The sequence below is a fragment of the Rhinolophus ferrumequinum genome, chromosome 25 (genome assembly GCF_004115265.2).
Source record: "Rhinolophus ferrumequinum isolate MPI-CBG mRhiFer1 chromosome 25, mRhiFer1_v1.p, whole genome shotgun sequence".
Taxonomy (NCBI): Eukaryota; Metazoa; Chordata; class Mammalia; order Chiroptera; family Rhinolophidae; genus Rhinolophus; species Rhinolophus ferrumequinum.
Window position 1 is genome coordinate 24,702,449 of NC_046308.1, and position 69,678 is coordinate 24,772,126.

A 69,678-nucleotide genomic window follows, 5' to 3' on the forward strand; every position below is an offset into this window, starting at 1 on the left:
TTTGATCCCCCTGACCATCATCTCCCACCCCCCTCCCCCCTTACCCTCTGGTAACCACTCAGCTATTGTCTGTGTCTATGAGTTCTTGTTTCTCATTTGTTTGTCTTGTTCTTTCGTTGTTTTTGGTTTATTTGAACGTCTCTGTTGACGAATACTTTGGTTTACAAACGCCGTAAACCCGCAAGTAAATGCTTCAGTTTTCGAACACGCCTCAGAAATCGAACATGTCACACGGCTTCCGCTGAGTGCAAGATCCTGAGGCCTAGCTGTCGGCTGTTTTCGAACGTTTCAGAACTCGAATGGTCTTCTGGAACGGATTACGTTCGAAAACCGAGGTACCACTGTATATGAATTCTTACGAATTAGTAAGAAAACGAACAACAACCCAGGAGAAGAATGGGCCAAGCCATGAAATGAACCTATCAAAACAGGCTCAACTTCACTCATGTGAGAAAGATGCAAATTTAAATGACAGTGAGATGCAACATCCCACCCAAGAGGATGACAGTTCATCAAAGTGGTGGATTCACTCTGGTGTGGGTGCACCCGCAGGAACTGCTGGGGGTGAGGGAGGGGACACCTATATGTACGTTTGGGGAGGTAAGGAAGGGCGCACCTGTAGGTACGTACAGCTGGGAGTGTCAGGTGGCTGGAGATGGGGCGGGAGGCAGACACTTCCTTGTGCCCCTTTACTCCACATCACAGACTGGGAGATCCACTCTGAATAGAAAATAAAGCATTGTTTTAAAATAAAACAAATAATACCTCCCCTCCTGGCTGCCACCACCTACCAGGCAGCGGGCAGAGACTCTCCTGGACTTCCCACCAACAAGGGTTCGTAAATACCTGCTCTCCTTCTTCACTGGCCCTGTGCTGGCAGAGGCCTGCTTTCCTTACTCTCTTGTGTGTTTCTTGGGAGCAGAGTCAAATTTAACAGGGGTGCACGGAGGTGCTGCTCGGTCCCCAGACCTCGCGGAAGGCCCTGAACATGAGCTCCACTGCCCCGCCTCATCAGGTCCAGTCTGCCTCACCTACATTGCTGTCCCACACCCCAGCTGTCCCAATGTGTCACAGGTGGCCAGTAAATCTCGGGCCGCATGTCCCTGGGCAATACCCTCCCCTCCCAAACTCAGTTTCCCTGATGGTGAAACAGGGTGAGACCTGCTTCATAGGAGGGAGAATGAACAGAAATGAGGAGAGCAGGAGGGGCGGGACATGAGGGAAACAGAGTCCAAGGGGGTCCCAGAGCAGTTCAGGGGCCCTTGAGTTTGCAGGGCCTGCCGGGGGACATCCATCTAGGAGGGGCAGAGATGTAAATTGGTAGGAGGAGAGGAGGGTGATGCAGGAGGGCTGCCGGGAGGAGCCTAACTGCTAGTCCTGTCCACTCTGCAGGCACCCGCCTGCTTACCTCTGCCTGCCTGCCCCTCGTCTACCCATGTCTAAAGAGGGGTGCCTCACAGGCTTGAGCTCAGAGGAGCCCCGGGTGTTGAGCCTCAAGGAACAGAGTGAGGCAGGACCGGTTCTCACTGAAGCAGAGCATTTGGGTCTCCCCTGTCCCATAACTTATCAGCTTGTCTTATCCTGGCAGAGCTTCCTGGGGAAAAGGTTACCTTTTCAGCTGAGGCTGAGCTGGAGGTGGGAGGATGGCAGGCCAGGGGCAGGGGGTAACAGAGGTGAATACTGAGGGTTGAGAGCTGAGTGGTATGAGGACTGGCAGAGGCACCTCCAAAAAGCACTCCACATGCCAGGTCAGGAAACGCTTCCTGTGTGCCCCTCAGGGAGTAGGCTGTGCCCACTGGCCCTGCCCCACCCAGGCTCTGGGATACAGATTCTGTCCAGTAGACACAGGCTTCTTGCGGGGGGGGGGGGGGACGGGGGGAGCCCAGCTCCAAGAGCATCACGCCACAGCCCAAAGTGGGAGAAATGCTCTGCCACGTGACTGTTGGGTGGCAAGCACAGTGTGGATATGGATGACAGCAGTCTGCGCCCCTGTCTCTGAGGCCAGGAGGCTCTCCATGGTACACAGGGAGTAAGGAATAGGGAAGGGTGACAACCAGATGTGTGGTGGGTCACTGTCTTCACCTTGTCCAGTCCTGACCCTGGGAAGCCCCCTGAATGCCTCGGGGGGAGGGGGCTGAAAGTGGAAATGGGAGGTCACAGTTGTAGGCCCAGCTGTCCAACCACACACTGTGTCCCCTTGTTCATTGAAGTTTCAATGACTAAAAGTCAGGCAGATCCTCAAACAGAAAAAGACCATCAGGTAAAAACTAGGAAAATAGGAATAAAATAGGCTTCAATTGGTAATAATGTATCAATATTGGTTCATCAATTATACATACCAATATAAGACGCTAGCAATGGGTGGGACGGGGTGTGTGGTACATGGGAACTCCCTGTACTAGCTTCTCAATTTTTCTATAAATATGAAACTGTTCTAAAATTAAAAGTTTATTTTTAAAAAAGATGGATTTGTTAGCAAAAAGCTGGGACATACAGAACCAAGCAGTAGGACCACGCTCCCTCCAGTGGTGACCTGGGCCATGGCTCAGGCAGTTTGTACTTGCCTGGTTTTTACCTGGTCTGGGCCAGTTCTGAACCACCTTCCTCTGCCCTCCTCTCACCAACACCTGCCTCTGCCTGGAGCATCCTCTCAACTGCTCTTCTGGCAGCAGGAGGCCCAAGGGGTATAATCCATTTATCCAGCACTGTAGGATGTGGTGGCAGTGAGTTAGGCTGGCTCCTGCTCTGCAGAGGGCACCTCTGCACCGACCTGGCCTGGCCCTCTTTCCCACGGGCTACCCATGTGCAGCCAGCAGATGGAGGGGGTAGCTCCATCTGAGCTCCCAGCGGGTGGGAGCACTGGGCTCAGACACAGCTGGCCCTTTCCTTCAAGGTTGTGGTTGAGTCTCCCTTCCATTTCTTCTGTAGAAAGCAGAGTGTGGTGGGGGACACCCAGGCCTGGGGGACAGACAGGCTGGGTTCAAATGTTCACACTAACTTTTCCCCCTAACGAAAATGTTCGCCCTAACTTTTCCTGTTTGAACGACATTGCTCTGGGCCAGGGGCTCCCTGGATAGAACAGGCACCATATAGCTCTCTTAAAGCACAGGGGAGGTACTCCCAGGGAAGTGCTTGATTGTCCCATCCTGCCTGGGACAGGGACAACTGCCCATGGACAGCTCAAATATGCCCAAAGTGCCCACCCAAGGAGGGGCCAAGTGGGGCTCTGCCCATTGCAGGGCTTTCCTATACTGGGCCTGGGAGCCCGGAGGACATCTGCAGCGAATCGGGAGCCATAGGAGGCCAGGGGTGAGCTTAGGTCTGTTAACGAGCTGCTGTGTGCCAGGCCCGAGGTCTAACCATTCCGGACACTCCTACAGTCCGTCCCAGCCTCTTCCCTTCCAGACACATCCTGCCTCTCAGTCCGTTTGGGCTGCTGCAACACAGGCTGGGTGGCTTATAAACAGCATAAATGTATTGCTCAGGCTGGACGTCTGGTATCAAGTGCCAGCACGGGCCTCCTCACAGACTTCTTGTATCCTTCCGTGGCAGAAGGGGCAAGGGAGCTGACTGGAGCCTCGTTCATAGGAACTCTATTCTTGTTCATGAAGGCTCCACCTTCTTGGCTTAAGTACCTTCCACAAACCCTACCTCTTAATACCACCGTCTTTGGAGGTCAGGATTTCAACATATAAATTTGGGGGGGGGGGTACATTCAAACCATAGTGGAGACTGATGGGCAGGGATTCTGAGCAGAGGAGGTCCAGGACTTGGCCTCAGGCTGGGAGCCCGCAGCGGACACACACTCTTTCTGCCTACACAGCCTGGAGGACGTGCCCAGGGCCCACCTGGGAGGCTGCAGCCCTGACCCAGGCTCGAGGTACACGTGTCAACTAAAACTGCCTGTTTTTGGACCCAAGACACTAGGAGGCATGGCCTAGAGGGGGCTCTGGTCCCCTCTCTGCTAGGATTGGGCCTACCTGTGTCATCGGGCACCTTGAACTTGAGTTTCAGAGCTTTTCGTGGGGTGTGACAACACTGCTTGGTCACGGGGGACTTCTCTGTTGAAAAGGGATGTCAGGATATACCCAGCATCCTTCCAGAAGGGGGAACATGCTCCTGGGAGGTAACGGAAAACATCAAGGGTCACCTCGATACTGTGCTAGACAACACCTAGAGAATCTGCCTGGCTCCTGCTGTGCCCTACCACGTGGCCCTGGCCTGCACAGTCTTTCTTCGTGTCCACACCCCTTGCTTACTCCTGGGACCAGTACCATGGTGCCCTCTGTACCACCTGTGAGGGTGAGGGCTGCTCTGGGCCAAGCTGCTCAGTGGGATGGCGTCAGGGAAGGTGGGTACAAACCCTGGGTCCCTTTGAGCCAGCCCGTGGTGTAGCCAGCTCTGCTGCCTCTCACTGCCTCCTTTCCACCATCTGTAAACTCCCAGGGAAGTCCCTGATTGTCCCATCCTGCCTGGGACAGGGTAACTGGAAGGGTCTGTGATTGGTCACCTTCACCAGAGTTCCTGGCTTGGAGCAAGAAGGTCAGGGTCTTCCCCCAAAGAAATGAGGTGTCCTGTTCCTGGGCCCAGCATGGAGCCCAACCTCCCAGGTGTTTGTGGACATTTGTTAAAGGTTGGACGGCTGCTTCCGTTATGCAGGAGAGGAAACAGAGGATTGAAGTGGTCCCATACCGGCCCCAGTGCCACAATTAGTGAGTGACGAATCCCAAATGGCCACCTCTCCCTCTGCTACACCAGGGTGGGTGGGAGGGAGGTGGCTGCAACCAGAAAATTCTGCTGTAGATTTTTCTAGTTGCATGAGTCAGAGGAGATGATTAAAGGGTGGATTATGGAGAGATAAAAAGTGTGAGTGGTTCATAGGACACAGAGAAAGCGCAAGAGCCTAAAAGACCCTGCTACGCTCTTGATGGGGTGACTCAGAGACAGACTCCCTGCAGGGAACATGGAGGTACAGGGGGACGGGCTGGGTCCTGGATCAGGAGCCCTATGCAGCCCACCCTGCTGGCCAGCCCTGGGCCGTCAGTGCTGGGGGAATGGAGGAGGAGACAGTATCTCCCCAGGCCTGTGGTCCTGGAACCTCAGGGACCCTGTGGATACCCAGGCAAGAACAGCTTACTGTATAGATGGTGAATTTGGCTGGGGGCTGAGGGTGTACGTACAGAGTCACACTGCTGCCTTGTGGCACGCTGCACCTTCCCATTGCCAAGCACCAGGCTGGGCTACAGAGAGACCAAGGGAAACAAGGTCTCCCCAGGGAGCAGTGTGCCTCAATGTCCCTCATTATACTCAACTTTGATTAAGATTCCTGTAAAAGTGGACCTCCCCAGGTGGGCCCAGTGTCAGCCCATATCAAAGTAAGAGGTAGTGGGTGTGCTGGCCTGGCACGGTCAGGCGGCTAGCTAGACAGAGAGGAAGTGGCACGGGCCGGGCTCGAGCAACCATCCCAGCTATCCCCACCCCGGCCCGCCAGGAGAGGAGGGAAGCCTTGAAGTGCCAGGCCTTTGAATCGCCATCTCCATGGCAACGCGTGGGCACAAAGGGCCGGGTGGTGAGCAGGCTGCGGCTGTGCAAAGCTGAAAGGAGGAAGGAAATCTTTTATTTATGGGGAGGGAGCATCAGGGAGCCGGGCTGCACCCACGCCCATAACCAAATCGAGGTCTTGAGGCTGTGTCCTCCGCTCTACAGCCAAGGCCCCTGAACCAGCACCCACAGGCACAACACTGAACCATGCTGCCTGGTGGGGAGGAGGGAGCATGGGCGAGTGGAGGGCAGGGCAGGGGCCAGGATCCAGCATGTATGCAGCCTGAGCAGTGACCCCAGATGCTCCCCAGGGGCAAGAGAGCCTCCTCTCTCCACTGGACCCCAGTCTCTATAAGGTATACTCACTAGGACAGGTACAAGCCAGGTGCTAGGGTAGGTGCAGGCAGTGAGGACACGCAACCAAACCAGATGCTGCAGAAACAGAACTCAGGTGGGGGCTGCTTTAGTAGGTACTAAATAAGGGCCTCTCAGAAGAGGACACCAGAAGGCGCCAGACATGGACTGAGAGAACCACCAGTGCAAAGGCCCTGAGGCAGGACAGAGCTGGGAGTATCTGAGGACAGGCTGGAAAGCCAGGAGTGAGAGAGGAGGCAAACCTGCCCGCTGCAGCCTCTCCTTTTCCCCCCACGGCCTCCCTACCTCCAATGTTAGGGGCCGTGGGCACCAGGTGTTGTGTGTTGTGCCTGCTTCAGGTGCGACCACCCAATCCTGGCTTCCAGTTGCCAGCCCCACCTTCCCCCATACTCCTTCCCTCTGTGCTCCCCTCTTCCTTGGGCCCCCAAATGCAGGAAACTGCACTCAGGGAGAATTCTGACCCCAGAGAGCCAGGGAGCAGTGTAGAAACCACCACGGTGAAGCAGAGATTGTATTTCATTTTTAAAAGGATTTGAACCAGTTTGAAGAGAGAGATGGAGGCCGGAGTCACAGCCCAGTGGTGGCTTTTCCCAGGCCCACCCACAAGAGCGCCTCGCTCCTCCTGGCAGTGTGCCCCGTCTCCTTTCCTTGAAAATGTCCAGATTGGGGCAATATTCTGTGAAATTGGGGGAATTGCACTAGAAATTCAAAACCAACACACTCGCATACAGTGAGCCACATACACGTTCTCTGCTTTGAGCCCCGGGAGGGCAGGTGGAGGGCACCCACCCCCACAGTCCTCAGACTCGCCAGGGTTGAGAGGGGCTCGTAGGAAACCCCATATTCCCTCAACCTGAGCTCTAGCCTCAGCAGGCCTGGGGAGCTGCCATTCCTCGGGGGAGCCTAGAGACCCACATGAGCCGTCTGAAGTTTCGTCCCCTCCACGACAGTGCCCCCGCTCTTGGCCCTCTGAGTGCCGGCCTCAGGGCAAATTAGGGCCATTGGGGCTGTTTCCTCCCCTCACATTGGGAGACAACACCCCCATCACTCCCACCTCTGCCCCTCTCGTGGCATCAGTGTCAGATGGGTCTCCCACATACTCTACTTTGGGGTCTGAGCTTGAGGCCTGGGAGGGAGAGCTCCAGGGGACCAGGCAGGACTGAGTAGAAAAGGAGGGTGAGAATCTGGTGGACAGGAGAGGAGACAAGGGCCAGCAGAGCTGCATACAGCAGGAGGAAGGTGGCCAGAGTGGGGTGGACAGCCAGCTTCTCCCCATGGGCGCTGTGTCTGGAATGGCCCCTGCCCCCTCCAGTCCAAAGATGGGGCCCTCCAGCCCAGGGAGCCTGGATGATGTTCCCCAAACCACCACCCTCTCCCAGATCATGTCAGTGGCAACAAATGGGGGCATTCTACCTATAGCCCCTGCCCAGCACTGACAAGTCCCAATTCCTCCTGATGCTCAGGAAGAAAGGAAAGGCGTGTGGCTGGCCACAGGCTTCCCCTGGTTTCCGTTGGCCCTTCTCCGACCCCCACTAAGGTCTTTCTCTTCCCAGACGTATCTCATCCTTTCATTTCATTTCACATCAGCTCCATTGTAGAGATGAGAAAATCGAGGGAGTGGCAGGAAAATGAAGTTTGAGATCAAACAGCTGGGATGGGGGAAGACAGTGTTCAGGCCAGGCAGGCCTGACTGGAGTCTTTACAGGACCACTGATGAGGCGAGACCCTGCCTATCCAGATTTGGCCCCCGCGTGGGGAGCACCTTCAATGCCACTCACGGCCTGCCATACCCCGCTGGTCTCTGTGGGGCCAGACTCTCCTCTGGCACAGCTACAGGCCCCCACATGCATCCTGCCCCCAGCTGCTGCTGACAGGTGTAGGGTGGGCTCTGCACCTCCTCTTTACCCTCCCTGAAGCTGCTCTGCCTCAGGACACTCCCCTGGGAGCAGAGGCCACTACCTTGCACTTTGGTGGGAAGGACACGAGGCTGCACCATTGGAGGCCTCAAAGCTCCCTCGGCAGCCTGGATCAGTGGGGGCCACTCCCAGAGACCCAATGACAGGATGGGAGGCCCAAGGCCAGCACTGCAGGTGGAGGGGGACACAGGCCAGATGGGGGGACGGCCTGAGAGCAGGGCCAGGTAGGATGCCTCTGTTCTACATGTTGTGGCTTGTGGCAGAGGCTCCACTCAGTTTTTCGTAAGTGGGAAGTTGCTTCCATTAACTAGCACACCCTTTCATTACAAAGTGCCCCATCCTTGAAAACACTGCTTCCGGAGGAGCAAGGAGTGGGGGTGGAGGGTGACTGGTGTGCCTCCTCTGCTAGCCCTCGCCCATGAAGCGGCTCTTTGGAATGGCTCCTGCAATCAGGCAACCCCACTGTCTTTTGGGTGCACACTGTATGGGGGAGGGGACTGCAGATGGTTGGTGTGGGCTTGCGGAGGCTGGACAAAGGGTGCAGAAGGGCTGCAGGCCCCTACAAAGGAGGGCGTGGAACCGGTGGGGCAGTAGGCAGGGCTGGGCCTGCTGGAGCCCCTGTGCGTGGACTTGGCATTTGGCTGCCTGGCCTGCAGGGGAGGGAGCGGGGTGGGAGGACAGTGGCAGTCCCTCCAGAGTCCAGACCTAAGGGTCTGGCTTGAAAGCATTCTCCTGCTGGGTGAGACGACCTCCAGGGTGCACGTCCTAGGAGGTGTTCTCTCCATCAGTCTGCCCCTCCAGATGGTGCTGGGCCCTTGGGGGCCACCGAACATCTCAGGCTGGTTGTAGGCTAACATGACTGTTCCGGGGGTGGCACTGCCCAGCCCACTCCTCGCCTGCTTTCTTCAGAGACAGAGGGCCTGGCAAGGAGCTGCAGGGAGCCAATTATCTCCAAGGTGAGCCGGCTGCAGGTAATTGGGAAGACAGGCTTTTAATGAAGCAGGCTAATGGAGCCCAGCACCAGGGTGCATTCACCTGCACTGAGACTTGGGGACTCAGTGGCTCGCCATGCCCCGTTGCTAATTGGGAGCCCCTGTGCACCATTTTTGGCCCAGAAGGTAGTGTTTTCTTGGCAACTGAGGTGTGGCTGAGTGAATGCCTTGGGACACTGGAAGTGAAATCGGTGCCCCCCAACTCTCCTGCTTACCTTCCAGAGCCTCCTCTCTTTTCTTTGTCAGAAAACCAGAGTTCACTGGACCTGGAACAGCTCCACCTCAGTGGAGGGGATACAGGCATATCTCAGAGACACTGTGGGTTTTGTACTAGACCACCGTAATAAAGCGAGGATCAAAAGAAAATGCGTTGTAATCTTTTTGCTGGTGGAGGGTATGTCCCTTCAATTTGTAGAAAACGCAACACCTACGAATGAGGTGCAATAATGCTAAGGGCAACAAAGCGAGGTCGGCCCGTGCTTGCATTCCATCTTGCGGCCACGGGATGGCAGTCACACGCACTCAGGCCTCCTCACTCCGAACGGGGCAGTGGAAAATGAAAAGCCAAACGCTGAGTTTCCTATTAGAACAGGTGGAACCCACCTATCCTAGTCCCTGACACGGTCCCCCTGAATTGTCACACCCCAGACGAGAGAGAGGACCAGCAGAGGTGAACCCCGTGTTGCAGTGCCGGCCGGGCTGGTGCTGACAAATGGGTGTGGGTGGGAAAACAGGAAACATGGCAACCTCTGACTGTGAACCCTCGGGCTACAGGTAGGGGGTGTGGTACCCCAACCCAACTTTCCCTCTTGGGGGGCATAGCCTTTCAGGGGCAGCTAGGGCCTCCTTCTCAGAGTCCTATTGGGATAAGACCGTGGGTCAGATAGACCCAGCTTAGCCCCCTCCCCCCAGCTTGCTGCATTGAACACTAACAGGTGACTTGGCCACCCACTAACTTGCGGCGGGTATGAGGGATAAATAATGACCACCAGCACTCAGCACTCGCCTGACCAAGGTGGTCGGGGAGGCACAGAGCCAGCCATGGTGGGGTCACCATGTGCACTCCAGTCAGGGGCGAGAAGGCCAAAGGTGGCACAATGGGAGCTCACTAGGCAGGGGAGGGGTAAGGTGGGGCAGATGGAGCCGATACACCGACAGTGAGCTTTTGGCTCTAAGGAGCAGAACACCCACTGCAACCTGGGTGGGGTGATGAAGAAAACTTGTAAGCTCATGTCCGTAACGGAAGATGCACAGTATTGGGTGCTGATTGACCAGGGCTCAGCTGCTCCTTGGGGTTCCCTTGCCAAGCTGCCATGTGGGTCTGCCTCATCTGGGTAGCCCCCAGTCTGTGCCTCTCACCTCAGCCATCCAGCAGCCACCCTGGGCTCCATCCCCATTCCACAAATCTGGGCCATCACCGTGCCCAGGTCAAGCCAGAGCAACCTGGCTGGCTGGGTTCCGCCCACTGCAGACCAGCCACTGTGGCAGCAGCAAGTCTGTGCTGATGAGTTGAGCCAGCCTGCCCTCGTCCTCACAGTGGGAGAGTACCAGGCCCTGCCAGGTCACAACTACTGCAGGTGGGGTGGGATTCTCGCTAGTGTGGTGGTGGCGGTGGGGGCAGTGAGTGGAGAACTGGAGCTGATTTTAAGTGCAACAGGTGGCCCTGGGATGTTTCTCAGGTGTGGGTGGAGGCAGGACAGTTAGGAGCTTCTGTCTAGGATGGACGTTGGGACCAGCCAAGTAGGATGGGGAAGGAGGGTGAGTGGGATGGAGGTGGGACAGGTGAAAGAGATGGGGGGTTGGCAATGTCCCTAGGGCCAGTAGTGCCCTTTGATGGATGGTGAAGACAGCGCCAGGGATAGTTTTAGATGGGTCAGGTGTGTGGGGCCAACAGTGGGACTTGGGCACAGGGGTGGTCCCTGGAGTGACTGGGCTGGAGAAAGGACCGTGGGCCTCACTAGTTACAGCAGTGAACCCTAGTTACAGCCAACACACTAGATACATTCACCAGAGAAAGAAGGTGGATGGTGAAGGGAGGGGCCAAGGACCGAGAGTGGGGCCAGCAGCGGGAGGGGAAGGAGGAGGGCTCAAAGGTCTTGATGACAAATTCGGAATACACTCGGGAACTGACAGAGCTGAGCCTGGGCTGATGGGAAAGAGCCATGGAAAGTGCTGGAACCAGCAGCCTGGAAGGGGTGAGCTCCCATCACTGGAGGACAGACACTGACCATTAATTGAGGTGACGAGACTCTAACCCTCATGATGCTGGACATGAGGGAGCCTCACATGGGCCCAGCGTGTGGCGACTTCTGTCGGGGGTCACTGGGAGAAGCTACACCTTGAGGATGCTTGGCCAGGCCCTGGAGGCTGAGTCTTGCTCTGTGAAGTTGCCCCCTTGCCTATGGAGAAGCAACTTGCCCAGAAGGGCCAGCTGTGCTTCATGTGTCTACAAATGCTACCGATGGCCACACCGGCCTGCCTGCCAGACGGAGGTCTCGTGCCGTTGGGAGTTACATTCTAGGGGACCTGTGGTCCAGCAGTGACGTAAATGTGCTTTATGGCCCCTTGGGATGCGTTCATCATGAGTGCCACCCAGAACATTCTAGAGCCTCACCCCATCCTCTGAGGCCCAGGAGTGAGGGAGACAGACCCTGAGCTGGGCTCTGGGATGGATCAGGACAGTGTCCAGTAGGGTGACTCATGTGGGGGTGGGGGTGGGGACAGTGGAGGGAGGGTACTGAGAGCTCTGGGCTGGGGGCAGGCAGTAGGAAACAGGCCTGAAAGGAAGGTGGCACCCAGGTCGGTCAGCAGCTGGCCTGCAGTAGGGAGTGGGAAGGGTGAGGCCTGACCTCCCCCTGCAGCTGTGGGTCAGGATCTGTGTGTCCCAGGAGACAGGGGACTCAGCCAGGTCAGTTCCATGGCTCTCTGCTGCCCTCTGCTGACCAACTCTGTCACTGTAGGCCCGGCCCCTCTACTACGCCTCACCCCTACTTCCTGGACCCTCCAAGCTCAGGCCAAGTGGTGCCAGGAGCAAGCATCTTGTTGAACTGCTGATGTTTAAGGGGGCTGGGCATAGCCAACCACTATGCCCAGTTTCATCCCAGCCAGGTACTCTGGGTGGGCTCTCTCTGATGGAGAGCTTGAGGGCTGCCACCGCTGACCCCAGCGGCTAAAGAGGAAAGAGTTCAAAGAGACTAGGCTGCCACCCAAGGTGTCAGGACAGCAGGGACTGACCTGACATGTGCCCCCTGAGGAGGGAGCCAGGAAACCCCACCCTAAGCACCCTGCTCTGTGGCTCCTCATTCTCGGCCCACGGGTGGGGTCTAAGGAGAGTCTAAGGGCAAAGACTCCACAGCCTTCTGCCACCAACTGCACCCTGAATGAGGGCCAGGCTCCCCTAGCTCCCTCCCAGCATGGGGCTCACTCCCAAGCTCCCTCTGTGAACAGCAGTCTGTCAAGGTGGGGAAGTACCTTTATGACGGACGTTTCTCTGTGCGCCCCAGAGCTCTGTACATAAAGAAGTGAATTCCATCAACCTAATGGCATTTGATACATAGTTAAAACAGACCTGTGAGCTGTTCTGGATGTCCAGTGACTTTGATGCTGATCCTGGTGCCACGCCTGGCGAGCACTCACTGATGGCGGCCACTGTCACAAGGTAATGACAGTTGTTCTCCATCCGTGTTTGTGGGGCTTGGCAGCTCTCTGAGAGAGGGCCTCCCCCGTAGTTGGGGAGCTCCCCTGACTATGCACTGCCAGGAAGAGGCTATCTGCCTGCCTCTGGGCTCCCTGGTGCCCCACTCACCAATGAAAAGATGGACAGATGAACAGGTGGGCCTACTGTGTGCAGGGAGCAGCAGCTGGAGGCTAAGCTGAGGCCCGGTCTTCACCTCTGGTCACAGGGATGTGGGCTATGAAGAGCTCAAGGCGACAGCACTGTGACTCGCACAGATCCCGTTTGCTGAGGAGCCCTTGGTGCCCAGGGTCTCCCTTTTGGGGTTCCTCAGCACCCTGAGGCTCCTGCCTGTCCAGGGCATCAGCCAGCACCTGCCCTGCACTTTGAGTAGAGGAGTGGAGTGTGTCCCCCATTGCTGATGTTCCCGATCCCACCCACCCTTGTTGGGTGCAGGAGGCGGGCGGCTAGTGGGACGGTGCTGAAAGACCTCTGGACTTCCCTGAAGCCTCCACACCCCCTGAGCAGTGTGAGCATGGGGCTGTCTGGCTGAGAACTCATCCTGACATAGCCCTGCCACGGTGCTCGTTCCAACCGGCCATTAAGGCCCTTGTGAGGACACGATTGATGCGCCAGGAGCCCAGGAGCCCAGAGCCAGGAGGCGTGGAAAGTCCCAGAAAGGAGGGAGCGCACGGTTGGTGATGGGGGGTGAGGCCTGGTGCAGATACATCACGGAGAATTGTTAATGACATGGGAACATGCCTCGCAGATAATGCACAAGGGTCTGCTGTGCAGTAGAGTGGCCTTGAATAGGGGGTGGAGGTGCGCGGATCTGAGCACATACACGCACGATGTGTACACACACATGTGTCACACCCGCAAAGAAAAGAAAGAGAGACACACACAAAATTCAGTTCTGACTTCCCTGGATGCGGGGATCTCAGACGATGCTGTTCTGTCCGTTGCCCTTCCTGGTATTTATCAGGCTGTCTACAAAAGGCATGCACTGGCTTCAGAATCAGAAAGGAAAGGAGCTTTTTCAAAACGTCAGGTGGTATTCAAACCATGCAAAGGCCTCTGAGAAGACCAGGGTGAGGTCTAGTTGTTCCAGAGCAAGGTTCCTGGAACCTGGGAGGGGGCTAAGGAGGAAAAGCGATTATACTGGGCCTGGGGGGATTCCATGGCTCTGCTTTAGAACCGGTGCTTGTGTGTTACATTTCTCACCATCCTCCCCATAGCCTCTGGGTGGCTTGTCCCCCCAGGACCCCTCCTGCTGACACCCTCATGGCCTGGAGGTGGGACTGTCCCAAGGTGCCCTGTGCATGCCCTACTCTGCTCTCTGGCACCCACCCGTCTCTCCAGACTCTCCCCTGACCCTTGGGGAACTCGCTGGGGCTCTTCTGGGGTGGGCACCTTCACTCCCTAGGCTCAGCCCCCAGAGAGGACACGGGACCCCCAATGTCCAAGGTCCCCTTTATCCCCACCAGCTGGCAGCATCTGCGCAGGAAGGGAACACAGCTCTCCTCCCCAAAACATGTGTTTAAACATGAATCAGAAGAGGACGAGCCCTCTTTGTGCCGTTGTCTGTGATAACAGGGTCTGCCACCGCCCAAAGCCCTTCCTTAGCCCACTCTGCATGGCAGGCCCCTTGAGGGCCCACAGGGCTTGAGGAGCTGTGCAGGGCCGGCCACGGGGCTGGGTCATTCATGCATGGTGGACTCTCCAGGAGGGCGGCAAGATGCAAAGGAGGACGGCAGCCATGTGCTCTGCAGGGGTGTGGACAGGCCAAGGTCAGCATCGCTCAGCACCTGGAGGTACAGCCAGTACGAACATCAAAGCCTGCCCATTGCAGTGAGGAAGGAAAATCAATGTCGTGCTGAGAGACTAACCGCAGACGCATGGGGGTGGGGACAGGGACAGTGTGGGGGACTGCCAGGTCAACCTGCTCGCCACATACCCTGAGCAACTTTCTACCTGCGTCAGAATGTGCTGAGGGGCAGCCAGGCGAGCAGCTCCATTCATCTGGGCTCTGGACGTCCTCAGTGGGGTGGCTGGGCTCCTCGCCCAATTGTAGCAGAACTGCTGACTGTACATTGGGTGATTCCCAGAAAGGAGCCAAAGGTCTTGAATAACAATCTAGAGACACTCTCCACTAGTGCCTGCCAGGGCCCCCAGGCTCCATCGCCAATAAGCCCCGAGAGCCCGGGCTGAAGGGGCTTCCCGAGACGCGGGGCTGCTTGAGGGCCCAGATTATTGCACATTATAAAGTAAGCTGTAGAGTCATTTTATTATTTTTATAAAACGTGATGGAGACTCTATAAAAAAGCAGTAGATGCAAAAGCATCCCCGTAAAACACAAGAGTTATCCAAGTGCTGCTTTCCTCGGTTCACGTGTTTCTGCCCGACTTTCCACCGCTCCCATTGCCTTTGGGGGCACACAGCTTCCCCTGTGCAGCGCTCCCCTCCCTGCATGTCAGGGACTCGTGTCCATGTGGCTAACACCCCAGTATATGCTCATCTTCCCGTTATGCAGGTGCCCCATGGTGCTCCCAGCCTATCAACCCCTGTGGTGACATGAGAATGTCCCGAACCTTCCTTATCAGGGAGAGACCCCAGCCCAAGATTCCACCCTGGAGGGATCCAGCGTGCCAGGCCTGTCCTGCCCCAGGCACCAAGCAACCTCCAGGGAGTCCTGGGCCTGACATGCCTCCCATGAAGCCCAAGGAGATGGCCCTGCAGGAAGCCTGAGATGGCCCTGCGAGGTGCTGTGGCAGCAGGAGGGACCAGAGCCCTCAGTCATGATGCATGCAGCCCCTTCGGTCTCCAATTCCCACCCGAAGGGACCCATCTTGGTGACTCCAGTGGAAGTTCTGATGCACATGCTGGGGGTAGGGCAGGCAGAGGAGGGAGCCCCGATCTCCGCCCACGTCCAGACCCCCAGGAGAAGCTGTAGTTTGGCACCCCCAATTTGGGAGCTAAGACTGATGGGAGTTCACAGAGTGCAGGGGGCAGGCTTGTCCTAGTACTGCTGGAGGCAGACAAGGGGCAAGGTGCCTGTGGTAAAGTGTCGGAAGTCAGAAGCGGAGACTGTGAGCCACCTCAGACACTGCTGGCTGGAGGGGTCGGCTTGGGGTGCATCCAGCTGGTAGAACAGGGGTGCCAGCTTCTCCACATCAGGCCAAGTTTCACGTGAAAGCTGAGGCCCTGGCTCTCCCTCACCAAGCCAGGGTTCTCCTTGTCCCAGCTCAGCTGTCACCTCCTCCAGGAAGCCCCCCTGTCCCTGAGTGGATGCCTAGGAAGCACAGGTAGGCCGGGCCCTGAGGACATTGGAGAAGTTCATCGTCGCAACAGAGGCTTTTCACCTCGGGGGAGAGACTGCCATGGACAGGGAGCGGGGCAGGTCTCACCTATAGGAGGCATCTGGCAGGGTCGGGCCATGTCCTCCTGGGTCCAAGCCACAAAACGCCTGTCATGAGTGTTCTGGACTTTAGCCAGAAGCCACTGCCTTTTCTTTCTATGGCTATTATATAAGCGCTTAAAAAAATATATATATATTTTTTTATCACAGAAGTCACACATGCTTGTTGGGATAAAAAGCTCAAAGTAGACAAAAGTATATAAGATAACAAGTGACTGTATCTTCCCACTACACTCTTCCTGGGAGATGTTACTGGGCCTGGGGCAGGTGCAGAGAACACCAGAGCAGCCTGTCGCAGGCATCATTCTTTGTCCTGCCGCGTGGCCTTGGGGAAAGATCAGATAGGTTCCCTGGAGGAACTGTGTGGGGTGGCCAGGCCCCGCTCCCTGGTGAAGTCTCCATCCAAGCTGGGGTGTTACCATCATGACAGTTTAGCAGAGAGGGTGTAGCTGGCCCGTGTCACCAAGTATCTTGGCTCCTGGTCAACCCCACGGGATCCAGGTGACACAGCTCTGACATCATGCCCAGATTTGAGGGTGTCAGCTCCCAAACTCATAGGGGGTGTGTGGGAGACCCTCGGGGGGTGGTGGTGGTGGTGGTGGTGGTACAGGGAGACCAGAGCCACAGCTTCCCAGGATGGCCTCACCTCTGAGACTCGGCCCAAGATCTGTCCACCCTCAGAAGGTCCATGTCCCCAGGACTGATGCCAGTAGACTATACTCCCTTCCATGCAGGGGCCTCCTTGCCTGCAACCTGCTCATCTGCAAGCTGGTCTCTTGAGGCTTCCCTGAACCTCTCAGTTGTCCTGCGCAGGTGGTGAGAGCACGGCTCTGGTTTGTCAGGTGCTTAGTGGGTGCAGGGCTTGTGCTAAACACTTTTGGGTTGAATCTTGGCAACAACCTCTAGGGCCCTTAGTATTATTATTCTCACTTCCCTGTGAAAGAAGTCCCAAACTCTCTCCGGTCCAAAGCTGCCATCTGCGGCCTTGCTCTGCAGTCCATGTGCTCTGGGCAGGGGCTGTGCCCAGGACATAATGGGAACTAGGGTCGCCACTGCTGTTATCACGTTGCTCTGATCGTCATGCGGCATGTGCTTGTTCGGTCCTGCTGAAGGCCTCTGCAGCCCTGAGCTGATCGCCTTCTTCACAAGAGGATTCCACTCCATTGAACACAAAGATGCATGTTTATCCCACTTCAACTCCATCATCACTCCTTCTCTTCTGTCACCGGGGGCCTCAGCTCCTCTGGTGTGGCCCCCTTTCAAGGCCTGTGCCCTCGCTGGGCTCCCTGGCCTGGAGGCCCCCGGGATGCCTCCGGCCAGGGCTCACCTGGTGCCGGCACATACCTCACAATTGGAAAAGATGGAAGAAGCCACCTGGATACAGCAACCCTGCTTTATATCCTGCTGTGAGCTCTTGGGCAGGTCGTTCTTCTCCTCAGAGCCTGTTTCCCTGCATAAAATGGGGCACGATCATCGCTCCTGTATGGGAAAGGTTGTGATTGCCACGCTTGTCAGCATATAGAGCACACTGATTTTACAAGGAAAGAATCGGGGGATCTAAATGCCTTTCCTCACACGTGCATTGAATGTGACCATCCAAAGTGTCTGGTGTGGTGAAGTGAGACTGCATTCAAGTAAACATAATGGTCTGTTCCGACATCTAGCAGACAATCTTAACGTCAGAAAATACAATCATATTTTACCAGAGCTCTGAAAAAAATTACATAGCTAAATAGAGCTCGAGCAGCATCTGTGAACGTGGAGTGGGTAACAGGATAAGCCGATGAGGGAATTTACGTGCCAGGAGAGCAAATACTGGCCCATGTTTGGTGCCGGCCGATAACAGGAAGACAAGCCCCAAATTAAACAAATGTGAATGAATTCCTCTGCGTGCTGACAGAGCAAATATATCAGTTAAAACCGGGTAGAGCAAGCGGCAAAATGTAATACATCAGGATGAATTCTGACGCTGGGAGCCAAAATTATGGCAGACAAATATTTCAGGAAATAAGGAAAAGAGGCACACAGCGAAATACTAACTCTGAGAGAGTCCCAATGTCATGCTCACAGCTGAAGTGAAAACAAGTATTTCAGTGAGTCCCCATACAAGACTGGCACAAGGGAGGAGTCCAGAGGGAGGGTGATCTGGGAAGAGCTACACACGATGCAGTCACATGACTGAGGCAAAAAGGGGTCCACAGGGGTCGGTAAGTGCCCCAAGGTGGCTGGGATGGCTTTCCACCAAGGTCTGTCCCCTTCCTGCTTCCTCTCAGGACCCCTGGGCCCTGCTGACTGGCCCAATCTTGGGGGGTGACATCGGGTGACAGACACAGGACCAAGTCTTCCTTGGGCCTCTCAGATCCACCTCAGACTCCTGAGCTGGAGGACAGGAGCCCAGCCCTCTGTGCCCCCCACCCCAGCTCACCCCACCCAGCTGACCTCCTGGAGGTTCCCCACACAAACTTCCAGCAGGATCTCTAGCCCTGGGGACTGTCCCTTCTTCAAAATGTGCCAGCAGCTGTTCCCAGCAGAATTGGCTTCTCGGCGTTTACAGAGTATCTGTGAAATCCAATTGTTTTATTTATTTTCTTATTTGCTGGCATCTTTCAGGCCAGTCTTGTCTTCACAGGCACATTCACAGGTAGTCATCCTCCCTTGGGACCTGGGGCACTTTGACGTTCATCCCTGTCTAGTCTCAGTCTGGAGGAGAGTGGATCATCTCAGCGAACACTACGTGCCCAGCTTATGTGTCCCCTCTTTGCAGCCCCAAACCTGGCAGCCCCTGCTTGCTTTCACCTCTGAGTCCAGGCCATGGGCTTCCTTGAAGCAAATGCTACAACTGTGAGCCCTTTGCTTTTTGTATCACAACAGCTTTCTTGAGATACAATTCATATATTTCAAGGATACAACTGTATGGTTTCTAATATATTCACAAGGTTGAGGAAACATCACCACTGTGTAGTTCTAGAATATTTTAATACTGAAACTCCATACCCAACAGCAGTCACTCTCCATTCCTCCAGGAAACTTAATTTATTTTCTGTCTCTATAAAGATTTGTCTATTCTGGACACTTCATATAAATAAGATCATATAACACGTGGCCTTTTGCGTCTGGTTTCTTTTAGCTAGCATAATATTAATATTTTCTAGATTCATCCACATTGTAGCATGTGGATTCATTCCTTTTTTATGGCCAAATTATAGTCCACTGTAGGAGTGTACTACAATTTCTTTCTCCATTCATCCATTGATGGACACACTTTTTGGCCATTGTGAACAGAGCTGCTATGAGAAAGGCCCACTTGCCACTGTTCACATAGCTGCTTGCCCCTGGGCTGAGGAATGGGGGACTTACCTGCTACAGGTGGACATTGACTGAAATGAACTGAAATTGACCAGCCTCTTCATCAAGCTGTCCTCTGGAGACTACAAGTGGTCTATCAGGCTCCAGAGTTTGAAATAGTTGCTTAAGATAGTTCCTTTCAGTTGATTGTTCAGTGGAAGGGAGGGATTCCTGGAGCGTCCCACCCCTACCACCTTCGCTGCTGTCCTCCCTGAACCCTTTGCTTTTGAGCCACAGGCTACAGAGTGAACATTTTACTGTAAGACGTGAGGTGAGGAACCCAGTGTGACCCTCCCACTCACATCCTGCAGGACTAAGCACACTCCTGGGCACTGTCCTGGGTGGCTGGGGTGCTGGTGCCACGCTCAGCCTCACCATTGACCACTGTATGATAATGGCCATTTTGTCTTGTCTTGTCTTGACCTTGGCAGGTGTGTTTTGGCTTAGACTCTTCCTCGGTATTTCCTGCCTGAGAGGAGGGATGGAGATGTCTGACATCTGTTGTGAATGTTGGGGGTGAGGTGGGTGAGTTGACCTGGTATTTCATGTGCTCAATCATTTTGCCAAAGTGTGTGTGACGCTGATGGTTACCAGCCTTCTCCATTATCAACGCAGTGAGAGGTGGCACAGCGGCGGTGCTGAGATACTCCCCCTCTCCCTGCCCCTAATCCGAGTGCATTAGGGGGAGGTCACTGAGCAGGGGCGCATAAGATTATGATGATTACCTGAAAATGGTCTAAGCTCAGTACCAGCTCCTGGTGGGGAGGGTTAATGTTAGGGTCAGCTCTTCCCAGCTTTTCCAATCCCGTGTTTCGGCCGGGAATGCATCACTAACATCAACAGGTATATGTTGTGCCTGCCTCAGTTGCACTGTTTCTTCTGCCACTTGGTGCCTGGGCAGAGGCTGAGGGCTGGGTTCAATCCTAGTAACTGGGTGCAGACACTGTTGGAGAATGCAGCCCAGGCTGGCTTGGTGTACCTGCCAGAGGAGAGACTGTGGTATCAAAGAGGCGCCTACATGGAAAGCAGGAGCCAGGCTGCTGAGTGAGGGCTGAGTGAAAGTTGTGTGATTAAGGGGTCAGGGCAGGCAGGGCTTGGAGGATGAGTCTCCAACCCACAGCCATTAGCCTAGAGCATGGGGTCAGACTTCCCATATCATACATTCTGATTCCTTCCCTCATTCAAGGAGGCAGTGAAGGTCATCAGCAACAAGTGCAAGAAGAGGGACGTGTGGCCAAGATGGTGCCCAGCTGGGGATGTACCCACCAAGCTGAACCTGAGGAGGAGGAGGAAAAAGGCTGGGGGTGCAGGGTGCAGGAGGAAAAAGAGGTGCCCACGAGCAGCATGCAAAAGGCCTGTAGCTCAGAGGAGGGCCAGCAGAAGGACCAGCATAAATGAGAGAGGTTTGATGAGTGTGGCCGGGGGCTGGGCGACCAAGGGCCGATGTGCCAGGCTGAGCCATGCAGCCTTGTCCAGATGGCAGCAGGAGCCCCGAAGAGTTTTCAGGGAGAGGGAAGATCATCTGTAAAAGGAAAAAGGGGTGTCTGGTGGCTATGGCCAGCTGCTAAGGTCAACCTATTTTTGGTGAACTAAGTTTCTGAGTTGCTGGAGGGACCCGAGTTCCTGATTCTGGGTTCAGCTCACCTGCTCCTTTCGTCTCTCCCCTTTTCCTTTCAAATCCAGTAGGAGGAAGAGGAGGCAGAAAAACTGTGACTGTGTCAGGAAGGCTCCTTCCACATAGTGGGATGGTGATGGTGTCCACCAGGGAACATTAGCAAGGTCTAGAAGAGGGGTGCTACTGGCATCTGGTGGGTAGAGGCCAGGGATGCTGGTAAACATCTGCCATGCACAGAAGTGCCCCCCATAAAAAATTATTTGGCCCTAAATGTCAACAGTGCCTTAGAGGCCAGAGCATCCAATGCACCAAGATGCATGGATCCCATAGCAAACCAGGTGGGCAAGGTGGGTGAGGCGGGGAGGAAGGCTGCCACCCACAGTCAGACCTAGCCCTGTGGGGGTGCAGGGATGTCTTCAGGATATGCAGCAGGGGCCCATGGGGAGGAGGGTGCTATAGTGGGCAGCCAGGGCCGGTCCCTCCCAGAAGGAGATATCTCCTGTAACACCGCTTGCAATGTTGTAAGGAAGGGCATCCAAGGCTGAGGGGCAGAAGATAGGAGTGAAGGGAGGCCTGAGGGAGGTGGCAAACAGGTGGCTTTGCGGTCAGCCCCAAGGGTGGCACTAAGGGCCTGCACGGGAGGATGGGGAGGGGGCTGAACCCAGGGGGGCTGCAGGGGTTCCCAGGTGAGCTCGTTGGGTGGAGGTGGGAATGGGAAGACAGCAGAGGAATGAAGCTGGGCAAACTCCTAATGGGCCTCCTTCCCACGATCGGGCCTTAGGCCTGGGGGAGAGGATGGATGGCTTCCCAAACGCCCCTTTACACCACAGGAGAAGCGGGACCACCTTCCGACCTTCCCGGATTCTCCGCAGGCCCGGCCTCAGCTGTGAATCCATGTGGCTCAAAGACCAGGAGGAGTCCAGGTGTGCAAGTGTGAAATGGAGCTGACGGGCGGCTCCGGACCTACCTGGCCAGCTGGGCAACCTGAAAAACCCGGGAAAAAAAAATCAAACATTTAGTTGCGGGCCCAGGCCGGGGAGGCTCTGGGTGTCAAGCGGGCAAGGCTGAGGTGGGTGTCGGCAGCCAAGGAGGCTGGGTCTCGTTTGGGGGTGAGGCCACGGGCTAGGAGGGGGGTTTCGGGCATAAGTGGGGCCGCTCGGTGGGCGGGGCCTTCCTCAGGGCTCACAGTTCAGGAACGCGCTGGAGGCGGGGCCTCCACGGAACTGGCGCGGCTGCTGGCCGGGTGGAGCGGAGCCAAGCTTCCCGACGGGGGGCGTGGTTCAGGGCGCGGGGCGGGGCCGCCCTATCAGAGGGAGCGGGTCCTGGGGCGGGGCGGGGCCTCCAGAGAAGCGGGCGCGGCTGGGCACGGGGCGGGACCTGAGGGGCGGGACCTGAGGGGCGGGGCGGTGGCTGGTACTTAAGCGGCCGCGGCGCGCGGGACATCCCGCCATGGCTCTGAGTCGCATCTTGTCGGTGGTTCGCTCCTGTACTCCCCGCCTCGCCCCGCTGTCAACGGCGCCGGCGACCTGTAAGCAGTCCGCCGCGGGCCCGGGGGCCGTGCTGGGATGCCGGGCGGCCGAGTCCGCGCGGCCGCCCGTGCCTGCCGTGGACTTCGGCAACGCGCAGGAGGCGTACCGCAGCCGGCGCAACTGGGAACTGGCGCGCAGCTTGCTGGTGCTGCGCCTCTGCGCCTCGCCTGCGCTGCTAGCGCGCCACGAGCAGGTGCGAGGGTGGACTGGTGGGTGAACGGGTGCGCAGGGCCCCTCGGGGTCCTCTGCCTGTCCCGGGATCCGTTATGAAGTTTCAGAGTGTAAAGATGGGGCTTCTTGAGCATGGCCTGTACTGGGGAAGTCCGGAAGGGAGTGTTTCCTGCATACCTTTTGCGGCCTTTGAATTTTGCAACATCTCAGCACTACAAACTGAAAACAAAAAACAATTTAACTTTTAAGCTATATACCGCTTACAGTGACACAAAATTTTCACCTGAAATTTAAAATTGAATGACTACTATGCTGCCCCAAACAAAGTCTGGTGATTTTAAGGGTCCATAGCCTAGGACCCCAGAGTTCTTAATGACCCAGGGGCTCCCCAGACACGGCCACTATGAACAGTGTTGGGACAAGAATGGGAAGCTGCTCAAACATTCAACTTTTAAAACTTTAACATGATAACTTTGAAAAGTGTGAGGGCTTTGGGGACGGAAGAAGCAGAACACTGTCTTTGCCACTGTCACTCTGGGGTATCACGAAAGATGCAGTTGTTTCAAGGTGACCCTGGGAACAGTTTGCAAGGCTGTAGTTGTTGGTGCCGAGGGTCTGGAGGTTCTCCATCAATGCAGGTGGCATTGATTTCTCAGATGAGACTGGACTGAGCGCATTGTGCTGCCTCCCTCAACTCCTGGGGGAGGCTGGCCCAGGAGGAGCATTGAGCCCCACCTCAGGCTTGGGTGAATGTCAAGCCACAGCAGGTGGGAGATGAGTGACTCTGAAGGGACTGGGAGGCCAGCAGAGGTGTTGGCCTGGATCCCTCTGGAAGCTAACGGGAGGAGGAGTGATTTGGAGGAAGTAGGGGCCAAACTGGAGAAGTAAAGGCCTATGGGAAGCCATCCCATGTTTGTTGCAGCTGAGGATGTCCTGAGGTAAAGCTGCGACTGTAAAGAGCCCAGGCCAGAACTGGGGAGGAGGACAAGAAGGGACACGTGAGGTCAAAAAGGAATCTGGTGGGGGGTAGGAGGTGATGAGGACGCTTTGGGGAACACCAACATCTGAGGAGCAGCCAAAAAGGAGTGGCAAGCACTGGTGGTGCAGTGGTCAGGAGGGAGGAGGCAGCTGGGGGGCAGGAATGGCTTAGGGAGTCCGGAAGTGGCTGTCCATGGGGTCTGTGTGTGGAGGGCTAGGACTGGGACCTGGCTCCCACCGCCTGGGCATCACGGGAACTGCCAGGTTGAACCAGGATGAGCGGTGCAGAAGCCATGCCCCCTGTGTGGATGATAGGGAGCAAGAGGGAGGGCTTGGAGCCAGGTAGGCCAGTTTTTTCTGGCATAATACTGAGCTTTCTTCACTGGGTTCAAAACCAGTGGAGAAGCCAGCAGAGCTTCTCTCAAGGGCTCTGGGATACCTTGGGAGGGATGTGTCAGCTCTCCTGCCCCTGGGATGCGTGCTGGGGGCAAGTGCCTGAGTACAGGGACCGAGCTGTGTGTGCCTAGAGGAGGCAGGAGATTCTTCCCAGATTCCCTTGCATCCCACCTGTGCCCTGGAGACGCATTCAAGGAGCCCACTAGCAGTGAGTGGTACTCTGCATGCTTCTCATGGAACCTGTTCTACCTTTGTCAGTACTGGTGGTGTCACTGGTGATGGTGGCCTCAGTGCCTGGTGCTGGAGGAAATGGGGCAGAGGCCAGACAGACTGCAGAGTGGTGGGCCTGTCCTTCCCTGTCCTCTGGCATGCGGTCAAAATGTCTCCTGCTGAGCACTGTCGGTCTATGCAGTTTCTGCTGGGGCGTTAGGGGTCATCAAACTGGCTTCGAGGGAGAGTGTCAGCCTGCAGCAGCCAGGTTTGAGCTACTGCCTTGGCTTGGGACCTAGTGGGGGCCGAACTGAGAAGAGTTTAAAAAATCCAGGTGTTGCATGACAAAGGCTTCTGTGCTTGGGTGTGAGCCAGTGCAGAAGAGGATGATGGAAGGGGACACTACAGATGGTGACAGTGGCCCTGTAGGAGGCAGGGAGGAAAGAGAACTGGCTTTACCTGTCCTTGCTCTGCACACATCTATGTTTTATAGTGAAAACGAGTGTATGTGTTCCTAGTGCAAGTATCTAAATCCACGAAGGATGCCCCCACCTGGGAAGAGGTGGGGCTGCCCTCATCTCAGGTAGTGTTGTCCAGATGGTTTCAAAGTGGCCACTTTGTTCTGGAGTTGGCTTTAAAACTGCCAGCCCTGCCCCATGTGCTTCCACAGCCCTTCACCATGGTGAGAGGGCATGTGACTAGCTCAGGAGACCTGGGTGGCAGTGCCCTCTGAGCCCCTCCTGCCCTCTGAGCCCCTCCTGCAGAGCTCAAAGTGCAGTGCAGGCAGTGTGGGAGGTCACCAGTCCAGGGCTCCCAATCCCGGCCTTCCTGTCTGACACTAAAACACCAGTCTTGCTCCTGCTCTTTCCATTAGTGATAGCTGTGGCTGCCTTTGCACTACACCAGCAGAGCTGAATAGTTACGACAGGCTGTGTGCGCCACACAGCCCAACTTATGTCCCCTGTGGCCCTGGACTGGAAAGTTGCCAACCTGAGAGGAGACTCGTCCTCCCAATCCTCAGAGCTGATGGGTACTTGGTCAAGGGTTCTTTTCCAGAGCCAAATGGTTATTCTGCCCCACCAGCCACGGGGGTGATGTTTGATATGTTCAGGACCTGGCTTTCCCTCCTGCGAGGCTGCTTTGGCCCTGGCTCTGTGTGAGGCTGACCAGGAAGGGTGCAGGGGAGGTCAGCCCTGTCCTCCCATATTGGCTCTTTCATTTTCCATTTCTAATCCTCTTTATAAAAACAATGAGATGCAATAAAATCAGACACAGAGGCTTCAGTGAGATAGAGGTGATGGCTTCAAACCTTTGTCCTAGGGCCACCTGATGGTACCCACAGGTGTGGCCTCGCGTCTCCACTGACTGCCATCCTGCAATTCAGGCGCGTCTGCCTTTGGGCCAATGTGGGCTGCTCGAGACTGGTTTGGGGATGAAGGCGTTTGACTTGCTCATGCTTTTGCTCAGACTAGAGATTGTTTCTTAAAACCCTGATCCCAAGAGATGTCCTCCACAAAAAAGGAGGTTCTATTTTCCATTGGGCTTCCATTGGGTTTGAGAAATCTCAGGCTTTCTCTGTCTTGGAGCTGGGGGCGGGGGAGTGGCCACCGGAATTCCCAGATGAGTGGGCCATCCCTCCTAGCCCAGAGGCCTCCAGTTGTCCTCATCCCTTCTGTCCGGGCTGCCCCCATTGTGGCAGCTCCGTGTCACCCCCTCACCTTGGCAAGTCCCCTGCTCTGGCTCTAAGTTAGCAAACATCTCCCATCCCTTTCTGAACCACCTCCTTGCTCCTCCCTCCTTCGGGGTCTCTCCCCCAGTAGGATGTGAACTCCTCTGTTTTGTTCAGCCTAATTCTAATGCTGGGAATGAAGCAGCTGCTCAGGACATTTGAATGAACAATGGCAGAAATCTGGGATGTGATTGGAGGAGAAAGCTGAGTGGTTTATGGGTAGCTGTCTTCCTCAGGGGCATGTCCATCTGAGCTACTGGTCTGCTGTGACCCTGGATGACTGTGCTGAGTCCCCACTGGTCCCAGGGTGGGCTCTCATCTCACAGAATTTTGTAGACGGTCACCTGGCTTATTGCCAACCTACACTTCACTCCAGCTGAACTCAGACTCATTCTGAATTTTGTACATGTTCATTTGTTCAGCAACCATTGGAGGGCCGGCCCCTTGCCAAGCAAGCACTGTATTAGGAACTTGGAATAAACAGTGAACAAAACTTTGAAAAATCTGGGCGCTTGTCTTCTAGCAAGTTGCACCAAATCCTCCTCTTTCCCAGTGTAACCTTCTGAGATGTGGACACAGAGAATATTATGCACATGCCCACTGCCCTTCCAAGAGAGACCTGCCATTCACTTCTTTATCCACCAAGTGGTGGTCAGACAGCCAGCTGAGGGCTGCTGGGGTCAACTGTCAGCATGAGGGCAGGGAGGAAGGGTGACCACAGGGGCAGCACTCGGGACCTGCCCTGCATGAGGACTGAGTGATTGACAGTTGCTGCAAGCAGCCTAGCAAGCTGCTTCAGGTGGTCTCCACTGTGACATCGAGGGTGTGAGCTGGGTGTGGCCCTGGGGAAAGCTGTCAAGGCTTTGTGGTTGGAATGCTGGGGACTTGGGAGGCTGGTGGTCCAGGACAGCTCCTTCCCTTTGCCTTTCAGCTGCTCCATCTCTCCAGGAGACTTCTGGGACAAAGGCTGTTCGACAAACTAATGAAGATGACCTTCTATGGGCAGTTTGTGGCCGGCGAAGACCAGGAGTCCATTCGGCCCCTGATTCGGCACAACAGGGCCTTTGGTGTGGGCTCCATCCTGGACTATGGGGTGGAGGAAGACCTGAGCCCCGAGGAGGCAGAGCGCCAGGAGATGGAGTAAGGCCTGCCGGGCATCTGGTGGTATCCTCAAAGCGCCCGGGGCGGCCAGGGGCTGGGCTGTGGCCTGGGCGGGGAGGAGGCTAAGGCGAGGCGAGATTGGTCAGCCTGATTACCTGCAGCCTCCTGGGTTCAGCTTGGGGTTCTTGCATTTTTGTCCCCTGAGGATGACAGCTCTGGGCTTTCACGGGAGGCCTGGTGTGCGTGAGGCCAGAGGAGGGGTCAGCACGCCTTGGCCCACAGCCGATCCCACCCACCATCTGGTTTTGTACGGTCTGCAAGTCAAGAATGATTTTTGCATTTTTAAATGGTTGAAACAAATCAAAGCAAGAATTAATATTTTGTGACGTGGGAAAATTAAATGAAATTCAAATCACTTTTGCCCTACAGGGGCAGAATTGAGTAGCTGTGGCAGACGCCAAATGGCCCGCAAAACAAAATAGGGCTTCTACCCAGCCGGTTACAAAAGATGAGCCTGCTCGGATATAGGAGGTTTCCTGCTCCGCTGAAGCATCTTTTGTGGCAGGATTTCGGACCTGTTGGGAGCGTCCCACCGGCCCACCCTTGCCTGGCCCGAGATGGTTTTCTGAATGGCAGGTGGGCTCTGCCTGGTGGGTGTGGAAACTGCCTAGGGGTCCATGGAGAAGGGAATGTGTAGCCAGGAGCAGTGTGGCAGGCTGGCCTGAGGTCACTGATTTGCTGCAGGGTTTGTTCTCTGGGCAGTGAGCGTGGGGACAGATGGGTACTTCCCTGACTCGCCCTGCTGGGTCAGAACTAGAGGCGAGGTCACCCTCTGCTTCCTGGAGTAGTGGCCTTATGGGAAGTCCAGACAAGACCAGCCCTTTCTTTGCAAAATGCCCAGTTCCTGTGCTGTTGCCTATGCCCCTCCAGGCTGGGCCCTTGCTTGCACCTGGGGCCCCAAGTCCTAACAGCGGTTGTGCCCAGTCCACGTGAGGCTTGGGCAGGCTTGCTGAATAACCTTCCCATGAGATGTGGTGTTTGCTCTGGCGAGGGGAGGGGCAGGGAGGGAAGAGGAGAGAAAGGCATCACATGAGGCTCCTGCACTGGGAACAGAATGTCCGAGCCTGGAGGCGAGGCAGCTAATTGGCCTGGGGAGCCCAGCCCCTGCCTAGTGATTCGCTGCCCTGAAGGCGGGGTTGTCCAGCTGAGCACCCCCTGGGTTCCCAATGGATCAGTGGCTGCCTGTTGACTAACTAAAGGGCTGTGTCCTGCTGTGTCAGGGTGAGGGCTGTGTGTTTTCACAGTGGATTTTCTCTCTCTGGTATAAAGAGACTTCTTTCCCAGGGTAATCTGCCTGGCTTCCTCCTGGGAACAAGGGGAAGTGGGCTTGCCTTGCCCTGCCATAGGGCCATGCAACTTGCGCCCCTGCACTGCCCTGGCTGCCCTGCTGTTGGTACGTGTCGTCCTGCAGGAGCACTGCTTGGTGGGCTGTGGGACGTGAGCGGTAATCTCTCCCCTCCTAGTAGGGTGACCGCCATCTGATAACAGTGACAGGTGTCAAGGACTCATGCCCAGCTCTGCTGCTGGTGGCCCTGTGCCTTCGGAGGGGCCTGGGCAAAGGTGCAGAACCGGGCTCGCAGGCTCTGGTCGATAGTGGACACTATCAAGTTGCCTGCCTGGCTCACAGGGCATTCCTGGCCAGTAGTGGCTCTAACCACGCAGCTCCATGAAGGGAACTGCTTCTGGGTCCTGGTGGGGCCCAGAGAGACGTCTTTCTAATCCTGACATGGCTCATGGACCCTGCTCTGGGGAGTGATGTGCAGGCCACTGCCTCAAATTAAGGCTGCAGGCGGGGGTGCCAGGCTTGCCTTGGGCATAACTGTAAGAGACACAGAAAGGAGGAGGCGTCTGAATGCCCAGCAGGCCCACCCAGCAGGCCACCCGAAGGCATGATGAGGGGAGGTTTCTCCGGGAGGAAGCAGGAGGTGGGAGGCCGGGAGCACACTGAGATGGTCTCCTCCTTTCCTCCGCGCAGGAGGGACCTAGGGAGGGGGTGGGATGGTGTTTCCCGTCACACTTGTTAGGAGGCAGAGGCCAGGGCCTCGACTCCAGGAGAGGAGCCCCACAGCGTTCCCTTAGGCTGGGTGCAGTGGGGATGGGGAAAGGGGCTAGGGCAGCTTCCCCATGATAGGCTGTGATAAGGACACCTGGGGACGGTAGACAGCAGGTGTGTCTGTCCTGTTTGTGCAGACCCAGGGCTGGCTGCATGCTGCCTGGGCCTTGGTCCCCAGAATGGTGGCAGCTCCCCTGGGACTAACGTGCACAGAGTCCCAGGTGCTGCCTGGAACCAGGGCCTGGAGAATCTGGGGAGGCAGGCTTGCAGGCAGGAATGGCCAACATTGTCACATCCCTCACCCTCTTCTCTTCTGTTACGCCAAGCACTTGCTTCTGGTTGGTATGAGGTGGCCAGAGCAGTGGCTCTCTGCCTAGCTCCCATCCTGTCCCCAGTGCAGACTTGGCTGCACTTCCTCTCCCTCCTCTTGCCGCCTGGCCTGTGTTTCACCAGTGGAGAGCTGGAGCGAGGGTGGCTGGCATGGTCTCCCCTCACTGTCTGTTCTTCTCTAAAAGGCATCTAGCCAACAAATCAGGAGATACATCTGCCAAGAGCTGAGCTTAGAAGCGGCCGAAGGGGTGGTTGGGGTCTTCCTGAAACCTCTGCAAACCCCCAGGGAAGTAGTAGTCTTCTTCTCTGCCCCTTGCCCCCAGGTGCACTCCGTTTCCTCCTCCATGGCCTGGGCCATGCACGTGTGTGCATGTGTGTGTGTGTGTACACGTGTGTGTGCACAACAGGTGCTCTCCTTCTTTCCCCTGTGGTGATGTGAACTCTGTGGTACCTGGGGACTGCCGTCTTTATTTCCTTGTGACCCACCCTCCTGACATCTCGGCTGTGAGGCCTACCTGGTTCTTCTGCTCGGCCCATTTGTAAATTGCTTCCCCTCAGGTCTGTGCTCAGGGGGTTCATGAATGGAAATAGTTATGGCCTCCAGCTGCTTTCTTGCCACTGAGATGCTGGGAGCAAGAAAGGGAGTGCCGCCTGGCTGTGCCAGCCAAGTGGGAACCTCACATGGCCTCAGGCCCCTGGGGACCTTTCAGATAGATTTCAGATAGATAGGTTTCCGTCTGATGGAAGGCCTTCTGCCTAGAAGGCAAATACCTGGGTGGTTAATGCTCACCTTATCTGAGTCACGCACTGTGGTTACAGAGCAGGCCCCAGTCCCGCCAGCCACCGTCCTTGTTGACCAGGCCCCTGCCTGAGCGCCTCCCCCTTAGTGGATGGCTTTGCCTGGTTGTACCTGGACCACAGCTTGGAGGGCCTGGGCCTAGTCTCGTAGGTGCCCTTGCCCGGGGGTCTCAGGGTGGGGAGCTCCTTGTCCCCAGCAGGGATGTTGTGTGTGGGGCCAACATTGTCACATCCCTCATCCTCTTCTGTTACATCAAGAACTCGCATCTGGTTGGCATGAGGTGGCCAGAGCAGTGGCTGTCTGTCTAGCTCCCATTCCTATCCCCAGGCTGTGGCCTCGTGGGCTGTACCACTATGTGGGGAGCTCCTGGCCCCTGCGAATTGGCCTGGCCGCCAGGATTCCCAGGTCCTGACCTAGGCATTCTGGCTCCAAGACTCAGATTCAGGCCCTGGGGTTGTACGGAAGCCAGGCCAGGAGGAAGGGCTCCCTGGAGGGTGGCTGGGTGGCCTAGAAGTTGCTCTGGGAGCAGTGAGGTAAAAGCTGCCACAGCCTCTTGACGCACGTGTCCATGGGTTCCTTGGCGATCCTACCGTGAAGGAGACTGGCTGAGTAGGTTTCACCCGTTGGTGTCATGATGTCCTCTTGATGCTGTTACTCTTGTTCAACAAGCCCAGGGTGTGCTGTTTACAGGCACCTGCACCAGCCAGGAACGTCAGCTTCAGTGTATCCAACGGAATCAGGCCACTGCAGGTGCAGGTACCTCTCAGAGGCTTCTCTGGCTTTACCTTGGCCCCGAGTGTCCCTGGGGGAAAAAAGTCACTGCTCTTTCCCTGTGGGGAGTGGGCAGAGCTGCAAGGCCCCCCACCCTCTTAGCATTTTGGAGGTCATGTAATGACTACAGGGCTGCAGGTGAGCCCTCTCTGTGGTAACTGATTTAAGAAACTAAATACAAAGTCAGGTGATGATAGATAGAGCTGCTGGGGTGCCACCCTGGGCCTGGTGGGCCATGACGGTGAACTTTGTCTTCACCTGAAGACTCAGCCATGCCTCTTGCTGTCCCAGACTCCATGGCCACTGTGAGGAGGAAGATGGTGTCTGCTGTGATGCTGGCATGGGTGCCAGCGGGGGTGGGGCCAGGCCTGGCAAGACCAGTGAGGGCATGTCTGAGGGACGTCTGAGGGACTGCAGAGAAGCAGTGGGGCCGGGCTGAGCCTCAGTGCTGGGTGGAGCAGGGGCAGCCAGGGCCGAGGGCTGGCTTCACTGTCCTGTCCTCAGGAGGCCTGGGCCAGTTATTCAGGGATGATGGAAAGCTTTGCATTTTAAAAGAAAAATTCTGGTTGTTGCTTGGAAAATAAGCCTAAGGAGCAAGAATGAAACAGGCCGCTGGGCCTGGCAGTGGTGGCTGGAGGTGGGGGCAGGAGGCAGGCTTCGGGCCCCTGGTGGCTGGAGGTGCCTGGATCTGGGGGGGCAGAGGGTAAACTCCTCGATTTGGGGGATTTTGTAAGCTGGTGCGACACTGTCTCTGTTCCTCATCGGCCCTGACTGGCCCCACAATCCTGTCTTTTCCTTAGAGTGTAGCCAGTTTCAGTGACATACTCGGTGCTCGGGGCTGTTCAGAGAGCCCTCTGCCTATTGGGTAGTTTTACTCACTCCTCACCCACACCAGGGAGGGTCTCTAGCCATGGGGAACATGAGGCTTCTCCAGGGAGCAGGGCTTGTCAGGCAGGTTGTGTGGAGGCCGCTGCCCCTCCCAGCTCAGAGGAGGCAATCCTGGAGGCCTGGGTGGGAGGGGTGAGTGACACGCGCTTACCTGCCGCTAACCCAGCCCTCCTCACACAGCCTCCCTTGGCCTCTAGCTCCTCTCACCTCTACCTCCCTGATGGCAATGTGCTTGTCATTTATGCCCGAGGTGGCATGACCCTCACCCTCACCCTCACCCTCTTCTTCCTGCAGGTCGTGTACCTCAGAGGCAGACAGGAAGGGCAGGGGTGAGTAAGAGGAGGCCATTCACTAACCCACGCTCCCCCCCACCGCCCCACCCCCCACTGTGGCCTGGGACCTGACAAGGGGCCGTGCGGAATTCTGCCCTGTGTCCACGGGCACCCAGGCCATTGCTCCGAGTGTGCTGCTACATTCTCGTGGCCCTCGGTCGGTCTGGGCTCTGCCTCATGGCTCAGATCTGCCATGTTACTAGGGCTCAGCCAGGGAGAAGGAGCAGTGCGTGCAGGGGCAGAGGGCTTTGAACATGGGGAGCAGTGCACAGCACAGTGCAGGGGTGCTGTGGGGCTTCCTGGAGCAGCTCCTTGTGTGCTGGGGCTGAGGTGGGAACCAAATCACGGTGCAGAGCCGGGTAAGTGCTAAAGCTGTTTGCAGGCACCAGTAAGAGGGAGAAGCAGTACCAGGTTCACCCAGCCTTCGGAGACCGCAGAGATGGTGTCATCAGTGCCCGTACCTACTTCTATGCCAACGAAGCCAAGTGCGACCGCCACATGGAGACGTTCCTGCGTTGCATTGAGGCTTCAGGTGGGGCCCCTGTCTTTGTTGGCCGCCTACCTACCAGGCCCAGTGCTGGCTGAGCCCTGGCATGTGGAGACCTGGTGGGACAGTGGGAGGCAGGGGCTGGAGCACTCGCTCGGGCCTTCCTCTCTGGGCAGTCCTGACTCGTGAGGATGACCTGGGGTGACACGGGGGAGCCACCAGCTAGGCTCAAGTCACATGGGGTCATGCCTGTGTCTAGCTGTGAAGAACCTGGCTGCCTCCAGGAAGGTGCCTCTTGCCCCTTTCTTGGGTACCAGGTGCCCGGACGTGGACCTTTGGGAAGACTGTCAGTGGGCTAGCAGCTCCCAATCCTGGCAGAGGCAAAACTATGGTCACCCATGGCACGTGGGTTTGCCAAGGGCTGGCTGTACTGTTCAGGGAGCTGGTGCTACGTTCTCTGTAGAGAAGTCCTCCCCACATAACCTTGGGACGGGAGCCCCTGCTGAGAGAGGCCAGTTAAGTTGGGAGGTCACTGAGGTCTCTGTGTCCTTTAGAAACCCACCAGGTCACAACACCGCCCCACTGTGTGTCCTCAGCAGCCCTCCCATGATGGGGAAGTGGATCCCGCACCTCCTGAACACTTTAAGGAATGGGAGTGAGCGATGGTCAGAAACAGTCTTCTCGGAATAGTGCTGGGGACACCCTGGCCCGTCAGGCCAACACTTGGCCATCTAGTGTCCAGTGTCTGGGGCCTCACCTCCGTGCCTCCCTGCCCTCTGCCTGGGAGGCAAATAGGGAGGAGGGTCCCACAGAAGCAGTGACAAACTCCAGAAGTTGGAAGCGAGATACAAGTGTGGTTGAGTGCCTTCCGCACTCCAGCCTGTGTTTCTGCTCTGTGTTTCTCTGTTCTGTGAACCCCATCTCCCCACGTACAGCCTGGGGTGCTGATGGCACGAGAGAGGAAACTGAGGCAGGCAGAAGGGTAATCATCAGGGCGGGGTAGGAATGGGCAGGAGGCCTTCCCACCACCTTCCTGACCCACATGGCAAACTGCTGAGTCACCTTCCCGCCTCCAGGGTGGGGCATCTGAGCAGCTGTGTGCACTGCAGTTATGGGGGAGCTCAGGCTCCTGGCCCTCCTCCCCCTCTGGAGCACTGAGGGCCCTTCCTGTGGCTTCCCACAGGCGGAGCCAGTGATGACGGCTTCTCGGCCATTAAGCTCACTGCCCTGGGGAGACCCCAGTTTCTGGTAAGTGCTGGAACCATCCATGTGCAGAGCATTTGCAAGAACTGGGGTTTGCCGTGAGCATTAAATGAAAGCTCATGTGCCCACATCTTGCAGCTGGGAGCCAGGTACACAGGTGGGACAGAGAGGGGGTCCAGGGGCTATGCGGGGTTCTCGGGGGCAGGGAGCTGGGCATGCACTCAAGACAGGTGCTCAGGCCTGCATTTGTAGCTGCAGTTCTCAGATGTGCTGACCAAGTGGAGACGGTTCTTTCACCAAATGGCTGCAGAGCAAGGGAAGGCCGGGCTAGCTGCCATGGACACGAAGCTGGAGGTGGCGGCACTGCAGGTGGGCAGCCCTTCCCTGGTGGTCTGAATGGGCAGGCATTGTAGGTGCCCTGTCCAGAGGCTGAGTAGGTGCCCTGTCCAGGAAGAGCTGGCCGGGCGGTGTGTGAGTTGGGTTCCCAGAGCTGCTCCAGGGCCTACAGCCCACCCTGAAGCTTCTAGGGTTCAGCTTGGAAGGAATCTAAGCAGAGGCTAAGGACCCAGTGGGTGGGAGGGTGGAAGGGCTGGCCCCACCGGTAGAGCACTGCAGAGCTGCAGGGGTGGGATGGGGCACGAGGGAAAGCCACCTATGGAGCAGAAGCAGAAGCCTGAACCGCATCTTGTTTTCACTAACAGGGTAATCAAATCAAAATCGATCACAAACCAACAGGCAGGGGACACTAAGTGTTAGTGGATGGGGCTGGGAGCTACCAGGAGACTGACACCTTCTCACTTCTCAAGGAAAGTGTGGCAAAGATGGGCATCGCATCCAGGAAGGAGATTGAGAAGTGGTTCACGGCAGAGACGCTGGGCGTGTCTGGGTAAGAGCGGAGCCCAGATGAGAAGACGGGAGCATCTGCCCCGGTTCTGCCATGGTTCCAGCCGAGGCCCAGCAGCTTCCCCAATGCTGGTCACTCCTCAAGTGCATGCGCCTTGGGATGATGGTGCCAAAGAAACTGCTTCCCTGAAATGGACACAATGGAAGTTGACAGGGAGCCGGGAGTCCATGAATGGGGTCTGGCAGCTTGGGCACAGGGTCAGCCCAGATTGCAGCTCAGCAAGAGTGCCAGCTCTCCCTGGGCCCCACACAGCAGACGGGCAAAGGGTCTGGGCAGCTGAGACCCCAGAGAGCCCCAGGCCTCTTCCTTAGGGTGCTGGGGGCTGGTCCTGAGGTCACCAGGGCCCCTGCGCTGGCAGCTAGGTGCTGTCGACTCACATGCTCTCACATACTGTGTCTGTTCCAGCCTGGTGTCCCCCATTTGGTTCTTCCCCCAGCCTGACACAGCCTGAGGTGTCCTTGGTACATGCCCCCTTTTCAAAGCTGCTGCTGCCCCAATGCAAAACACGTGCATGTTTCGGTTTCCATTTTTTAAACAGAGGAGGATGTTTACATTTTATCTGTCTTTTGAAACTAAACACTGAGGCGGGTTCTGTGGGGATTGGATTTGGGGAGTTCTCCTTTAGGGAATGGGCTGGTTTGGGGTCTAGGCTCCCCAACAGATCCTAGCACCCATAGATAAAGCCGCCCGGCTGGACGGAGAAGCTGCTGCCGCCACTCTGCTGACCCACCTCCTCCCGCAGCACCCTGGACCTGCTGGACTGGAACAGCCTCATCAACACCAGGACTGAGCTCTCCAAGCACCTGGTGGTCCCTAACATGCAGGTGATGCCACTGAGCCCCGTCTCAGAGGATGCTGGGCCAGAAAGGGAAGCGTCCCCTGTTGCCGGCCCTGGGCCAGGGCCACTGTCCTCCTTGAGATCCCTACAGTCCAGGGGGAAGAAGATAGGCCCACTAGTGTCCTACAGGGTGGGACAGCGACCCACGAGGAGTGGGGTATCTGGGCGGCCTTCCCCATGTCATTGGGGGTCACCCCAAACCTCACTGGCCTGAAAGAGCAACATTCCTTATTCCCCCTTGTGTTTCTAGGCTGTTCTCTCTCAGGGTTTCCCTTGCAGTGGTACTCAGAGGGTGTGGGGGCTGGGGTCATTGTGGGGGGTCCCCGCCCACACGGCCAGCTGTCGGCCAGGGCTTCTTCACCATGTGGCTGCTGGGTTCCCAGCGTGAGTGTCCTCACAAATCAGGCTAAACTCTCACCTTTTCTAGCCTGGCCTTAGAAGTCCCACAGCATAACTCCTGCCTGATTCCATTGGTTGAAAGCGAGTCACTACGTGTTCAGGAGGAGAGGGATGAGACTCCTGTCCTTAGGCGGGTGGCGGGGAATTATTGGCCATGTTTGAAACCGCCCCTTAAGCTGGGATGTGAAGCAGCAGCAGAAACACCTTGCGAAAACATCCCGCAAGCACTGCTTTCCACAAACCTCCAGCCTTGGCCAACTGAAGGCCCACTGGGAGCACTCTGGGCAGGGTTAGTGGGCAAGGGGGACAAGCAGAGGCCCCAGAGCCTCCCGGGCCTGCAGGGCGGGTGACCACCACCTCCAAGCACCAGGCCACTGCCAACCCGCTCCGCCCCCTGAAGGCCACCATCTGGGGATGCTGCGTCAGTCCCTGCTGCGTGGCAGTCTACGCTGCACAGCAGTGCAGTCGGCCTGCAGCCACTGTTCTGCCAGCCCTTTTCTGCTAGGGGCTGAGCCTTTCCCAGTCACTGGATGGGTCAAAGGTGGCTTCCTTAGCATTTTGTGCGAGCAGAAGGGGGACCCTCTGAAGGTACTGGGGAGGCTGTGGGAGCAGATACTTTGGGTGCAGGCCTGATTGGAGGCAGCTGTGAGTAGGAGCGTGCCAGCTGGCTGGCGGTGAGGTTACACCTGGCCTCACCTCATGTGGCCTTGTTGCTGTGTCACCAGCCAGCCCCAGGGCAGGGCGCTGATCTCCAATCATACCCAGGGTGGAAGAGGGCCTGATGAGGCGGGCTCACTGGTCCTGGGGTCCAGCTAGCAGGTATCAGGGGGCTCTAGGAGAGAGACGGTCCGGGGCCCTGCTGTGGCCTGACTGCATGCTGCCCCCTCAGACAGGTCAGCTGGAGCCCCTGCTGTCCGGGTTCACGGAGGAGGAGCAGCGGCAGATGAGCAGGATGCTGCAGAGGATGGATGTCCTGGCTAAGGTTGGGGGCCTGGGATGGCTGGGGGTTGGGGGAGCACCTTTCTCACCTGAGCCCACACAAACCCTCTCTCCCACGCCTGATCTCTAAGAAAGCCACTGAGGCGGGGGTGCGGCTGATGGTGGACGCTGAGCAGACCTACTTCCAGCCAGCCATCAGCCGTCTGACGCTAGAAATGCAGCGCAAGTTCAACATGGAGAAGCCGCTCATCTTCAACACTTACCAGTGCTACCTCAGGGTACGGCCCGTCACCTCCCCGCCCTTCAGGTGATGGCACACCCCCATCTGCGCGCGCCCCCGATTTGAGGAGGGAGGCCTCTGCTCAGTCGCTGCGGCTGGCCAAGCGTGACTGCCCGCGTGGGAGGAAGAGCCCCCCAGGACCCATCGCTTGCTGCTTGCTGGCCCCTTCACTGGGCCCGAGATCCCAGACAAGGGTGGTGAAGGGGTGGGAGGAAGATGAAGGAGCTAGTTTAGGGTCCACTTAATGTCCTTTAACCCCCGGATTTCAAAGCCTTCAGGAATGACCATTTTCTCCCACCTCTTTTAGTTCAGGTTCCTGTAAGGAGCGGATGAAAGCTCTGGGATCCTTCCCAGAAAAAGACTTGGCTAGAATTTTGCATGTTCCTCAGGAAGCCCAGCATGCTTCAGGGTGGAATCCCTGAACACAAGCCTAGGCTGAGCTGCTTGGGGACCAGCAAGGCATTTGGAGGCTATGGGTGGGGTTGGCTTCAAGGTTGTGGGGTATCAAGGCAGATGCCCACCCTCCAAGTGAGCCCAAGGAGGCTGGCATGTACCATGGTGTACCATGGCTGCTGGTACCTGGCTTTCCCCTCAGAGGACTTGCCAGGCCACACAGAAAAGGCTGTAGGTCTCCCCATTACCACCATTCCTTGGGGACAGGTCAAAGGGCCTCCCCACTCACACCTGTCTCCTAGATCCCCTGAGTACCCACAAGTGGACACAGGGCGCCTCCCTCAGCCCCAGCTGCTCCCCCAGTACCCCATGGTGACTACACCCTGGGAGCCCCTGGGCCAGGGAAGGCCCTGGGAGGCGTGGGCTGGAGTGGGGGGCTGTCCTGGTCGTTGACTTTTGACCCTGGTCACGCAGGATGCCTATGACAATATCACCATGGACGTGGAGCTCGCTCGCCGTGAGGGCTGGTGTTTTGGGGCCAAGCTGGTACGGGGCGCATACATGGCCCAGGAACGGGCCCGTGCTGCAGAGATGGGCTATGAGGACCCCATCAACCCCACGTACGAGGCTACCAACACCATGTACCACAGGTGCGACAGCTCTCCCTGGGTCCCAGAGCCTCAGGGCTACCTGGGGAGAGGAGTGAGAAAACAGGGCAAGGGAAACATACCACCTCGGTGCTGGAGCTGACCCGATGGACCCCCGTCCTAAAGGGGAGCAGCCCTGGCTGGGAGTTAGAAGCTTCTGGAAGGAGCAAGACTTCTGTCCTGAGGCCAGAACTACTTTCTCTGCTTTTGTTTTACTTTTTCAAAAACATTAAGGTATTTTTTCTTTGTTTTTGTTTTTCGTTTTTTTTTTTTTTTTTAATATAGAAATGTTTACTGAACAAAACTAAACTGGCCCAAGTACCCCAGCAACTCCTGTTGGTGCTGGAGCAGCCCTCCCCACACTGCGCTCAGCTTGTTTGCTTCCAGGGACCACAAGTTTTTCTGCATCTTTTGCTGTTTATCTTGGTGATCTTTTATGCAGTATGGATAAAAGATCCATACTGCACAAAAGGCTGACCTCATGTTTTTTTCTGAGGTTGTGTGGATGTGTTGCAAATTCAGAGACCCCGAGTATCTCCCCTTGCAGGCTCCTGTTCCCTCCCCAGCGATGCCCTACTTCCTTCTAGGAGCTGCCATGCATGTCTGTCGGACGGCTGGCTCGGACTGTGTCGTGGTTGGCTGGCATTATGCACTCAGTTCTCTGTCCTTGCTTTTCTGGTGAAGCTGTATTTGGATGTCCCCTGCTCAGCATGCAGACCATTGGTTACCCTAATGGCCAACGTGGGGTCCTGTATTTAAGTGTGTCCTTGTGAGCTTTAAGGTGGTTTGACGTCCTGTTGTTATAGGGGCGACACAGGGCACACCTTGTCTCGTCTGTTGTATACGTGGGTGAGGACACAGCTATTGCACATTCCTGGAAATGGCGTTGTTGGGTCAGAGGTAAAGCACCCTGCCCGTGGGGGACTTCTCTAGGCCCGCGCTCACATGGTACTCTCTCTCCCCAGATGCCTCGACTATGTCCTGGAGTTGCTGAAGCACAACGCCAAAGCCAAAGTGATGGTGGCCACCCACAATGAAGACACAGTGCGCTTCACGCTGCGTAGGTAGGTGCACGCGCCGCCCCCACAGCGGTCCAGGTGCTCCCGGTTAGGAAAGGGCTGAGGTGAGCACCCTGGAAGCGTGTGCAGAATGACCTGCCAGGCACGGTGGGCGTTTTCAGGGAAACAGCTGTGGAACAAGCCTGAGTGGTGGCTTTGCTGCCCCACAGGCCCCACCCCACCATGTCCAGCTGGGCATCGCCAGGGCTGTAGCAAGAAGGCAATTTGCAGTTAATTTGGTTTTTAAAATTAAACCTGACTTTAATTAAAGTCTCCGAAAGATAAATTTCAGTAGGTGACTTAAATAGCTTATGGAAATGCACAAGTACAATGTGAAAAGTTGGAATGCCTCATGAGGTCACATGCACGGCCTCATTTATAAACAATTTCTCTTAACATTTTTAACTGCATTCAAAATGCAGTTAATTTAGTATGTTTTCTCCTTCAATACCCATTCTCTGGAGCACAACTTTGGCAGAATCCTTACACGTCAGATATAGGAATTAGGAGAAGTACTGCTTAAATATTCCAGTATTATCACCATGTTCTTTTACCCCATGTCTTAACCCGGGGGTCCCAGTTCCCCTGCCTCTCCCCAGTCTCTGCCTTCTTGGGCCTTAGGCCCTGCGCTGGCTCTTGCTGGCCCTCAACTTTCCCAGGAGTAAAGCAGGGGCCCCTGTGTCACAGCAGGGGCACCCCAAGCCCAAGGCTTGCTGCTGAGTGGGGCTTCCCGATGGAGCAGTGCAGGTGCAGGCAGGGTGCGGGTGCTGCCTGGGGAGCTGACGCTGGTCATTCTAAACGTTCAGTTACATCACCATTTATCCTTTGTTCATGACGGTGCTGCTTTTTCAGTCTGAAATGGCAACTGAAAACCACAATTTCTAATGCACAGAAGTTGCAGCCATCATGGTTGGGACTTGAGTGCCAAGGCTCCCTCCCAAGCGTCCCTGCCAGGGTGGGGGGGCAGGTGTCTGGCTGTTTCCATGGGGGACTAGAGCAGAGCCCCAGCTGGGCAAGGCTCTTCCAAACCTTCTTTCCTTCATCCATAGGGACTTCTCAAGCCCTCATTTTCCCACCTTGAATGCTCCATCCTTGTCACTGGAATTCAGAGGGCCACCTTTCATGTTCAGCAAAGATTGGTTATGGCTTCTTTGACTTGCAAAATAAACTCGATTGAGCTGCAAATTTTAAAATGTGGCTTTCCCTTAGACTTAAAAATATTATTCTGTGATGGAACCTGATCAAGGCTCGATCCCTCTGGCACCAGGGTCCTCTGCTAGATGATGGACATGCAGAGCCTCTGGTACCCCTGGCCCAGCGCTCGGGAACCTGCACCCTGCACAGCAGTGCACCCATTGGAGGCTATAGCTGTGTGGAAGGCGCCACCTTCTTAGGTTTCAATTACAAACTCAGCTGACTTTGTTAGCCACACGTTTTTGTTGATCACTGGCTAGTCCACTCAGACACTGACTGGACAAAACTATGAAACTTCTAAAGGTATAACCTGCCCTTGGAAGGGCTCCCTTTCTCCTGATTTCTGAATCTTCCCCCTGAGAACACGTCTGTCCTCACCATTTTGGTCACAGCATCCTCCTGCCCTGAGAGCCAGCTGAACGCTCTCCCCTTCCTTGTAGCTGTGAGGGCCCATGCCAGGCTCCACAGACACCGCTGTCGTGGAGAGGGCCCCGCCCCCGCAGGCTGCCGTTCTGTGCTCCTGCTCTAGGGGGCAGGGCGCCCCCAGCAGCTCGGGCTGCCATCCCTGGGAAGCAGTGTGGGTCTCTGATGCTGTCCCTCAGGGACCTCAAGACAGGCAGCCAGTGGCAGCTTTGGCCAAGTAACAAATCAACATAAAACTCACTGAGCAGCAGTGTTTTGAGGACCAGCAGTGTGGACTGGGCTCAGCTGGGCTGTGGTTGGCCCAAAATGGCCTCATTTGTGGCTGGGGTAACAAAAGGGACTGCATCCTATGTCCAGTGTCCAACAAGCCGGCTTAGGCTTTGGTAGTCTCAGGCTTTCAGAAGACCAGAAGAGGGCAAGCCTCTGCCCACGTCACATTTGCTATTGTCCTGTTGGCCAAAGGCAGTCACAAGGCCGAGTCCCAGATACCAGGTGGTGAGGCCTCCATTTGTGCATTGGGAGAAGCTGGTCATATGGCAGAGGGCGTGGACACTGGCAGGGGAGGAGTCAGCAGCTATCTTTGCAGGCCACTGGAGTGTCCCCACTACGTCAGTTGGCAACATGGTGGCAGCCCTGCTCTCACAGGGTCATGTTCTAATGGGGGACAGAGACACATGACCTGGAGACCAGGGCGACATGGTGGGGATCGGGCCACTTTAGACTGGGTGCCCGACACAGGAGCCCACCCCTGAGCGTCATGTGGAGGCCCAGGGACCCTCTTGCAGGCTCTGGGAACCTGGGGCAGGTGGCGGGACCCTGACACAGGGATGGGGCCGGGAGCAGGGACAGGGAAGACAGGCCTGGCCTGTAGCCTGCGTGGGTGTGAAGAGGACCCAGCTGAACCTGGCCCTGGGGGAGGTGGAAGATGGGGGCGGCTCCACAGTGCTGGTGCAGACGGGCCAAGTCTGGATACACGGATGTGGGAAGAAGGGGATAAAAGGGATCAGCGACAGGCAGGTATTTCAAACCCGGGGCATGTCTGTAAGACCCGATGAGGGGAGGTACGAGGGCAGATGAGGGTGCTGCAAAGCTGCTCCCCCCAACAGCTGAGCGGCGCTAGCAGAAGTGCAAGCTGCATCTATTAATTCTAAATCTTCCAGCAGCCACATTAAAAGAAAAAGATGAAGTTAATTTCAATAATATGTTTCAATTAACCCAACATATTCAACATATTACCATTTAAATATGTATTCGGTATTTAAGAAAAATAGTGAGATATTCTGCATTCTTTTTTCATTCTAAGTCTTCACAATCCCACGGTGTTTTTACACTTGTAGCACCAGTGGCCTTCCAAAGACTCAATGGCCACTGGTGGCTGGTGGCTGCCAGCAAGGGGAGGACAAAAGGCCAGGTTGGGGGGACTCGGAATGTGGTACCAAAGCAGAAACGATGGAGAAAGGGGCGATGGGAGGGCCAGGAGCGTCCCCGGGCCATACTGTGGGGCAGGCAGCTGGGTGGTCTGCTTTGTGGGTCAGGGTACCAGTTATGGGTCGGGGAAGGCAGGAGGGAAAGGGCCACCAGGGAGGGGAGGCTGGCTGGGGAAGGAGGGGACGTGGTGGCCATGGGCCGAGGTGGGAGCAGCAGGGCAGAGGCCTCGTCTGTGCAGGACAGCGCTTATACCTACGCTTCACCCTGGAGGTTAGAGCGTGCGGATGAGGACTGGGGTGGCAGAGGGACTCAGAGCTAGCACAGGGAGCTCACCCGCTGCTTTGCCCCGTCACAGGATGGAGGAGCTGGGCCTGTACCCTGCAGATCACCAGGTGTACTTTGGACAGCTGCTGGGCATGTGTGACCAGATCAGCTTTCCGCTGGGTAAGCTGGGTCTCCCTGGGGGAGGGGCTGGGGGCATCAGGGTCGGCACTCACCACCTCTGCCTGTGCATGCAGGCCAGGCAGGCTTCCCCGTGTACAAGTATGTGCCCTACGGCCCTGTGATGGAGGTACTGCCCTACCTGTCCCGCCGAGCCCTGGAGAACAGCAGTATCATGAAGGGCGCCCAGCAGGAGCGGCAACTGCTATGGCAGGAGCTCAAGCGGAGGCTCTGCACAGGCAGCCTTTTCTACCACCCGGCCTAGCACCCAGGGGCCGCCACCACCACCACCACCAGACTCGGCCTCCCAGGATCCTCAGGTTGGGGCAGGGATCTGGGTGGCCCCCAGGCCGATGCTGCAGCTATAGCCCAAGTGCCACCTCACATGGATTCACCTTACACCCAAGACTTTGAGACCTGGAAGTGGGGCCTTGGTGACCTCTGCTCCGGCCCAGGATGTGAGCACTCAGGTGTCGGCTGAGTACCTGCCAGAGCTGCGGGGACGGTCAGCAACTGCCCTTCAACAAGTGGGCACTGCCCCATCCCTGCCCACACCCACAACCTTGGAATCAAAGGCCAGCGTTTCCACCAGGGTCCAACCCACACACCCCAAGCTCCACAGGTGGGCAGTAGCCAGACTAGGTCAGGCGGCCTGATTAATAAACCACTATTTCTGTAGCTAAGAGCTCTCAGTGCTGTGCCCCAAACACCCCTTCCTCTGGGCCCCTGAGGTGGGGTCAGCAATAGAGAGGGGATGGCTCCAATGGCCTGAGAAATCTCACCTTAGGCTCTGCCTCTCCCGAATCATGTGCCCCTGGGGGCCCACACCTCCCTTTAGGCTATACTGCAGAACCTGCCATGTAGGGTGCTGGACCCTCACCCCCAACTCCACAACTGAAGACAACAGCAGGGTCCCCAGGCTCAGACCAGTGCATACAGGATGCCCCAGTGGGGAGGCGGGGTGCTTCCCCACCCTGGGTCTCTCCCACCCAGGAAGTGGGGGCAGACCATTCTTGCTGCTCTGATAGGAACAGGCCCATGGCTGCCCCCCATACTCTTAAGGTGCCAGCCCCACAGAGCAGACTGGATGTGGTCCTAGTGCCCCAGGAGAAAGGTGGTAAGGCTGGGCCTGCAGCTGCATGAGAAGAACCCTAGGGAGAAGCCTCCAGGACATGGAGGTGGGGCATTCTGCTTCCTCTGTAGCTACCGGGCGAGGGTCCCAGATGGGCCCTGGTCATGACAGGTACCACAGAGCTATCACACAAGCCACATGCAGGCCATACTGAGGCATCTTTATTTCTCTGGGTCACACAGCCCTTAGGCCTTGGAGCCTCTCCCACTTGGGGGCTGCACCTGCCCAGGGAGGGGCTGAGACCAGAATGAGCACGAAGCCTGGCGCTTGGCAGAGGTTGGGATGTGCTTGGTAGAGGGACAAGGCCCTCAGACCTCTATCCCCACCCTCCGCCCAGCTCTGGGGCAGACAGCCAGCAGGCTGGGTCCACTCCCCGCTTTATACCACCCTAGCTTTAGACATAAAAACCCAGACAGAAGTGGGTGGCAGACACAGCCAGGGTCCACCTTGCCTCTCAGAGGGTGACGCTTCCTGCAGGCACCTGGGAAGGTGGTGGCTAGATGTCAGGAATCCAAGTTCCTCGGCTTTCTGCTCCTGTAGTGACAGTGGGGCAGGGCTGTCTTTCCAGGCAGGATGGGCAGTGGGTGACTGGCAGGGACCCACTGGTCACAGGGCTGCCTTCCCTGCCTGGCAGCCCCTTTGCTGCAGCTTCCGGATGAGTTCCAAGAGGTTCATCTGTAGCGTCAGCTCCTGGGATGCAGAGGGGCCACTGTGAGGCCAGAATGACAACTGGTCTCATTTTGCCCCAGCAAAGGCCCCAGGCAGAAGCCTTTTCCCAAGGATCCAGAGGCAGATACCGGGGCCTGGCGTATGCCAGGCAATGAGCCCACAGGCCTGACTTCCAGTGAAGCCTGGCCACAGCCTGCCAGAAGCTGGGACGCCACCGCACAGCAGGGCCTGCAGCTGCCCTGGCTCGGCGCAGAGACATATGCAGGGGAGGAGCAGATGACTGTCCTGGGGGCGCAGCAGGCATGGGGAAGGTGACCAATGCCCCTGCAGGCAGCGGGACCAGCCTCTGTGCTGAGCACTGCACAGAAACCCTGCCTGGGGCCTCATTACGTCCCTGTCCCTCTCCCCCCACACCCTGGGGCTGGCCCTCTGGCAACCAGCCCCAAAACCCCAGATGGACTTTGGCCTTTGGGGATTAGCCTTCCCTGGGCTGTGACAGGGCAGGCCCAGGACACTGACCTGCGGATTGGTGGTCACGTAGAAGCCAGCAACCCCTGCCTTCTCCAGCGTGCTCTGCTGGTCTGCCACCTTCCGGTCCAGCTCCAGGACGATCTTTTGGTCCATTGCTCGCTGCTCCTCGCGGATCCGGTGCTCCACTGCCTGCCACAGTGAGGGCAGCTCAGGGCTTAGCCCTGACCCATCAATGCCTCAAACACAGGTTCCTGGCCTGCCACCTCCTCGGGAGCCCGCCACCCCCACAACTTAGGCTCCAAGACCACTGATGGTACCGTTATGGCACCCAGTTCACTCCCTTCTCAGCCACACCAACTCTACAGAGGGGCTCGGCTGCCCTCCCCTAAATGCTCTCCCCTCAGGGACCTCCCAGGAGGTGTCTCCCCTTTGCTGTGCCAGGCCTTGCGCAGCGCTAACAGCTCAGCACCACCACGAGCTGGCCAGATGCCAGCTCCACCTCTGCTGACGATCAAGTCTGCCACAGTCTCTGGGCCTTTGTGTCCATTACCTCCCGACTGGGGCTGCCTGAGACCTCAGCTCGGCACCTCCTCCCTACATGTCCAGGCTTGGGGCTGCCTCGGGACCCCACACACGTTTCTGCATGCACCCTCACCACCCATGGCTTCTTGGTTACATGCGGGTTTCCTGTTGTCCCTGTGCAAGCCGGGAGCAGGACGGGCCCCTGCGGAATGTCCCTGTCACTGTACCATTGCCCTTGTACCCCCAAGGCCACAAGCACAATGGCCCCCTCTCAGCACCTGTCCTGCACAGGCCCAGCCCATAGGAGCTGCATCTCGGGAGGCAGGTGGAGGGGAGCAGGGACATCACACACTCTCCCTGGTCCTGGCGTACCCCATCACCCCACGGTGAAAAGCCACTGGAAGAACTCACCAGGCATCCAGTCCACCCCAGGCTTAGGCCCAGGGCAGCCAGCAGCTCCCAAGCCACCCTGAGCCCCTCCACCAAGCCGTCAGCAGAGCCCAGGTGGTGCCCACCCTGCTCACACCCATACCTCCTGCTCACGCTGCTGAGCTGCCTGGAGCACGAGCAAATTGTGGGGTCGGCAGGCCTGCTGGGCTTCCTGGTGCTTCTGTCGCAGCGCTTGCCTGAGCACTGGGAAGGGACAAGACCAAAGAATCCATCAGGAGGTGGCAGGGGCGAGATGGAGGGGCCCAAGGAACACCTCCCATCTTAGCACCTGCTCCAGCTGTCTCACCGTAGGGCAGCCAGGCCAAAGGTGTAGCCGTGAGGCCCCACCCAATGACCTCACCCACCCACAGCCCTGCATAGAAAGCTGGGCGGAGCTCCAGGGGACACCGAGCCACCCAGACCATTTAGTCCCACCCTTCTCCAGGGCAGGGCCCATCTCCAGCAGCAAGGCTCCAGGGGACTCAGGAAGGTACAGGACACTAGAAGAGGGTGAGGCAGGGCAGAAGACCAAGAGGGTAGGCGACTTCAGTCTGGAGGCTTCTGGGCTCAGATTGCCACAGGCCATCAATCTTGGGTGTGACCTGCTCAACATCCACAGAACATCCACTGAGATGTCTACAAGCCCAGCCAGGCAAAGGCCTGGGAACGGAGGATGAGGAGAGGGTCACTATGCCAGAGCAAGGAATGGCTTCTGCCCACGGCTGTGGCAGTGTCGCTTTCCCTCACTGCTGCCTGAGCAGAGCCATCCCACCTCACCCACAACTCCCGCAGGGAGTAGGGTGGGCACAGACCCTGTGAAGTCCAAGGCTGGGAAGAGCTAGCAGAGGCTCTGTGCTGGGGAGGCTGTACTCCGAGAGGGGCTCATGATGGCCACCAAGCAAAGCTCCCATGGGCCCCACTAAATTATACCATTAATACAAACAAGCATGTGCCAAGTTGTCCCGTCTCATAGGACTGGACAGAGAAAGGTATCATGGGATGGAAAGAAACCAATCACAAAACAGAACATTCAACACTACACAGCCCAAATCCTAGACCAGTGAGTGTCGAGTGGCTACATCTCTCCCATAAAGGAGGGTCCCTGACTGTAAGGAAACACAAGCCCAACACTCTGTGCTAGACAAAAACCTCACATTACAGCTCTTCTCAGGAGAGCCTTTGAAGTTCCCCTGCCAGTAGTTTGGCACCTGCAGTCCGGACTCTGAAGCTCACAGCCTTCTCCAGTCTCCTGTTTCTTGGCATTCTGGGTACACCTTGATTATGGCATTTATCACATTAAATGAGTTTCAAACCAAGAGCCACTCTCGAGACAAAGGAACAAGAAAGATACTTCCTAGTTAATGTTTATACTACGTGGAGGCAGGATTCAAGGAAATGGATAAACGCAGGGAAATGTCATTTCTTCACTCTGTTTAATAAATATTGCTACAAATCCAAGATCAACTCCCATATTCCACCGGATGAGCAACCAGAGTTAAGAGGAAAGCTGCTCCTGCTGCCCAGGTGAAAGAGGCGTGGCCTTTGCTAAGTCAGAGGAAAGTCACAGGGCTCTTTGCCAAGGCCAGCATCACCAAAACCTGCCCAACTGTTCCAAAGGACAAGTAGCAAAGTGTCTAGCGAGTTATGAAAACCCCCACTAAAAGGAACCAACGCTCATGCTCACTTTGGTATCACATATACTAAACTTGGAACAATACAGATTAGCATGGCCCTTGTGCAAGGATGACGTTCAAATTCATGAAGCATTCCATATTTTTAATACAATAAAATTTATTTAAAAAAAAAGGAACCAAGGCTCCATGGAGAAATGATGGATTCTTTTTTTAAAAATTATTATTCTGAGTGCTTCATCTGCTCCCCAAACTACTAACCTCTGTGGAGATAAACAAAGATGACCAAAACAAGAGCAAGTGCTACTTCTTGACAGCAAGAGTGAGCCACCACCACTGCCTGCATTTGGCGGACTCCGGCAAAGGCAAGAGAAGGGATGGGAGAGCTTTATGGTGGTCAAAGGGGAAGGTCTGTCCTGACGGAAGCTTGTTGCTGTGAGGAAGTTGGAGGCACGCTAACTGGCAGAGCGGTTGAGCAGGGAAAGAACAAGAAAAAACGAGCCAGAACACCTTCCTCTACCAGAAAGCAAGGAAGTGCTCAAAAAATGATGAGGACACGTCCAAAAGACATAGGAGCCCGCCAGAAGTTTTCCCACTGGCCAAATTTGGCATGATTTGAGCATGAAAAAGAATAATGAGCTATATACTTTGGATTCGTGACTGTATGCATCTTATAGTTCAATAAAAATGTTTACAAAGACAACCACCAAAACATTTAGGGAAGAAGTAATGCTGATCCTATACAAACTCTTCTGGAAAACTGATGAGAACACTTCCCAACTCATCCTGTGAAGCCAGCATCACCCTGATACCCAAACCAGACAAAGACATCACAAGGAAACTACAGACCAATGTCTGTCATGAACACAGAGGCAAATATACTTGAGACTTTAGCAAATCAAATCCAACATAGACCAAAAGGATAATACATCATTACCAAGTAGCAAGTAGCATTTATTCCAGGAATGCAGTTTATCCGAGTAATTAAAAAAATCAATATAATTCATCACAGTAACTGAAAAGTTATTGATCACGTCAATAGATGCAGAAAAAGGATTTGACAAAAGCCAGCAACCATTCCTGACAGAAACACTAATCGTAGGGCAGACATATATCTCCTTTTCCCATACGGAAGGGACTTTGTATCACTAGAGGAATTTTTGCCAAAAACATTTAACCTGCATATCATCAGGCTCCATCCGCTGTCCACTTTACAGGAAACACAAAGGGTGGAGAAACAGGTTAAATGACAGCATGAAAAAGCAATCTGACAGATGTAGAATGGGAATATGCTATAAGTAGAACGCCTCAGGGCATTCAGGAAGACTCAGTCTTCAAAAAGTCAATGCCACAGTAAATGTTGGGAAATATTCCAGAAGCAGAGAGACCAAAGTAACCAACTGCAATGCATGAACCTACACTAAATCCTTATAAAGTGACAACTTGAGATAAGTTAGGTAATGTGACCATGGATTGATGGTCAGAAGACACACTGGAATGATTCATTTCTCAGGAGGCTATCCACTGTAGGCCCAGCAGGAAAGTGTTCTTGTTCTAGAGCATTGGCTCTAAATCCTGGACACAAGTTGACCCCCAAGAATGTCTGAAGACATTTTTGGTTGTCAAAATTTGGAGAGGGTGCCACTGTCATCTAGTGGGTAGAAACCAGGGATTCTGCTAAACATCCTGCTATGCACAGGACATTGTCTCACCATTAAGACTTGTCCAGCCACAAATGCCAACAGTGCTTTGGTTGAAAACCATGGTCTACAGGAACGCTGAAGACTCATGGTAAAGCCCTAGGGTATTGCATAGATTTAGGGATAGAAAGAACTCTGGCAGAATGTTAATTATTGAATCTGGCTAGAGAGCATTCTGTTTTCAACTTTTCTAAGTGCTTTAATTGTTTTTCTATAAATAAGAGGAGGAACAATAAAATAACAAAAGTGGGAAATGTGACGGGCAGGGAGAGCTGTCCAGCATACCTCGCAGGAAAGGGCTCAGGAGCCCTCCCCGCCCCCTCCACTCCCCCCCACCACCCCGCACGCGTACACACTCGATAGGGACGCTTGGGAGAGACCAAGGCTCACAAGCCTTTGGCCGAGCGTGTGGCTCAACTGGGTAAGTTTTCGGGTCGCAGAGGGTGCTACCGGGCACAGTGCATGGGAATTCAAGCACAGCTGGGACTCTGCACCGCTGGAGGGAACTGGTCATAAACGGCGCTGCAGAGCGGGGAACATTGTGGGGCATCGCTGGGGGCAGTCAACTGCTACGCGCACCGCCACCACTAGGATCTGCCCGTGGGCTGACCAAGCAGAGGCCCTGGGCCATCCTGCCTGGAGGGGGGTGGGGGCACCGGGAACCCAAGTAGAGAGTTTCGGGATGTTATGCTAAAAGGAGGCCGTGCAACTGACAAAAAACCAAAAACTGTCTTGACCCATTTGTCACCAAAGCAGCGATAGCAAAGTCTCCGCGCCCTTGATCTGGTCAATTTTAGGAACTTAAGAGCGACATCCAAGGAAGGCTCGCTCGGCTCGCAGAGACCGAGTGCCCCCGGAGCACGCTGACCTCCCGGAGGAGGAGCGTGCGTCGTCCCGCCGCCCCCGCGCACCTCGGTGCTCGTTCTGCAGCCGCAGGCGCTGGTTGTACAGGCTCTTCTCGGTGAGGTGCTGGATCTCCAGCAGCCCCTGCACGATCTCGAACACGGTGCCATCGAGGAGCGCCAGGGCCAGGTCACTGAGCGTGGTGTACGACAGGCGCTGTTGGAAAGAGCTGCGGACAGAGGGGCGCGGTGAGCGCAGGCGGGACCGGGAGCTGCCGCAGTCGCCCGCCCCGCGGCCGCGCACCTGGGCAGCTCCTTGACCAGGCTCTGCAGCGCGGACAGCAGCTGATAGTGCCGCTCCTGCTGCCGCGTCCCGTCTACCGCCTCCTCGAAAGCGCCAGCATAGCGCTCCATGACGGCCGCGCCCCGCCGCTCGCCGGCCCAAGCGACGCGCCCCCCGCGCTACGTCAGCTCGGAGCGCAGGGCGCTCCGCCCCCTTTTACGACAGTTCTGGGCCCGGCGCGGGCCGCTTCCGGAGTCCGCCGGCACGAGGCGCGCCCCGCCCCTCCGCGGAAGCGCCGAGCGTGGGAGGGCCCGGTATTGTCCCTGCCCCTTACTCTGTCGTCCCGCCCACGCGACGTCAGAGGCATCCCTCCACAGCCTCGAAATCGCGAGCTTTCGAAGAAGACAGCCCTGCCCGCCCGGAGTCCGCGCGGGCCACAGCCCGCTTCCCAGTTTGCCCCACGCGCCGCCGCGGGGCGCCGGCGCTGTGCGGGGGCTCGTCCTGCGCGTCCCTCTGCTGGGCGGCTTGAGGACGCTGCTGTCCTCACCTGGTCATTCCCCCAGAAAGCGCTCGAGTCCCTGAGCTCCGAGCTCCACCCATTCAAACGGCGTGACTTTGTCACCTTGGGACCGGTTTCCTTGTCTTCCACTCTGGGGCTCTTGGCCGGGCCGCCTGCCAAGCGAGGCTCCTCACCCCAGCCGGGGTCTGGGAGCTCCCTGCGCGCTGGAAGCAGTGGCCCCCCAGCCTCCCTGCACCTCATCCACCTCCACCCGGCGTCGTCAGCATGGAGAGGAAAACCTGGTCCAATGCCTCATCCCAACCTGGAGAATAAATGATCGGGAATCCCCGATTACAGTTTTTATAAACTACAAAAATCTACCCCCCCCAAAAAAATAATTCTGACTGATGAATATTCTGCTGGGTTCATGGGAGCAGGAGGTGGGGGATTCCCAACCTCAGAAAACTAACATCATGCCTTCCTCATTTCAGCGGGAGTACAGTGCTGCCAAAAATTGGGAAGGGGCTGCTGTACAACAAAATACAGAAGTAGGTAGAATCATGAAAAAACAAAACAAAACAAAAAAACCCCAGAAAGAAGGCTTGTGACCAACTTGAGGGGATGAATCCAAGTGGCCACGGATGGAATGTCCCGACCACTGAGAGCTCTGTAGGCTCAGGTCCAAGGAGAGGAGATAGCCTGACCTAAGGCCACCCTAGGGTGGTTCCTTGACCAAACTTTGGGCAGCCTCCTCTGAGCCCTCTTTTTGACTAGGCTTCATCCTTGGGCCTGTCTTCCTTCGGCTTGTCTAGTCCGGTTGTAGCAAGAATCCTGCTAAGTCTGTTTAGAGAGTACCCCTACCCTCGATACCACAATTGATATCTGATCAAATTCTTCATCTCCTACTCTCAATGTCTGATCACCCTACTCTTGATATCTCTCTTAGTAAGTTTCCATCCACTGACCCTCTTGCTCTGCTCATGGTTATAAATTCCCAGCTGTCTTTGCTGTATTTGGAGCTGAGACAGATCTCTCTTTCCTATTGCGATAGTCTTGACACCTATTGAAATAGTCCCGAATAAAGTGTTCTTTACCATTTAAGCAAGAGTCAAAATAACGTTTTGTTTAATACCTTGCACACAGTAGCGATGGGGTCAGACTACCAGATAGAAGGAAGAGGGCAGCTCCTCTGTTGTGGCCACTATTGGATTCTTGTCCACCAGTGGTCCCAGAGAGGAAAGGGTCAAGGATCCCCAGCCCAGAGGAACTTGGGCCTCATGCACCATCTAAAAGCAATCAGTGGGGTGACACTGAGGGCTGTCTGCCTCACCCCACCCCCTCTGCTGGGGGTTGAGACTGTGACAAAGGACCACACTTGGAGCTGCCTGGCCAGGACAATGGGAGATTGAGTCTTCCTGATTGCCCATTGCTGCCCACTCCCCAGCCTGAACCCCAGACTTCACATCCCTAACTACCCCGTTCCTGAGGCGCCCCTGCTGGTTGGGGGTCTGTGCCAGCTGTTGTGCTGGGAGCTGAGGGTCCTGTGTGAACACAACAGACACAGGACCCATCCTTGAGGGGCTTCCAGCCCTGTTGGAAAGGCACACCCCAGAATCACAGATGGAAATGAAACACCCTAAAATGAAGACAGGTACGGTAGGGAGGTGGTGCTGAACCAGCCAAAAGCAGCCATTAATGGGAGGGGTGCTGGTGGGAAGAATGGCATGTGCAAAGGCGCTGCCAAGAGTTGGGGCCAGATAGATGGGGGAGAGGAATGGTGTGGCTGGGCTGCAGAAGCCTAGGGGGGAGAGGGGCCGGGGCTGTGTGTTACAGAGGCTCCCGAGGGCCACTCCTAAGAGCAGTAGGGGGATCTGAAGGATTTGGAGGCACAGGCATGATCAGCTTTGCCTTTCACAAGTCACTCTCTAGCCACTGTGCTGGGTGGTTGAATGGCCGTGTGAGATGACCTGGCATCGACAGAAAGGCTGGGGCCAGGAGCACAGTGAGCTAGGAGCGTTCTCGAACCGTCTGGGGTCATACTGAAGTCCCTATGTGGTCCTGACAGTTTTCTCCAGGATAAGTCTCTGCAGGGCTGGCTCTCCCTCCCACATGTCCTTGTGATTCCTCTGAGCCTGAAACCTATAAAGAGTAGTTCCCATTTTGGTCTGTTTCATGCAAATGAAGCTTTAAAATCAGGCAGTTCTGAGTGGTCATATAGATGTTCGTGAGGATAAATTTGTGCAGTGCTGATTGGACGGGGTAGATCTCTCAGTCCATTGGTCAAAAGATGAAATCAGGAACTTCCTTACTGAGGGCGAACAGGCATAGTACTGAGGTTGAAAGCTCTGTCTGTGGCTTTTCCTGAAATGTAGGGTGCGTGAGAGGCTCCTGTCAGTGAAGGTTATGAATTGAGGCCCAGTTAACCACGAGAAATCCATTTTGATAGATATGTTTCTTCTGGAGTCTCCCAGGGAGGACTGGATGGTAGGAGGCTCCGGCTGTTCAGTCTGGGTCTACCTTTCACCTGTGCCTCAGCTCTCAGTCCTCCATCCATGGAAGGTTCCCACGTGAAGCCTGGGGTCTGCAACGGGGATTTGTGCTGCGGCCAGCTGGCTGACCACAAGGCTCCTGTGCTCAGGCTGGCTCAGGGGACCTGGTGACTCCAAGTCCAGGGAGAGCCGGCTGGGCAGGTGGAGTTGGGAACTGCACCGGGAGTTTGACAGGCTTGGGTTTGGAAACTGCTCCACAACCCTGCTCGGCTGCTGCCACAGGAAAGGCCCCTCTAGCAACCCTGGTCTGACCTGAACCAGTTCCCCCACCCCAGCAGCACTCCTTCCTTATGTGGACACGGGCAGTGATTCACTCTGGCATGGAGACTCCTGGGCCACCTCTGAGTCACCAACGAGGGCCTGGTCTGGAGGGAGGGGTTCTGACCAGCCGGATCTCCAGAGCTGGGTGGTGAGGGCACCCCCTGGGAGGTGTTTGCAGGAATGCGGGCACGGGCAGCTAGCATGAGTATGGGACATGCACTGAGGGTACACGTCCCCTGTGTGTGTGGGCTTGGTGGGGCCACTTGCACTCACATATTGGGTCCACCCAATGGGCCTTCTTCATTCCACAGCCACTGTCCACCTGCTCCAGTTAGCCTCCCCAGCCTGCAAATCTGTCACCAAACTCAAGGGGTTCACTACTTGGGGTGTTCTAATCAAGAAGGAGACCGTGGTTACACAGTTTTGTTTACTTGTAGCAAGTAGAGGAGACAGGATTCATATCCAAAGCTCTGTCTCTATATACGCTAGGGCGTATATACACCATCAACCAAGGTTGCTTTCTTCCTTGCAGCTGGCTAAACTTATCTGGTTGGGTTCTGGTCAAATTCATTCGGTTACAGCATTTGCAAAACACTGTGCTCCATTTCAACACTGAGCAAGAATAGAATTTAGTAAGAACTACCCAGACCTTGAGACCCTTGTCCTATGTAACAAAGCCAGTTGGTGGCACCTCGGTGACTGGCGCACACTGGTCTGGGGGTCCCTGGCTCTCTAATGTTGGGCAGCTGTAGGTGACTGTGGTGTGTGTCTGGGAGCTGTGGGTCCCTGTCTCTAACTGTGTGACTAAGTGTGACTGGGCAGGCAGAGCCAAGCCTGTGGCGTGAAGGGATGTGTGTCTGTGTGCAGCCGAGGCTTCGCTGTGTGGTTTTTGCAGGAGTTGGTCTTTGCGTGTTGTGTGTGCCTCTCTGCGTTTCCTGTGCGATTTTGTGCGTCTGCTTGTGTTGTGTGTGTAGAAACATGGCTCTACCCTACCGTCCTGGCGCCTTGCATAGCAGCCTTGTCAGCCACACAGACAAAGGCATGAACTACAGCTGATCGAAGTCTGGGCAGAACGTCTGTGATCTTCTCAGAACACGAGAGGAAGGTCCAGAAGGAGCCACCTCTCACTCCCCGACTTCCTGGGGGCCCTGCTGAGGTGTGGGCCTCCCTGCCCAGTCCCTCAGAACAGACCTGCCGCTGATAAAACCCTTAGCTGCCATCTACAATGGGCTTCTCAGCAATGATATGTCCCACAACTCATGCTTCGGTTCTGACTCTTGTTTCTGTGTCATCCTTTTTGTGGCATGGGACAAAGGGCTATAGGGAGCTGCTACCTCATGCCACTCTTCCTTCCACTGTGTAAGTTATAAACTCTGAATTGACCACAGCTTGTTGTACCTTTACTGGTCAGAGCAGTCAGGCCTTGACGTGTCTGGGTGTGCTTGACAAATGGGCCAGCACAGTTACAGTGACTTTTAGAAGACAAGGGGCTGTGTGGGCTGGTGGGTGGGAGAAACAACTCCTGGGCACAGCTCTTGCCTAAGTGGTGGGTGGAAGGAAGAGGATGGGTCCTCCCTCTGTCTCACCAGTTCAGGGGGCTGCAGGGGCAACTCTCCAGGGCCTAAGAGTGTGCGCCTCCTGTTGAAAACAATGCTGGAGTTTTCAGTCGCAAGAGGTAATGTTTGTAGAGGCCAAACAAACAGCCATTTAAAGCCCAAACCAAGTTGGGGCCCCATGAAGGTGTGCATGCATAAGGGTGAGAGTTGCCCTCATCCCCACTGGCCCCCCTCCCGCTCAATTCCCTGAACTTCCAGCCAGGAGATGATGGTAAGGACAGTTGCTATTGTGGTGCCTTGTTAAACTTCTGGTTCTGTTTCTATTTAAAAAACACCTAATAGAGTTTGGGTCAAAAATTTGTGTGAAGAGAGAAAAAAAAGTGAAAGGAACCTTCTGAGATTCATGGTAGGTACTGTTGTATGAATGTAATTGGTTTGTCAATGTGCACTGTGGGTGTTCATGAAAATAGAAACCTTACTCTTTATTGCAGTAAATACCAACTTAAATCATCTCTTTGCAATTTGATTCCCCTCCTGTCCCACGATCAGCCATCTGGTTGACCTTCCAGGGCGTTATACAAGCAGTGGTAGATACGGCCCAGCTGCAGGTGTGAACGTCATTGAAAAGGATGGGGACCACAGCCTAGCTCAGAGCCCCTTCGCAGTACTCTTAAGACAGCCTATTGTTGTAAGGGCAGTTGTCACATTTCAGTCTTTTTCTGAAACTCAAGGGGACATTAACCCCTCGGTAGGGACCTACGTCCCTGCATGGTACTCGTGACGCATGTGGGGAACAAAGTCCTGACACACAGGTTCAGATACAGTGAGTAACACAGCTTTATTTGGGAACCAATGTCCCTCCAAAGGCCAATGCTCTGGTAAGCACAAAAGATTATACAGAATAGAATAGAATTTAATAATGAATCAAGTCCCACAGTCAATTGAGATGGAGAAGGTCCCTGGTTCAGGAGAGATGACTGGGCGCAAGATGGGTCTGAGGCAAGTTGGTCTTGTAAGGAAGAACTTTGGAGAGTCCCGGAGTATCATGGCTTGCTACTCGCAGAAAACTCTGTCGGATTGCGTAGAGGAATATCCCGGAGAATCGTTCTGAAATGTCTCGCTCAGAGCCTCGCAGAGGGTCTTAGTGGGAGCGCCCAGTCAGACCACCCATAGCACTGCTCTGGAGTTCTGCTTTTATCCTCTTTTCCTTGGACTTGTTTACTTCTTAGGTGATAGCCAGAAGTTGTTTTGGTGAATGTGTTTGACACTCAATTTTGCTATGCTCAGTGTCACACAAAAACATGTTTTGTCTTCACTCTTCTCGGTCTCACTTGTGCGGCCATAGTCCTGTCCCTACAAGCAAACAACTTGTTTTGCAAACCTCAATCCACATATACAACATATTTTATATGCTCTATACACCCCTCCGAATCCCCGGTTGAGAATGGGGGTTTGGAAACATTTCTGAGAGGCACCTCCAAGGACTGGGCCCCTGCAGGACCGTCTGCGGTGGAGACACCTTTGTGTGCTGGTCGATTCTTGCGCGCCACGCCAGCGAACCACTGGGGGAATCGCTCTCGCGGAGCAGGCCCGCCACTTGAACCATCCTGCCTTGGCTGATAGCCTCCCGGACTCTGCCCCGGACACCGGACCAGAAAGGATCCCAAGCCCACATTCACGAGTTAGCGGAGAAGGCTACATAACGGGGACGCCAGGTGGCGCAGCACCGCGGCGCGGACGGCACCGGGACCAGTCTGGGTCTCCCCGCCTGCGAGAGCGCACCGCCGCGCCCTGTGGGCCTGGCTTCGTCGGGGTGCCTCAGAAAGAGACGATAGGAAGGAAGACGAGGAGGCCTCCTCGTCATCGGCCACCCGCCAGGCCACAGCTCTGGGGAGGGTACTGGGAATACTTGGGGAAGTTCTGACCACCCGGTACCACACAGACCCGCACTCTGGATGGACTCCCCACACGGATTTACCCGTCCGGCCTGAGCTGGTTCCCACCTCCAGAGCGGGACTCGAGAAAATCGGTGGGAGAACAGTCCGACGACCAGGACCCTCTCAGGCCCGCGTTCCGCCCAGAGACGCCCTCCCGGACCATCCGGCGGGCAGGAGCCGGTCGGTGTCTCTGGAGTGGAACGTGGGAGGAGCTCAGAGGCGCCTCCGACGACCGGACTCCGCAGGGCCCTGTCCCTGTCCCCACAGACGGCTCATGCCTGTCCGCGACTACGAACGGGGACTTGAAAATAATTCCGGGAGGCATCTGTGACAACTGGGATCCATGCGGGCCAGCGGCTGAGACTATGATACGCTCTCAGATTCTCCACGTACCGCCCGGTCCCCATCTCCAGGGCGGGACTGAAAAAAATTGGGTGACATGGAAGTCCCAACGACTGGATCACGCACTGGACGGCGTTCGGGCGCGGGACACCCTTTTCCGTTACCCCTCGGTGACCCCGATAGGTCCCGTTGGGGAACGGTAACGGTGGGGTGCTGGTCGACCCACCTCGGCGGCCCCATACACCAGCCCAGGAGAGCGGCGACGGACATCCCCCGTCTCCGCACCTCCAATCTCGGCGAATAGATGACACGCCGACGCCCCGGCACCACCGGGACGATCCTGCTAATGCCGCCGGCCTCCTGGAACTCTGCTTCCTGCACTGCGGCCACATTCTATCCCTTCTTGCAGGTGTCGCTGGAGCTCGGGAGAGAAGATACTACATACAAGCGGCCGCCAGATGGCGCTCGATAACAGGCGTGTACGCCGAATCTCGTCCCGGCCCATCTCGAATCGCGTCTCCGGGCGTCCGGCGAGGCCCCGAGGCGCCCGCCCGGAGCTCCCACTCCGCACGGTGTGATCCCGGCAGCACCAGGGGAACTTGAAAATGTTCAAGTTCAGGCAGCTGTTGTGAATGGGACAGGCTCCCCCGCACACGACTTCCAGGCCGGCGCGGCCCATTTCTGGGGTCCGGAGAGGATTCCCCTAGGACCAGGAGGGAGGTGCGGGCTTCCCAGAGCTGTTACTGACTCCCTAGTGGACTTCATCAGTTATTTGGGGCTCGGCTGGGCGAGACTGTAAAACTGAAACTTTGAAAGTACTCTAGAAACATGGATGAACCATTTTCATTTGTAATTTCGGAATGGAGAAGGTCTTTCTAAAGCATCAAAGCCCAGAGCCATAAAGGAAATAATTGATAAACTTGACCAAACTTTAAACAAAATTGATCTTTGCATATACCATAAGCAAAGTCAAGTGGCAACAAACAGGTGTGCGGAACATTTGTGCAAATACATGTGTACCGTGAATATTGATTTCAGCATTACTTAATATAATAACAGAAAATTGGGGAAAATAGTAACCATTAAGAGGGACCAGGTTAAATAAATTCCAGTACATCAGTACAATGCAACAACTATGAATTTGTGTTTTGGTTAATTTTTATTTTTACTTTTAAAAGGATATAGATCTATAGGTACAGACATGAAAAGATGTTGATGATGGATTATTAAATGAAAAAAGCAATTTGTAGAACTTCTCTTGAAAAGAAATGAATAAATGTACTTTTCTTTAAAAAAACACTTATATGGAAAGACAAAAGAATAAATCTCCTCAGAATAAAATCTCCCCTATTTCAACAGTTATTATATTGCTAAGAATTCTGTGTGATGTTGGCAGAGGGAAAGACAGGTTGATCAATGGAATAGAATAGAGACCCAAACAAAGATGCCCAACCGATTTCTGGCAAATATGCAAAAACAATTCATGGCAGGAAAGACAGCTTCTCCATCAAATGGAAGTAGGGCAATCAGACATCCACAGGCAAATAAAACAGAAAAAACCCTGACCTAAATACCTACACCTCATACTAACATGAACTCCAAATGGATCACACGCTTATTAGTAAAATCTAAAACATTAAAAATATTCTATGAGAAAAGCTGGGGACTATGGCTGGGCAAAGGGATTTTATACTTGATACTAAAAGTGTGATCCATAAAAAGAAATGGATAAATTAGAATTTATTAAAATTACACCTAGGCTCTGTGAAAGATGAAATGACAAAGTGTACATTGGAAGGAAATATTTGCACACCACATATCCAACCAAAAGGTAGTATCTGAATGTACAAAAATCCTCAAAATGCAACAGTGAAACAATCGGATCACAAAATAAGCAAAAGACACAGCAGTCATTTTATTGAAGAGGATATATGGATGGCAAATAAGCAGATGAAACAATTAAAATTATAGTGAAATATCATGACATATCTATCAGAACACCTTAAACTAAATATAGGAACAGTCCCGGGTACAACCAGCTCCTCAGAATAAAAGTTTGATTTGTAAGTGCTAAATATATAGATATAGATACAGGTATAGATATATGAGTAGATATAAATATAGATATGGATAGATAATAGATATGAACATTCCCAAATGCTGGTAAGGATGTGGAGAAACCAGTCACTCATGCCTCGATCGATGGTGGTGATGTAATATGGTATAGCTGCTCTGGAAAAACAGTATGGCAGTTTCAAAAAATAAAAAAACAACAAAGCAAACAATAACAACAAAAATGTGCAATTATTACAACTCAGCCGCAGGGCATTTATCCCAGAGAAATGAAAACTTGTGCCTTCAAAGGTTGACTCAGCAGGTTGAAGATGTTCAAAACTCTTACCTTTCAAAGAGAGGTATGACCTGCCTGGCCTCTGGCAGGAAACCTCTAAGCCCTTAGAATATCCTGTCTGATAAGGGTGTCTTAGGTTTCCTGGGGTCTTGGGTAATTTAGGCCAACAATGAGATTTATGGTGGAGGTGGGGACCTTAGGCCATTCAGTGGTATCAGTTTGACCTCCAGGGAGTCAGCTTTGTGGAGTCTTGTGAGTCCTTCTAGGGAGTGAGGCATAAAATGCTGGAGGACCCCACCTTGGGGCCCTACAACACATATGTTCATACAAAATCCTGGATGTTCACACAAAATCCTGGATGTGAAAGATCTTAGCTGCTCTGTTCTTCACAGCACCAAACTGGAGGCAAAACTACAAGTGTTTTAAGGGGGGGTCAGGGAATGGGGGTGGAAGAGGGTGTTGTCTTGGAAAAGGAGAGAAGTGTTTGGAGGGACATACCAGAGGAAGAATAATGAACAGGACCAGGCAATGGATTGTCTAAGATGTGGGGAGACACAGGATGAGGAAATGCTTCCAGAGTTTAGAACTGTGTCACTAGGCAAAGAATTGCACAATCCATTCAGATGGGAAATGTGGAACACAGACAAAGTGAGGAAGAAGAGACCAAGATTTTAGGGTTGGACTCTTTAATATGTCATGTCTATGACACATCCAAATCAGAACAGAAAACCAGTTAGGATGTTGGAGATCTAATTCCGGATGGAGATGAAATCTGGGGTGTATTGTAAGCATTGAGATCATCATGAATGCCACAGAAATTGATAAAGACTAACTGGAACTTTAAGCAAACATAATCAGTCGGGAGGGTCTATGGGAAGAGCTAGGGCTTATGGAAGTTCTCCCCTCTACTTAATCACCAGAACACTACAGGAAGAACTCTATGTTTATAGTAAAGCTTTATGGTTCTAACTACCCCTTCAGTTAACTTCCATTTTCCCTTCTATAAGTACCCCTCCATCTTGGCACACAAGTGAGAGTGTGAACATGGCTTGCCATGTCTGCATGCACTGGGTTGCAACCCTTTCTTTTTCTTGAATAAATCCTTACTGGTGATGAAACACCTAGTCCATGGTATTTTTCAGTCACCAAAATGGACTAGATTACCAGACCAGAATCTATATTAACCTGCTGAACACCACTTTTCCAACCCTGGTGACTCCCCGAGACTTTTCCTCACCCAAATCGCATACCGCATGAGGCTCTACAGCCAAGAGACGGAAGCAACCCAAGTGCCCGTCAATAAAGAAAAGGTGGTACATACATATATACGATGGAATATTACTTGGCTATAAAAAAGAATGAAATCTTATCTTTTGTGACAACATGAATGGATCTAGAAGGTATTATGCTAAGTAAAATAAGTCAGACGGAGAAAGACAAATACCATATGATCTCACTTATATGTGGAATCTGAAGAACAAAATCAACGAACAAACAAAACAGAAACAGACTCATAGATACAAAGAACTGGTGGTTGCCAGAGGGGAGGGGTGTTGGGGAGCTGGGTAAAAATGCTGAAGGGATTAAGAAGTACAAATTGATAGTTATAAAATAGTCATGGAGATGTAAAGTACAGCATACAGATTATAATCAATAATGTTGCAACAACTATGTATAGTGCCAGGTGGGTACTAGACTAATTGGGAGGATCACTGCATCAATTATATAAATGTCTAACCACTACGCTGTACACCTGAAACTAATATAAAATATTGGTGTTGAATGTCAACTGTAACTGAAAAAAACTAATTTAAAAATAGTAAATTGATAAAATAAAATTAATACAATAGTAAAGAGTTTAAAACAAAAATAAGCATAGCAATAAAAGAATAGGGCGCTGGGTGGATATATGGATGCTGGCAAACGTGCTGTGGAAAGGTGGTGTCGATATAAGAAAACGTCCAAACCTGTAGAGACGTTTTATGAGTTTATCTGAGCTAAACTGACATGTGCCAGGGAGCAAGATCTCAAATGCTTTGGAGAATAACATCTTTGTAGCTTCTTTTGTGCATTTCCTTTGGAGGGAACTAAGGAAAATTGCATGGTGGGAGAAAGCAAGGTGAGGATTGGATTACAGGATAGTTAACAAGATTATGTGCTCTCTTGAGGGTGCTGATGGCTTATTTCAAAGGTGTGTTAACCTAGATGCACAGAAATAATGGACAGGGCTTGCTTAAGGGGCAAAGATAAACCTTTTATTAAAAAGTTAAATGCTTGGAAACCAGCAGCCTCCATTCCTGCTTAGAGGACTACAGCAGGTAGGCTCAGGACCCATGTCACAGAGCATCGTGGGGAAATGGAAGGCAGTAGAGGGCCAGAGTCCTCATATACAATCCCAGCTCCGCCTTTTGCTAGTTGTGTGGCCTTGGGCAAGTCACTTCACCTCTTAAAGGCTAATACCAACTGGCTTGTTGAAGATTAACCAGATAACATCTGTAAAAGTGCTCAGCACACTGCCTACCCATTTCAAGGGCTCAATAAAGGATATGTATAATCATTATTCTTGCAGCCTTAGACATAACACGGGTTTTGTAGGCAGATGGACTGGGTTTGAGTCCTGGCTTGACCATTTACTGACCAGCATGGGATAGATTACTGAAGCTTTTTTAGTTTCATGTTCCTCAGCTGTAAAATGTGGCAGATAAATTACAGGGGGGAAAAATCCTCCCTGCGCTTTCTGCCCCTTCCAATGTATACTCATCAGTGACAACACACCAGAAAAGGAAAAAGCAGAGAAAACTCCCATGGCTTAGTTTGTCCACAAGCTATGGTGGAAGCTGAGGGAAAGATGAGAGAGGCAGCTACAGGCTCAGAGTGCCTGGGGAGTGGTGAGACAGTCATGGCCTGGTGTTCTAGTGAAAGTAGACGCGAAAAAAAAAAAAAAGTTATATGCTTGGGGTGTGGCTACCCGCCATGACCTGCCCAGTTAAAAACTTACAGTCAGATCACCCTGTGAGATCACATTCCATAGAGCTTCTTTTTTCATCCACAGTAAGAATGAAGACCCTATGCTGGTTTGTAGCAAATGATCTGTGTTGAGGAATTTTAATCATCATAGTAATGGAATAATTAAAAAAATTAATTAACATGTAATATGAGGGCTTAATTTTGTGTAAACTAATATATTAATATTTGGATATGGCAGTATTGCTGCAATAAATTAAGTCACATTTGTTACTGTTGAATATGCTATGAAAAACATATGCTTATAGAAAAGTGGCTCTAAACCGATATTTTTTTCCCTTTAAAAAATATTTCACACGTCCACACTCTTAGGCTTGGGCTCATACATCTTAACCGAGGGCCTTTGGGTATCTGCTGACTTGCAAACAAATGTTGCCTTACAATGATTGAGGTCAAAGTTGATTGAGGCTCAGAAATTTGGTGTCAAATAACGTCCACAAGGAGCAGAGAAAAGGTAAACACGGTGGAAGGTCCGTGCAGCAGTGGCAGCCAGAAACCTGGATTTCGGGAGACAGCACTGGGAGACCCGGCACACACGTCTCATGATGCTTTCTAGCCAGCGCCTTGCTGACTCCTCAGCCCACACAGTGCTCAAGAGCCGACTGTTTCCTATCCTGATGTCACCGTGCAGTGACTATTGATCACAACTGAGTGCAAGCTTGGGACTACAACAGTAACCATCCGGAAGTAGGTGCATCAAAACACCTGTTGGTGTCATCTGATGTCAGAGGTAGAAATGCTGCGTGACGTCTGGGCTTTGTTCTTCAGCGCTGCAGCCCTTTCCTGCCTCTTCCAGTATCCACGGCATGATGTCGACACTGCTGATGTCAAGAATTTAGGCCCTGTAGACATTATTTAATGACATTGGAGAGGGAACCTTGGGAAAGGGAGGGAATGCTAGGGGAAAGAAAATGACTCAATCCACACGTGTCTAATGAGTACGTACTAGGTGGGAAGCTTTATGTTTTCTATAGCATGTGTCATTGTCAGGTATGCCATATGTTTTATGTATTTATGTGTATTTTGTTTCTGTCCCACTCCCAGACATCAGAATGTGAGCTCCCTGAAGGCAGGGATTTATGTCTGTTTTATTGACTGCTCTGTCCCCAGGGTCCCCAGTGTCCTGAGAGTGTCTGGCACAATGTAGGGATGCAGTAAGTGTGTGGTGACTTAATGAATGGAAGCACTATGCTAATAGGTAACAACAGCAAATTACTAGGTACTGTGCAAAACAATTTGCATGGATTTTCCTTTTTAAGTAGGCATCAGCATCATCCCATTTTACAGATGAGGAAACTGTAGGTCAGGGAGGTCACATAACTTCTCAGTCTTTCATTCAGATCAAACCTCCTCTACCTCGCTCTGGGAAGATTACAAAGACCACTGAGACACAGTCCCTGTTCTCCAAGCAGAGAGATGATCATTGGAGAGAAGGTTTGGAAACAAGTCAGAACCACCCCCAGCAGCAAAGGGTAAGAAGTATGCCAAGGAAGCAGGCAATTACGGGTTTGCAGGAGTGAAAATGGGGCAGATAGAAAGAGATAACAACTAAGATATTAACTAACAGGACTATTGATGGATGGTGAGGTTATGAATATTTATACCTTTAGCTCCTATTCTAGCTGCATTTTCTAACCCTGAAACAAACTCTATTACTAGTTTCTGGAATAACTTTTCAATGATAATCTGTGTACATACAGGCATATAAAAAAATTTAAAAATGTTCCAAACCGCATTAAGTTCAATCTTAACCTAAGGAATCAGGAAGAGCTGGCTGCTGAGGATGGAACGGTATCTCAGGTTACTTTTTAACCCCCTCTGACAAGAGGACCAAGACTAGGGTGAAGAGAGTGAGGCGGCATCAGAAAACTAAGCACCCAAGATAAGTATTTTAGGAAATCTCAGAAAAATCAAAATTAATGTGAGAAATCTGTGAAGAACAAAATATAAAAATTTTAAGTAAAGGCAGGACTAATATAAAAAAAGGGGGTAGGGATAGATCCTGGTCACATGAAGCTTAAAATTCATAAAATGGGAGGGGGCTTCTTTAAGGAAAACAATACAAAATTATAAGTACAAAATTAAGTGAGAAAATGAATACTTAAAATGAGAAAATAAATAACAAAGTGCAAACTTTAAAAAGTTGACATATACCTCAAGCATCACAAAATTCAGAAATCATAGGTTTTTTTTTTTTTTTTTATTAATTGCCTGAAATGCCTCGATAATACATTTTCCCCTAAAATTGTGTAGGAAAATTTTAGAAAACCTCCATCAAGTTTTTTTTATATGTCAGATATAGAATATGTATTTGCTGTTTTTTTGGGTTTTTTTGTTTGTTTGTTTGTTTTGTTCTTATAGATTTGTGGCTACACACACAGGAATCCTACAAATTCTATTTCACATAATTACTATAAAAAATGTTCCTTTCCTCATAGGCTTCTCGAGCAAGCATCTCACGACATGGCAATGGGCTTCATCAGAGGGAGTAAGCAAGAGGGCAAGAGAGAACATGCTAGCAAGAAGATGCTAACCACATCTCTTGTGACCTAATCACAGAAGTGACATGTCATCACTTACCGTAGGAGGGAGCCCTTAGGCCCCACCTGACCAGAAGAGGAGATTACACAGGGCAGGAATACCAGGTGTAAGGAATCTTGGGAGCCCTATGGGAACGGCCTGTCACAGCACCTAGGTCACCACATGCTGCAGTGGACTCTGGCCTTGTACCTTACTGTCACGCTGCTGGCTGAGTGGGCACAGTGCATCACAGGAGCATCCTGGAAGCCACTCCAATGCCATTCCAACATCTAACAGCGCCTTAGATATGCACACCCGTGACAGCAAACCACCTAAATATACCGCCATGGAACTCAAAGAAACTGCTCCTCTTTTGGATCCCAAAGTGCCACTGGCCAGTCCCGGTGCTCTTAATTGATTGCAGTTAAAATACTCTTGAAAGTTTCACAGGACCATGACTATATGGACATCAGAAGGGATCGATGGACATCTAAGCTTCAGTCGTTTGACCATAGATATCTGCCTCTGAGAGGATCGTCATCACTGACCAGGTGAATCTGGAAAAATGTCACAAAGGAGGTAAAATTTAGAAATTGCCTTGAAGACCGGTTTCCTCTGTGACATTTAAGCCCCTGAAAAATCAATGTATCTTTAACTAAAGCAACAGGTCTCTTTCAAAAAGCTAAAGAAGAGTTTGGGGAAATGTTCCTAAGATGCTTCTGCTGTTATAATACTTTAATATATTACATGTGGTTTCATGTTATGTTAGTATCAGATTACATATTGATCGGTGTAAGCACCACAACAGAAAACCAATAGTAGTCAGATCTTTAGAAGAAAAGGTCTTATTCCTGAGGCACAGTCTCAAAGACTAAGAGTCAAGGGCATGTTTTTATTCCAGAAGGAGCTTTTCAAAACAAATCTGCTGAGTCACACACGATTCGAAATCTTTCAGTGCCTTCTTATTGCTCTAGCCCTAATGCCGGGCCCCTGCCTACCCCTCCATCCTTGCTTTGTCAGCCCCCCACCCCCACCCCCTGAACGTGGGCTGAAATGTCCTCCCTGCAGCCCTGGATACTCACCTTCCTCACAGCGGCTTCCCTCATCTTCCTCACTAGCTGATCAGTGGCTTTTGCCCTGTGGTGTCAGGACAGTAATGGTTGGGCTCTCGGGCACTGTGTGGGGGTGAAAAGTCGGCGACGACCAGGCTAGAGAGTATTTGTGTATGTCTAAGCAGTGTCTCTTGTTCTAGATGTTTCTGGCCAGGCCACGGATTCACGAACATTTCACCCTGTTTACGTTTTCTGTGATTCCTGGGGAAGCTGTCTGACTTGGAATTTCAAAATGGACTGGAGCCTAAACTTTAACCTCAATATTGAGAGGTCGGACAACTAAGTCTGCGAGCTCATCCTAGAAAAAGTGCTATATACCTCTTTGCTGAATATCACTATGGTCACCTTTTGAAGTACTCCCCTTAGGAAGCTGTGCACTGATGCGTCCACCTAGTCCACCCTTCAAAGCAATTTTGGAACTCTTTTTCTGGAATGGCCATCAGAGCTGTCATTGTATTACCCTTGATGTCCTGAATGTCATCAAAATGTCTTCCTGTCAATATTTCCTTTATCTTCGGGTAAGGAAAGAAGTCACTGGGGGCTCAGATCAGGTGAGTAGGCAGGCTGTTCCAGTACAGTTATCTGTTTACTGGCTAAAAACTCCTTCACAGACAGTGCCGTGTGAGCTGGTGCATTGTCATGATTCAAGAGCCATGAATTGTTGACAAAAAGTTCAGGTCGTCTAACTTTTTCACGCAGCCTTTTCAGCACTTCCAAATAGTAAACTTGATTAACTGTTTGTCCAGTTGGTACAAATTCATGGTGAATAATCCCTCTGAAAACAGAAAAGATTAGTAACATCGTTGCTACAAGTTCGTGAACTTAATTGTCAGACCTCGTATAGTCAATAATGTAAAATCTATGTATGGTGTTAAATGAGTAGTAGACTTATCAGGAGGATCACTTCATAAATTATACAAATGCTAACTACTGCACTGTACACCTGAAACTAATATAAAATAATATTCAATGTCAACTATGATTAAAATATATATATTTAGTCACAGGATGTAAAATACAGCATAAGGAGTATAGTCAATGATATTGTAATAGCTATATGCACGGTATCAGATGGGTAGTAAACTTCTTAGGGTTATCACTTTGTGAGGTGTGTAAATGTCTAACCATTATCTTGTTTTGTACACCTGAAACTAAGAAATAAATTTAAAAAGAAACAAAACAATAAAAACATAATTTTATATATATATATATATATATATAGAGAGAGAGAGAGAGAGAGAGAGACAGACAAACAGAGACAGAGACAGAGACAGAGAGAAGCAGAGACAGAAAGACAGAAAGAGAGAGAGAGAGAGCCAAAAAAAATGCATTCACATTTGAAGAAAGGTAAAAACTGTATTAAAATTGTAATACTCAATATATACCGATAACAAAAGATGAATACAAGTCATGTTTGACTTCTGCAATTACAAGAGGTGCTCAAAGTGGTTACCATCAGTGTAATTTTAATACCGTTTTTTCCTTTCTTAAAATGTGTATACATTTTTCGGCACCCCCTGTGTGTGTGTGTCTTTGTATATATGTAGTGAGGAGGGAGTAAGAGTGTAGATTTTTTATATGTGATCAAAGTAACATCTTAAATAGAATGTTGTATCTGTAAGATATTTTATGTAAGTCTCATGGCAACCACAAAGTAAAGGCCTACAGTAGATACAAACAGATAAAGAGGTGGGAATCAAAGCATACCACCATGCAAAATTATCATTTCACAAAGGAACTCAGCAAAAGAGGAAGAAAGAATAAGGTACTACAAAACAGGAGAAAGAAGTTAAAATGGCATTATTAAATCCTTACCTGTCAATAATTACTTTAAATGCAAATGCTTTAAATGCTCAAATCAAAAGGTATACAGTGGCTGAATAAAAAAAGAAAAAAAAAGAAAAGAAAAAAAAGAAAAAGGCCAACTCTGTGCTGCCTACACCAGACTTTCTTCAACCTTAAGGGTGCACATAGACTGAAAGTGAAGGGAAGGGAAAAGATACACCATATAAGTGGAAACCAAAACCCAGCAGAGATAACTGTACTTACATCAGATCAACTAGACTTTAACTCAACAGTTGTCACAAGAGCTGAAGAAAGTAGTGATATAATGATGATGATGTAATGATGAAGAGGAGACGTTATACCTGATGTCACAGAAAAACAAAAGATCATGAGAAACTACTATGAACAATTACACCCCGACCAACTGGAAAACCTAGAAGAAATGGATGAATTCCTAGAAACATAGAACCTACTAAGACTGAATTGTGAAGAAAACGACAATCTGAACAAACCAATAATGAGTAAGGAGATTGAATCAATTATGAAAAACCTCCCACAAAAGCAAACCCCAAATCCAGATGGTTTCACTGGTGAATTCTACCAAACATTTAAGAAAGAATTAATACCAAACCTTCTTAAACTCTTCCAAAACCTGAAGACAGGAAACACTCTCAAATACATTTTACGAGACCAGAATTACCCTCACTCTCTTTTCAGGTAGGACCGCTACAAGAAAGAAAGCCACAGGCCAATATCTCTGACAACTAGAAATGCAAAAACTCTCCACAAAATTCTAGCAAACTGAATTCAACAGCACATTAAAGGATTATATACTGTGATCAAGTGGGACTTATCAGTGGGAGCAAAGATTGTTTAACATACACCAACCAATAAATATGATACAGCAGATTAATAGAACGGAAGAAAAAAATCATATTATCATATCAAAAGATACAGAAAAAGCATCTGACAAATTTCAACATTCTTTCATGATTAAAAACAGGACAGAATATAGGTTGCAAAAGATCGTAAGGGAAATTTTGGGGTGATGGAAATGCTATATGTGATGGAAACTTGATTATGGTGGTGGTTATACAACTGCATTATTTTTTGAAAATCATTAAACAGTTATCTTAAAATGGCTGCATTTGAAGGTGGGCAAATCATACTACAATGAAATCGATTAATAAAAGAAAATTGCAAGAAGA

The 69,678-nt window shown here is 53.3% G+C and overlaps 3 protein-coding genes and 1 non-coding gene across 4 annotated transcripts in view; 3 read left to right on the forward strand and 1 right to left on the reverse strand.

Moving 5' to 3' along the window:
• The first annotated feature begins 22,316 nt into the window (after positions 1-22,316).
• Positions 22,317-43,539, forward strand: PRODH (proline dehydrogenase 1). The gene is made up of 14 exons (XM_033097599.1): positions 22,317-22,597; positions 26,820-27,028; positions 32,185-32,219; positions 32,605-32,754; positions 33,893-33,957; positions 34,165-34,281; positions 34,719-34,798; positions 35,559-35,640; positions 36,943-37,035; positions 37,124-37,270; positions 38,140-38,315; positions 39,278-39,376; positions 42,771-42,859; positions 42,934-43,539. Exons 1-14 carry the CDS (start codon positions 22,325-22,327, stop codon positions 43,119-43,121), a joined length of 1,803 nt encoding a protein of 600 aa, XP_032953490.1. The 5' UTR covers positions 22,317-22,324; the 3' UTR covers positions 43,122-43,539.
• Positions 43,540-44,133: 594 nt separating this feature from the next.
• Positions 44,134-50,761, reverse strand: LOC117017427 (protein DGCR6). Its single transcript, XM_033097600.1, has 5 exons — positions 50,557-50,761; positions 50,322-50,482; positions 46,183-46,283; positions 45,177-45,317; positions 44,134-44,678 (listed from the first exon to the last, which is right to left on the reverse strand). The coding sequence occupies exons 1-5, from the start codon at positions 50,664-50,666 to the stop codon at positions 44,595-44,597; spliced, it is 597 nt and encodes a 198-aa protein (XP_032953491.1). The 5' UTR covers positions 50,667-50,761; the 3' UTR covers positions 44,134-44,594.
• LOC117017909 (U6 spliceosomal RNA) lies at positions 47,756-47,857 on the forward strand. The gene has a single exon (XR_004422142.1). It is a non-coding gene; the product is annotated as a U6 spliceosomal RNA (small nuclear RNA).
• Positions 50,762-66,138: 15,377 nt separating the features above from the next.
• LOC117017679 (olfactory receptor 8B3) overlaps positions 66,139-69,678 on the forward strand; it is a 7,125-nt gene continuing 3,585 nt past the window's right edge. Inside the window, exon 1 of the mRNA XM_033098163.1 lies at positions 66,139-66,152. Coding sequence (XP_032954054.1) covers positions 66,139-66,152 — 14 coding nt within the window. The remainder of the gene's footprint in view (positions 66,153-69,678) is intronic.

Excerpts from the sequence above, each read along its gene's own strand:
- PRODH (XM_033097599.1), top strand. The coding sequence starts at position 22,325 with ATGGCTCTGAGTCGCATCTTGTCGGTGGTTCGCTCCTGTACTCCCCGC. Across the intron at positions 35,641-36,942 it reads TGGTGGTCCCTAACATGCAG|ACAGGTCAGCTGGAGCCCCT; the intron begins GTGATGCCACTG and ends CTGCCCCCTCAG. Across the intron at positions 37,036-37,123 it reads GGATGGATGTCCTGGCTAAG|AAAGCCACTGAGGCGGGGGT; the intron begins GTTGGGGGCCTG and ends CTGATCTCTAAG.
- LOC117017427 (XM_033097600.1), bottom strand. The coding sequence starts at position 50,666 with ATGGAGCGCTATGCTGGCGCTTTCGAGGAGGCGGTAGACGGGACGCGG. Across the intron at positions 45,318-46,182 it reads CTCAGCAGCGTGAGCAGGAG|GCAGTGGAGCACCGGATCCG; the intron begins GTATGGGTGTGA and ends TCACTGTGGCAG. Across the intron at positions 44,679-45,176 it reads ACGTGACCACCAATCCGCAG|GAGCTGACGCTACAGATGAA; the intron begins GTCAGTGTCCTG and ends TCTGCATCCCAG.